Here is a 72,089-nt window from a genome sequence, read left to right on the forward strand (position 1 = left end):
TTGGACTTACTATCCCATCCATGTGACCTGGGACGTAATTCCCAGTGACGGGATAGTACGTGCAGCACGATCAGCTGTGCTCACGGGGGGAGCGCAGCCGAGTGTTAGCTGATTATCAGAGCTGACATCTGGCACTATGTGCCAGGAGCGGTCACGGACCGCTTCTGGCACATTAAACCCCGGAACACTGCGATCAAACATGATTGTAGAGTTCCAGTGGCATAGGGAAGAATCGCGCAGAGAGGGGGCTCCCTGCGTGCTTCCCCAAGACCCTCGGAACAAGGCTATGTGATTTCGATGTTCCGAGCGTCTCCTCCTGTCTCCTCCTTGCAGGCCCCAGATCCAAGATGGCTGCGGGGGGCTTCTGGGTCCTGCAGGCAGGTGCTTTGCAAAAGTGTCAGATCAGCGATCTGACACTATACAGTGATGTCCCACCCTGGGACAAAGTAACTGTTAGGGCTAGCGGAACGCACCGAGTATAGATAGGTAGCAACATGGTGCATTTGCAGCAAGGGGTCCACCGTGCAGAGATATCTGCTGCTAAGTAACGGCGGATAAACTCTGATTTCACACGTGGGTTAAGCTTCACCCCATGTGAACTGGAAGCGATCTCTGTTGCCTCACAGAGTCGCACAGTACACAAAACTATTACCCTAACTAGGGTTGTGCTTGCTCTGGAACTCTTCTGTGCTAACCGCACACATGAAGGAACCAGATGCTAAGCCAAAGCTAATTGCCCCCACTGATGCTAGCTGCCTGCCTGAGTGTACAGTCCCAAAGCTACAGCCTCACATCATATATGAATAGAGTTGTATAGTATCCACTGGCACAAGCCAAACACATTTAATACTAGTGCATGGCCGTGCGGCCATGCAAACCTTTTATAGTTGCAGCTCTTCAGGACCTTCCTGGTGGACCAATAGGAGCTGCCACAGGACCTGAGCGTGTGACCCCTGACCTCCAATGAGAGGTCCTCCCGTGGGCATGCTCAGCGCATGAAAATCAGGACTTAGTCCCAGAAAAGCCAGCTTGCTGCTGACCAGTGCTGGTTACAAAGGCAGTGCCTGGAAAGGCAGCAGTAACCATTCGCACAGTATCAGGCTGAGCCAGATGCTGGGACCGACGTCTCCGCTGAGCAGGCTCCACTGCGGCTGGAGGGGAATTGGAAGACCGCAGCAGACATGGTTTGAGATTCCCCCTGTGCAGCGGCGGGAACTCGACACCTAACATTACCCCCCTCCTAGGGCCCCCTCGACCTTGAGCCTCGCTACGCTTAAAGGCTGCAATAAGCAGCGGAGCCAGAATGTGCTCCCCAGGTTCTGTTCTCTGGGCTGTGACCCTTCCAGTCCACCATATAGTATTTCTTGCCACGTACCACCTTGCACCCCAAGATAGAGTTCACCTCGTACTCATCCATGGATGAACTCGATGTCCCGGCAGATGACTCGGAAAACCGGGACATGTAGATGGGCTTTAAGAGAGAAACAAGAAAGGTGTCAGTGATACCAAGGAGCGGAGGAATAGCCAAATGGTAGACCACAGGGTTAACCTGTTCCAGAACCTTGAAAGGACCAATGTAACAAGGCGCAAACTTAGTGGACTCAACTCGCAGCCTGATGTTATGGGCGGAGAGCCACACTAAGTCGCCAGGAGTGAAGGTCGGAGCGGGGCGCCGGTGTGCATCGTCAGAAACCCTCATTCTTTCCTTGGAGGCCCGAATGGCATCCTGTGTGCGGTCCCAAATGTCACGTGCCTCCACTGCCCAGTTTGCCACCCTGGAATCAGTGGATGACACGGGTAAGGGCACAGGGACACGTGGATGCTGGCCGTAATTAAGGAGAAATGGAGTCTGCCCAGTGGAATCAGCTACGGCGTTGTTCAAAGCGAATTCCGCCTAAGTTAGCAAAGATGCCCAGTCATCCTACCTAGCAGAGACAAAATGTCACAGGTATGTCACCACAGTCTGGTTGGCCCTCACTACCAACCCATTAGTCTCGGGATGATATGCAGAAGAGAAATTCAGCTCAATGCAGAGTAAACAACAGAGCTCTCTCCAAAACCGAGACGCGAACTGGGGACCCCGGTCACTGACAATTTTGTCAGGCATGCCATGTAGACGGAAAATATGTTTTATGAACAATGCCACCAAGGCCCGTGCAGAAGGTAACCGTGGAAGCGGCACCAAGTGCACCACTTTAGAAAAATGATCGGTGACTACCCAGATAATGGTGTAACTACGAGACTTAGGTAAGCCCACCACGAAGTCCATCCCGACCATCTCCCAGGGCCTGTCTGCCACCGGCAGGGGGTAAAGTAGCCCAGCAGGCCGTTGTCGAGGAGATCGATTCTTGGAGCAGGAGACACATGCCCGAATATAATCCCCGACGTCACGAGACATATGCGGCCACCAGTATGTCCTCGCCAGAAGCTCAAATGTCCTCTTGGTCCCAAAATGTCCACCCATCCTGGACGAATGAGCCCAAGAGAGAACCTCTGGTTGCAAATTTGATGGTACAAAAGTCTTGCCCGGGGGCACAGACTCTAGCGAAGCCGGAGCCACGGTTCTCAGGCTCTCAGAAGGGACAATAAGCCGAGGCTCCTCCTCCTCCTCTGATGACACTAAGGAGCGGGAGAGAGCATCGGCACGAATGTTCTTCTCCCCGGAGAGAAAATGGAGGGTGAAATGGAACTGGGAGAAGAACAGGGACCATCTGGCCTGGCGAGAATTTAGCCGCTGGGCTGTCTGTAAGTACACCAAATTTTTGTGGTCTGTAAAAACTTGGAAAGGAAAGCGAGTCCCCTCCAGGAGGTGTCTCCACTCTGAGAAAGCCAACTTCATGGCTAGCAACTCCCTGCCCCCGATGGAATAATTCCTCTCCGCTGGTGAGAAGGTCTTGGAGAAGAAGAAGAAGGATGCTTCCGACCTTGAGCATCCTTTTGGAAGAGGACTGCTCCAGCACCAACGGATGAGGCATCCACCTCAATAGCGAAAAAGGCCTTGGGGACCTCCTCCTACCACAATTTGGGATTTGCTCCCTTCTTGGTGAGGGCAACCAAGGAAGCTACCAAAGTTGAGAAGTGGGGAATGAACTGGCAATAGTAATTAATGAACCCCATAAAGCGCTGCACCACTTTAAGAGAATGGGGTTCCTGCCAGTCCATCACAGCCTGTAGCTTGGCAGGATCCATAGCCAATCCCTGGGCAGAGATGATATAGCCTAAGAAAGGCAAGGACTCCTGCTCAAACACACACTTCTCCAACTTGGCGTAGAGGGAGTTTGCCCGTAAGAGGTCGAAGACTTTGCAAACATCTCTCCGGTGGGAGTCAATATCTAGAGAGTAGATGAGAATATCATCCAGATAGACTACGACCGAGGTGGTGAGCATATCCCGCAAGGTGTCGTTCACAAAGTCTTGGAAAACGGTTGGGACATTACAAAGCCCGAAGGGCATCACCGGATATTCATAGTGTCCATCCCCCCTGGTGTTAAAAGCCGTCTTCCATTTGTCCCTTTCACGGATGCGAATCAGGTTGTAAGCACCCCGCAGATCTAATTTAGTAAATATCCTTGCTCCCCGTAGCCTATCAAAGAGCTCAGATATCAGGGGTAGTGGGTACTTATTCTTATCGGTGATGGCGTTAAGACCCCTGTAGTCTATGCATGTACGTAGTTCTCCACTCTTCTGCATGAAGAAGAACCCAGCCCCTGCAGGTGACACTGACTTCCTCATGAATCCTCTTGCCAGATTCTCTTGGATGTACTGGGACATTGCCTCCTTCTCCGGGAGAGATAACGGATAGACTCGACTCCAGGGAGACTCTGCACCAGGTAAGAGGTCAATAGGACAGTCATAGGGGCGGTGGGGCAGAAGGGTCTCCGCAGCCCTTTTGGAGAACACGTCCGCATAGGGCCAATAGTGCTTGGGGAGAGAGGAAAGATCTGCGGGTACCTCAGTTGTAGCAACCTGAACGCACTCCCTCTGACATCTACCCTGACAGGATTTACTCCATCCCAGAATTCTCCCTGAGGACCACTCTATATGAGGAGAGTGTTAGCGTAGCCATGGTATCCCCAACAGGACCTCATCAATACCCTCGGGAATGACTAGTAGGGAAATAATCTCCTAAGGAGATGGAGACATGGAAAGGGTGAAAGGAATGGTTTGTTGTGTAATCTGTGAAGGTACGTAATGTCGACTCATTTACCACTTGAAGGGTCACAGGTTTGGCGAGCATCACCAGGGGTATTGCGTGTCGTTGGGCGAAAGCAGATGACATAAAATTGCCCTCCGCCCCCGAGTCCACTCAAAGCTCTACCATGAGAGTGGATGGGCCTATGGTAGTTGTTCCCTTGAAGGACAATTTGGAGGAAATCGTCGCCGTGTCTAGTGTACCTCCTCCGACTACCACCAGGCGCTGACGTTTTCCTGACCACTGAGAACACGTGGAGGCAAGGTGTCCTGACTGCCGGCAAACATGACAGACCTTAAGTGTACTAGCGGTCCAGGACTTAGATCCCGCTCGTGACACCTCCATGGCCTCATATGACTCGGATGCCTAGACCGGAGATTCCAGAGGTTCGGCGAAGGTGGGAGCCAGCCGAAACCTCTGCCTACACTGGGCTCGCTCCAACCTTCGCTCGTTAAAATGAAGGTTGATGTGAGTTGATACTGCTATGAGCTCCTCCAGTGTGGCGGGAAACTCCCTAGTGGCCAAAGCGTCCTTCACATGGTCAGCCAGCCCCCTCCAAAATACCGGGATGAGGGCTTTATCCGGCCACTCCAGCTCGGATGCTAAAGACCGGAAGTGGACAGCAAAATGGCTGACCATGGACGAACCCTGAGTCAAAGCCAGCAGTTGGAGCGCCGTTTCATGGGTGACTCGAGGCCCTAAAAAGACCTGTTTCAGAGTGCTCAAAAACCGAGGAGCACTCTGTACCACATGATCGTCGCGCTCCCACAGCGGCGTAGCTCACTCCAATACCCTGTCCGACAGAAGATAAATAATGAATCCCACCTTTGCCTGCTCTGTGGGAAAACGTGCAGCCAGAAGCTCGAGGTGTATACCGCACTGTCTCACGAAACCCCTACATGATTTACTGTCACCAGAGTATTTCTCTGGCAGTCGGAACATTGGTGGCAGTGGTTAAAGTTGCTGCAGCCACGCTAGCAGCCTGAACAGCTATTGCGGTAACATCCACAGCTGAGGTTGCATGCTCGAGAGCCGCCAACCTGCCCTCCAGCTGCTGGATGTACCCCTGCAATCGCTGTTCGTCCGCCATTACTTAGCCAGACCCTGGCGCTAGTGTACTGTTAGGGCTAGTGGAACGCACTGAGTATAGATAGGTAGCAACAAGGTGCGTTCACAGTCCGGGGTCCACCGAGCAGAGATATGTGCTTCTAAGTAACAGCTGATAAACTCTGAGCTCACATGTGGGTTAAACTTCACCCCGTGTGAACTGGAAAGCGATCTCTGTTGCCTCACAGAGTGCGCTGTACACAAAACTATTACCCTAACTAGGGTTGTGCTTGCTCTGGAACTCTTCTGTGCTAACCGCACACATGAAGGAACCAGATGCTAAGCCAAGGCTAATTGCCCCCACTGACGCTAGCTGCCTGCCTGAGTGTACAGTCCCAAAGCTACAGCCTCACACCACATATGAATAGAGTGGTATAATATCCACTGGCATAAGCCAAACACATTTGATACTAGCGCATGGCCGCATGGCCATGCGAACCTTTAATATTTGCAGCTCTTCAGGACCTTCCTGGTGGACCAATAGGAGCTGCCACAGGACCTGAGCGTGTGACCCCTGACCTCCAATGAGAGGTCCTCCCATGGGCATGCTCAGTGTGTGAAAATTAGGACTTCGTCCCAGAAAAGCCTGCTCGCCGCTGACCAGTGCTGGCTACAAAGGCAGAGCCTGGAAAGGCAGTAGTAACCATTTGCACAGTATCAGGCTGAGCCAGATGCTGGGACCGATGTCTCTGCTGAGCAGGTTCCACTGCGGTTGGAGGAGAATGGGAGACCACAGCAGACATGGTTTGAGATTCCTCCTGTGCAGCGCTGGGAACTTGACACCTAACAGTAAAAAAGTTTAAAAAAAATATTAACATGTGTAAAAAAAAAAACCTAAATAAAGAACAAAAAATAATGTTCCGATAAATACATTTATGTAAATAAAAACAAAACAATAAAAGTACACATATTTAGTATCACCGCATCCGTAATGACCCGACCTATAAAACTGTCCCACTAGTTCACCCCTTCAGTGAACACCGTAAAAAAATAAATAAAAACCGAGGCAAAAAACAATGCTTTATCATCATACAGCTGAACAAAAAGTGTAGGATACAAACTTCAGCACATATGGGTAAGAATCTCAACGCGTTTCTGGAGACTAATCTCCCTTAACCCCTTAATGACCGCCAATACGTCTTTTAACTGACCTGACATATAAGAGAATAGCCTCCCCATACAGGTGACAATCCAGCAGCTGTCGGCTGTCCACTATAGCTGACAACTTGCTGTATCAGCCACGATCAGTATTTGCACCTTCCAAATCTGTTTAACCCCTTAGATGCTGCTTTCAATAGTGAATACATCATTATAAATGGTTAACAGAGTGTGGGGCTTCCTCTTTATCCAAACTGGTGCCTTCAGATCATGATTGTGTGGTCCCGATGTTTGCCATGGCAGTTCATGACCAAATAGCGGCCTTACAGTCTGACAGCTCTAGTAATCTGTTCAGAAGTTAGAGGCATTTAGGTGGTAAAAATGCACATTTTCATTTATGTCATACCACTTTGCATTAATTCTTGTAAAGCACTTGAAGGGTTAATAAACTACCTGACAGCAGTTTTCAATATGTCAGGGGGTGCTGTTTTTAAAATGTCACTTCAAACATGGATAAGTCCCTAAAAAAACTAATTTTGTAAATTTCCTTGAAAAAATGAAAATTGCTTCTACATTTTTAAACCTCCTAAAATGCTAACAAAATAAAATAACATTTTACAAATGGTGCTGATGTAAAGCAGACATGAGGGAAATGTTATTTATTAATGGTTTGCTGTGGTATGACTATCTGGATTAAAGGGTTAATCATTCAAATTTAGAAAATTGCTAATTTTGTAACATTTTTCTCAAATTTTGGATATTTTATTTTATATAAGTAAACACAAAACATATTGACCTAAATTTACCATTATCATAAAGTATAATGTGTCACGAAAAAACAAACTCAAAATCACTGGGATTTGTTGAAGCACTGCAGAGTTATTACCACATAAAGTGACGCTGGTCAGATTTCAAAAATTTGGCTCTGTCACTAAGGGGTTAATCATGACATCTTGGGTAAGTGGCATAAGCAATTCCTGTGAGTCATTTCACACATCTTTTTAGACCAGCCTGTGCACCAGCAGAACAGAGTACAAGTCTGACACGTTGTGAATGACTGGAGAGGATGGTGAAGGAGTATCTCAACCAGAATATCAATGCCATCAGGAGGAATTTGTACCCTTTTGCATTATTGTCTTTAAAAATGGAAGAGTGGCCTGAGATAACCTGTCACACCTTTGAGGTTTTGTCATACCCAGCAGCCAATGTTGACTCAAAACCTGTCTTCAGTGCTGCTGGTGGTGTCCTGACAGATGAGGGCATCCGGCTGTACCCTGAAAGTGTAGACAACCTAACTTTCATCAAAATGAACAAGCCATGGATCTCCAATGACTTTTGCACCCTAGTTGCAGACTGGGCAGACTAGTCGATGGTGTAGTTTTTACTGTCATTCTTTGATCTCATGTTATTGCAGTCTGTGACACCTTTGTTATGGCTTCTGTGCCTGCTGTTGCAACTGCTGCTGATGTTACAAACAATTATTTGAAATGTGGAGACTCCAAGTTGGGTCTCCATCTGGTGGGTTGCCTGAAGCCTATTATATTGTTTCAACCCTGTGGAAATTGATACCACTTTAGTGGTGTGTGCCAATAGTTTTTTGAAAAGTGGAAACTTTAAATTGGGTCTCCATCTGGTGGGTTGCCTGTAAAGGAAGGTGAGTCAGAGGCCTACTATACTATTTCTACTCTGTGGAAATTGATGCCACTTTAGTGCTGTTTGACAATAATTTTTTGAAATGTGGAAAATCCAAGTTGTGTTTCCTTCATGTGTGTTGCCTACAGCAGTAGGGCTCCCAGACAGGCAGGCCTGCACTTACTTTCACTTAACTACTTGTGTAACTATCCTTACATTTTTCTGCCAATAGTACTGGCTGGGAAAAAAAATGAAGCTGTTGCATGAGCTATCAGAGCTCTCATCAAAGAAGGCTTACACCACTCCCTTAAACACCAGGTCTTGATTGAAACTTCAAATCAAAGCTCTAAATGCTGGCCCAGACCCTGATACCTCATGTATGGCTCATGGCTGACTGCTGCTGTGCCATTAACAAATTTCTACTGTGGGTCAACTGATTACACTTTTCATGGTGTCTGCCCCTAATTTTTGCTGTTTGTAAAGCTTTTTGTCACCCCTTAAGGTATATTTGTTTGGTTTGGCCTCCCATTGAATTTTATTGGGTTTGGGTTTGTTAATTGAACTGTTTGGCGAACATGGTCGGCAAACATCAGGACGTTCTGTGAACCTAACCAAATCTTGGAAGGTTGAAGGCTCATCTCTGTTCATGTGTAATTATATTTAGAATTGAGAGTCCTCAGTAATTGATACCTTTGAATGGCTAACTGAAAAGATGGTAACAAATTGCAAGCTTTCGAGACTACACAGGTCTCTTCATCAGGCATACACTAAAAGAAATTCTGGAGAATCACATATTTATGCACAGTACATCACAGAACAAAAACCCAGAAAAAACATGGATAAGACAGGTGACAGGTGTTTATCACTCATGGTAATTCTGCTTCATGTCACCTGTCTTATTCATGTTTTTTCAGTTTTTTTGTTTTTTTTTTGTGATGTATTGTGCATAAATATGTGATTCTCCAGAATTTCTTTTAGTCTGTGCCTGATGAAGAGACCTGTGTAATCTTGAAAGCTTGCAATTTGTTACCATCTTTTCAGTTAGCCATTAAAAGCTATCAACTACCGAGGACTCTCAATTCTAAATATTTTTCTATCCACTGGCTAATACGGTACCAAGATATATATCTTTCCAGTGTCATGTGTAATAATGACGTCTGCATATAAGTCTCTGACCCTCAAGTAAGACTGCCTATTGGCAGATATTGTAGGCAGGTGGACCTCCATATCTTCCTCAAATGCAGTGTCATAGATCCAAGTGAAATTGTGTAGGATGACACAGGCTTTGCTCATCTCTCTGTATAAAGCTCAAAAAACTCACCATTTTAAGGAAAATATGACAAAGGCGCATCCTAAAAACGTCCTAATCTGAGTCCAATAGTTGAAAATGTGCAGTATGTAGTCCAAGCCTCTCCATGGAAAAGGCCTGAGCACATTGAAAGCCAAATTCTTCTTTGCAAACTAGCTCTAGCTCAGAGAGATTGGATGAAGAGCATCAGTGAACATCAATTTTCAATCCTTCCACAGATTGACAATGAGATTTAGGTCTCAAGACTTTTGCAGCCTTCAGAAGGTTTTTCCTCCAGGATTGCCCTGTTCTTATCTTCATCCATCGTGTCATCAACGCTGACCAACTTAACTATCCCTCTTGCAGAAAAGCATCCCCACAGCATGCTGCTGCCACCACGTTTGACGGTGGGGGTGTTGTTTTCAGGGTAACGTGCAATGTTAGCTTTTTGCCATACCTAACATTTTGCATTTAGACCAAAAAGTTCTACTTTGCTCTCATCTGGCCAGAGCACTTTCTTCCACATGCTATCTGTGTCCCCGACATGGCATGTTGAACAAGGTGCTCTGGTTCGATAAGATCAAAGTAGACCTTTTTGGGCCAAGGGAAAATAATATTTTAGCACAGCATAATCTAAAAACATTACTCCTAGTTTTCCTTCTGAAACACTAAAATTGTCATTTCTAACTATCGAGCTAACTATCAAGGTGTAGGTTTGAAGAGACAATTGGAACATTTGTCCTGTCTGCTGGCTGTCAGTGGTAAAAAACACTTTGCCTGTGACGAGGTATTTAGATGCAGAGTGTGATACTAGTACATTGAGTCTTTTGATCTGGGTAAAGTAAATTGAAAAAATCATTACCATTATTTTGGCCTACTAAATAAGATACTCAAATAATATAAGAATTGTAGTGCAATGCTCACTGAATGTTTTGGGGGACAGTCACTTGGCAGCGGGATTAAGGCACACAAGAACAATTTTCCACTTAAACCAGTCCTGCGGTTTATTATACAATCATAAACCACTGTAGGCCATGTTATACATCACAGACCTAGCATACAGTCCACTCTTAACTGCGGTTATGTCCACACAGTTCATTAACTGACACTAGTCAATGCACACAGTCTCCCATGCTCTGGGTTACCTGCTTGGCAGTGTTGCAGGCTTCACAGGCTGGCATAAGTCCTGACTTAAAGGGAAGCTGCCTTACTAGGATCACTAACCTGTACTATGACTTGCTTGACAAGCTCACATCTGTCAGTTTCAGACCCTCAGAAGGACGGTAGCTTCCTCCAACACAGATAGCCATCACGGATGTCCTGAGTTCCAGGGAAGCTGCCTTACTGGGATCACTGACCCGTACTATGACTTGCTTGACAAGCTCACATCCATCAGTTCCAGACCCACAGAAGGATGGTAGCTTCCCCCAAAGCAGATAGCCGTCATGGACTCTGCAAGCACATGCCTCCTCTATGTGCCTTCCAGGAAAACCTGTACACTTGCAGGACCTTCCAGCACAAAGACCTTTTAACAAAACCACAGTCTCATTATAACATATGAGTCACACCCATTGACGGGAGGTGTGTGGTTAGTCAGACCGGCCCAGCTCTCTAACTCTGCAAGCCCAGCCCCTTATACACTAAGCAAGGCTCGTGGAACTACAAGTCCCAGAGAAACATTCCAGGCTTCCAGCGCAGAGGACATCCTTCTCTGCGACACATGCCGGCCATTCACAACAACACCGGTCACTGTCTCACAGAATGCATATTTAACAAACATTGTAAGAACAGTAGCTTTCCCAGGGGTGACATTGTCATATTAGTGTTGTGGAATGTTAGTCTAGGGCAGAGCTCCTTCAGGAATTTATCAAAGGTCTGGATTGACATATGAATGAAAGTGACAAACTTCTCAGGGTGCTGATGCAGGTCTATGTGAGGCAATGGAAATGGCCTTTCCTGAAACAATGGTCTGAACCCATCATCATCTCCTCCTCCTGTTATCCTCTAGTTATATTTGATGCTCTCTAAACCTACTGGACACCAACCAAACCATGACTCGAGTATCCCCTTTACCTGCCTCATCAATGGTTGTATAAACCACGGATCAAAGCTCAGGGTCAGTGTCATCATTCACCGAAAAAGCCTTCGGGAAAGATAAATGTTGAATGAGCCAAAATTTGTTAGGCTCTTTTTTAGGCACCACCCCCAATGGTGAGACTATCAAATTAGACAAAAGAGGGGATTTGAAAGGACCCACCAGTCAACCTCAAACTTATTTTTGGAGTTACCACTGCGGAATGTTGATAAGCAGACTTCAAATTCTTGAGCTTAAATGGAACCTAGGCTATGTGCACACGTTCAGGATTTCTTGCAGAAAATTCCTGAGAAAAACCTGAAATTTTCTGCAAGAAATCTGCAAGAAATCTGCATGTGTTTTTGCCGCCTTTTTGGTGTGTTTTTGGTGCTTTTTTCCGGACATTTCCCAATGCATTTTATAGTGGGAAATCCGCAAAAAACCCGCAAAATTAATGAACATGCTGCGTTTTTTACTGCGATGCGTTTTTTTCGATGAAAAACATGCATCATGTGCACAAAAATTGCGGAATGCATTCTAAATGATGGGATGCATATTGTATGCTGTTTTTTTGCGGTTTTATAGCATTTTTATCACGAAAAAACGCGAAAAAACCACAAAAAGTCAGCAACGTGTGCACACAGCCTTAAAACGAACTGAAAACCACTTTCCAACAACAAAGCCATATCACAATTAGGATATCTACTTAGATAAGTGGCAATCCCATTAAGGCTCACCAGAGTCTGCCCCTTTTCCAACATCGTCCCCAGACCTACCGTTTCCTTTTCTAAAGCAACAAGCTGCTTCATGAGACATCCCAGCACATGAGGATCACTGGTGATTAAATTTACAGTTAGCCCGGAACTTACATTGGCCTTCATTAAACTGCCAACAAAATCCAAATTTTCACCTGACGCTCCCTGTCTGTACTGAGACCCCTGTCGTCCCAAATTGGCTGGAAAAAACGTGCCTCCTCCTCCCATGAAAGGATTGGCTAAAATGTGCCAGTACCATCACCTTCATCCATAAGCCTATATCTTTATTGCCCCAACAAATACTGGGCAGCACAGATTTTCTGTGCCTGAACTGTTCATCATGCGTCAACCAGGTCTGAACTCCATAAGTGCGCCTCCCCTATTTTATCTATATAACAAAAACGCGCAGAACAATGTTCAGGGGGCTTCTCCCCAATCACCCTTGCCAATATGGCAAAAGGTTGCAACCAATTTACAAAAGTATGTGAAATTAATCGCCATCTATGCTTTTCTTCCTCTTCTTTTTTACTCTCATCTTGTTTCTCCCTTTATCCAAGTAAAATTTCTCTAACAGAAGTAGCGAGAATATCTGCACATATTCATCTTTTCAAATCTTCTCTTTTACCTCCTTCTTTAAATGAGCCCCTAGAGGGCCTTTAAAACAAACATACACCCCTCCTTTCACCCTATCTTCTAGTAAAACTTTACCCCCTTTTTTTCTATGTCAGTCTGAACAAAAACTGACATACTATTCCCACTAGTTGCTTCACCTGAAGAAACCACCACTTGAGTGGTAGAATTACCTCCAGCTGTCCAGGGAACCCCCTTAAATCACCATTAACTCTGTCAAGACGGTCCAAAAATTCCCGGACACCCAATAAAAAATTCCCAATATATCCTCTGTCTGGATCTAATATGCACCCTCTAGATCCACTGCTCAAATTACAATGTGATGAACCTGACACTTGACTAATACCTGCCCCTGTCATAGCTGCTCTGGTAAAACACGAATAGCACACAGAAGCATACTCATCAGGCTGTGTCAGCACCTGAAACCCACCAGTCAAAATTCCTGAATCCCAGCGATCACAATTCCTTGAACTCAGAGTTAATCTCTCAGCTGAATGACCATGTCTTCCCAATCCAGTCATGAAACTTTTCTGCATGAACAACAACCAATGACCAAACTGAAGCCCGCACCTCATCTCCGGTGAATCTACCCATCTGCTGTGTCCCATCGTGTAGCACAAAAGACCCTGTGCCAGGCTCCTTAAAGAAGAATTGTGTGAAGAACAAGCCACCGTGTTCCTGTAGTCTGAAGCCCCAGAGGCAGGAGGCCTGGTCCCGTGATGAGCTGCAGACCTAGGCTCATCCTCCTCCGCCCTTGCCTGCCTAGAAGGATTCCTTCCAGGACCAGATCTGTGACCTAGGGCTGGATGGGGATGATCTTCACGGGAAGGGTCCCTGGTGGGGCTCCTGTGGCACCGCCGAGGCCTTGGAGCCATGTCAGTGGAGACGTTCCGCCGTGCTGGAGTTGCTTCTGCCTCACCGCTGGAACCAGCCCACCGAGGATCTCCTGAACACGGCACATCACACTGACCCCATCTGTGCCGCCGGCAGCAACCTGGAGCTGCTCCAGGATCCAATCTACTGCTGACATCGCTGACCAAGTCACTTCAGGAGGGCAAGTAAATTACGGATACCTTTTTCTGAGTAACCCCCTTACTGATTGAGGGCCCTCAGCTCCTTCCTCCCTTTCTATGTGTGCCCTCTGTGTAGTAACCACCATATATCACTGTGCCACTAAACTTTTGACCTCACTAAATGCTCCCTATGTGCAAACTAATTATCCCCTTGTCTACCCTACATAACTGAGTCATGGGTTTCTATACCTATAGCTCTGCTGTGGCTCCTTTTTTTCCTTGAGTGCCTGATCAACATGCCTCATTGTGGAATTCAGCATTATTTAAAGTAGACAAAATTATTACGCAAATCCAAAGAGCACACTCTTTTATACTGTGTCGTATAAGAGAATTGTGTGCTTGCAGTCATGTGATCTTACTGGAACGGGAGAGTGTGATTTTGGTTAAAAGTGGAGATGTTTCTAAAAACATTTGAAAAACTCAAAACCATACAGATCTCATACGAAAGATATGATGAAATTGTCCATTTTATCTGGATGAAAATTGGATGATTTCTCATATGCTCATTTGAATCCAGCTAGGGGTGATTGCACAAGCTGAGTCTTAATGTATCCATCTGAAACTCTGCCAATAATTGATATCAAATCGCCATATGATCTATTCCCAAATCGTGTGCCCACTGGGCATCATGAAGGGCAGAGGTTTAAATGTGTAGGGATATGGACTGTCTGTTCCTGCCCTGAAGAAAACAATCAAAGTGTGTATCGTGTCATGCACTTTTATATGTAATAGTGATGTGCATCTTATATAATGTGTTTGTCACGACCCAACAGGGGTCGGTCCAGCAGACGGCACAACACACACACACAACGGGATGGTAAAGGAGAGAGGAAGGCCCTAACAATAGGGAACGAGGGATGGGGCACCTCCTAACACAGCTTGTGCCTATCCATAAACTCCCCTAACTCCCTATGCGGGTCCTTCCCCCTGAGGCAATCTTGTGCTGGTCCGTCACCCAACAATACCCTGGTTAGTGCACTGACTGGCAAGGACGCTAGCCTCACCACTGCAGATGGTAAAAACACAGGGGATAATGACAAGCACAAGACAGACATGGTAAATACACATGAAGAGTCCCTATATGCAGGTTAATATTATTTATGACTTGGGTCACACTCCCATGGCTGAGAGGCACAGAGTCAATTGCTCGAACGGTAATGGGTCTCACCAGCGTCCTACCGATCAGACCATGGGTCTGAATGAAGCGAGAATATACCAAATTGACTCCAGCTCCACTATCCACAAGAACCGGTATAGTCTCAGTTTCCCCACCAACAGTTCAGCTGAAATGGTAAACTGAGATGTAAAGCTGGAGGAAATATACACATACACGTCTCCCTCCATACGACCAGTGGAACGTGACTTTTGTGATGGAGTACATACTTTGGCAGGAGCTGGGCAGACATTGATGTAATGATCAGTCAGACCACAGAAAAAACATGCCACCGTCCCATGGTGAACCGCAGGCAACCTAGATTGAGAGGAGGCTTCTCCCACCTGCATAGGTTCGTCCGTCTGCACCAGCATGCCATCCTCCCCAGAAAGAACATGTAGTTGATTCGGTGTATATCTCTCCCTGAGGTGTCTGTCCACCTGGATAGCAAGGGCCATGGCAGCCTCCAATGACCCAGCAGTAGCATACTGCACCAGAGTATCCTGAAGCCTAGCTGACAGATCCTAACAGAAATGGATCCTAAGAGCAGGGTCATTCCACTGCGTGTCAGTGGCCCAACTCCGAAAATCAAGCCCCCCTGCTTGATTTTACGGAGTCGAGACTCATCCTGGGAGCTGCCATCAGGATCCCCATACACCAGCGCCAATGATGCGAAAAACTTGTCCACCGACCACAAAGCTGGTGAATCGGTCAGCAGGGAGAAGGCCCAGGATTGGGAATTATCCTTGTGAAGAAGACTATAATCCCCACATGCTATTCCTCACTCCCTGAAGAACGAGGGTGAAGCCTGAAATACAATTTACAGGCTTAATTGAATACTATAAATTTATTTCTCTCTCCAGAGAACCTGTCAGGGAGAGATATTTTGGGTTTCAACTGAGCCAGGACATGAGCCGAGAGCATGAACCCAGATACCTGCTGAAGCTGCAGTACCTCCTGAGACCACAGATCCGTTAACTCATCTGTGAGGGTCTGGATCAGAGGAACAAAAGCCTCTGCTTGAGCCATAGGTTTACCGGAAAACTACTGGTTGGTTATAATGTCACGAACCAACATGGGTTGGTCCAGCGGATAGCACGACACACACACACACAAAGGGTTGGTAAAGGGGAGAGGAAGGCCCTAACAATAGGGATTGAGGGATGGGGCACCTCCTAACACAGCCTGTTCCTATCCCTAAACTCCCCTAACACCCTATGTGTCACCTCACAATCCCTGGCTAGTGCACTGTCCTACAATGACGCTAGCCTCACCACTGCAGATGGTACAAATACAGGGGATAATGACAAGCACGAGACAGACAAGGTAAATACACAAGTAACTTAGCTCCAAGCTCCGCTGCTAAGCTTCACACCGCAGAGGCTATGGAAAAAAAGGACCACGAACTCCACAGAAGTAGCAGATTCAGCGTCGACACCAAAGACCTACAACTCCAAGTCTGGTCTACAAACTCTATAACCAACTGTCAGCTGATGTGTCAGGTGACTATTTAAAGGATGGTGGGAGTGGTAACCACCGACGTCAGCTGACCAGCAACATAGCAGCTGCCAGCAAGGAAACTGACATTAACTCTTGCTGGCCTGAAAGGAAAAAAGCTACAATTATATTTTAACGGAGCCAGAGCTGCCACAAATCCAAACATCAATCGTGAAATTGTTATGGTAATGTACAGCATAATATGAAGTGTTAATGTATAATGTGAGTAGTGTATAGTTCAGGGTAAACTTAGGATAAGAATAATACGCTCAGTTTATAGGATAGGAAAGGATAGGAAGTAGTTAATGATAGAACTAGCCCAGTGGGTGGGAACTAGTGTTGATCAAAAGGGGGGCATTTCCTGGTAGTGCAGGAGTTAGGAGAAGTTAGACAAGTGCATAGTGAAGCTCAAGTTCCGGTGCAGAGATTTGCTAGGGGCAGCATGTGTCACTTGCTCCAGGCAGTGGTATAGGGGCTGCCGCACACATCGTGTGCTCTGGCGTATAGTGGAAGATGGACAGGGATCCACATAGATGGAAAGTGATGGCCGGTCCTGCGTGCAGTGATGAAGTGGGCAGGAAATTCCTGAGGTTGACAGAGTCAGTGGGCTTAGGGGTAGTCTAGGATGAACTAGTGGCAGGATTGAAGAGGAGTTGTACTAAGGAGAAAGAAAACATGAATTGCTGTGCCCTATCCCACATGTCACCACCTGACGAACTTGAACTGACTAGTAAACATTTGCCTGTTGTAAATAATTTGGTGTCCCCGGAATTGTGCGCTGCGGCTCCTGAGGAAGGAAGCCTGGAGGCAGCGGAGGCCGGTGGCCTACAAGTGAGTGTGATGCACCCCACACCCTACTGAAGACAGGAACTTGGACACCGTTTGTCTGTAAAGTGCCACAGCATAAACTGCACGGAAACTTAGTCTTGATTACTGCTCTGCACATATTAATGCAGCAAAATGCAGAATCTGCTATCACCCTACATCATTAAACATGAATAAATGAGTTAACACTTTTCTAGAAAAGCTGGATTGAATCTGAGCAAAGAACTATTGTCCAAACTCCTGTAGGAAAGGATTGATTAGTGAAAGAGACTGAATCCCTCAAATGTTTGTGCAAATGAAATGACTATCAGAAACAAGATTTTACAGCATTAAAAGCTTAAAAAAGAAAAACAAGGTTTTAATTTACATCTTATGCTGGAATATTTTGTCATTATAGTGAACTTAGCAAAAAATAGATTGTTACTTAACTATTCATCAAGAACAAAGCAAAGAACAGAGACCTGAACTCTTAACCCCATGAAAATGCAGACAACTTTCCCTTTTTTATCATGTTTGTTTTTTCCTCCGTACTTTTTTTTTGTTGTTGATATAGCTGTACGAAAGCTATTCTTTCTTGGGACCAGCTATAATTTTCAGTGACACAACGCATTTCACTATACAATATACTGATAGGATAAATAAATTCAATTTGGATGTAACTGAAAAAAAACAAACAAGCAGAAATTCTGTTGTCATTGTTTTGTTGAGTGGGTTTTGTTATTATGACGTTCACTGTACGATAAAAATGACATGCTAAACGATAATATTTACATATTAGTAAGTGTCATAAAATCATGTAACCAAAACATTTGATAAAATTAAGATATTTGCAAAACTAATAGTTTAATGTTGTGCGTTTAAGCTACTCCTCTAAGCTTAGGCAGATAGTGAAGAATCTTAGCAATGCTGGGATGATTACTGGATCCGTAACTTCAAAAGGTTTTTGAAACTAAAATTTTCTACTCATCAGAGACAGGAATTCAATAGGTTATCTAGTAACATGTTAAACAAAAAAAAACAGATAGCTCTCTGTGCCCATAAGAAATGAATTTTGTTTCTTCCTCCCTAAATTTACTTTAGTGATACTAGATATTAGGCTGGTACTACCAAATCATCATCACCCCAGATATATATCAAATTCATATAAGGACCATATGGATAATAATATTTGCCAATCTATATGCCTACAAGTCAACATGTGGGTTACTTCCTTCTCAATAGTTTAAGCCTCATCTGTCCAGAACATTTTCCTGTAATGGAAATCGATTAGGACGTGGAAATATTTCTGCGGGGGTTTGAAAAGGGCTGCAGACAGTACCAGCTGACGGCGGACCAGTGGGGCTGAGAGGCAAGACTCCGTAAGTGTTTGTGTCTCTCCCTCGAGACCAAGATGAAGACGATGAGACCATCAAACTGGCCTTCATAAAGAAGTACCATTTGACTCCAGAAGTGTACTGGAAATTCTGAATCCGCCAGCATGGACCACACAAAAGCTATAGTGATGAGGTGGACGGGCAAAACCAACTTCGAGGAGTGGATCTAAGGACTGTCAGTCACCTTCTTCGAGGAAATAAAGGACCTGATGGTGAAGGACCAGTTGCTTCATCTTTGTCATGTGGAGGTGCAACATTTTGTGCTTTTATTCTGTAAACCGCACCTCAGGAGCCATAAGCTACCTAAAATGGCATCCAATCGGCCTGAAAACAATTGGTGGTGGCAGCAAGTAGTTCTTGGGCTATCATGGAATTAGCAGTAATTGCCCCTGGGTATATATATTGTTGAAATCAGAGGTGTATATACCTTGCGCTCACCGTTTGTTTCCATTAATAGGTTGCTATTGGGAAACTGCATGCGCCCTCCTCCATTAATCGTTGGCCAATCATGTAATTGTCCTGACAATAGGGGGCAGCAGAGGGCTATTGGTAACAAACAGCTAACAGCGTGGTGGGATCTGCGTGATCTTTCTGGCATCATCCTTGATAAAAACATACATATGAAAGCACAATTGGGCTCAAAACATGTCAGATTTAGAGAAAACATACCTTTAGAAAAGGAAAAATCCACCTGGAAACTCTACAGATAAGCATATCATATCACAACAGCAGGACTGTTCTATGTGTCTTCCTCCATCACACACATACCTATTTAAAAATGTTTTCCACTTTCAGGAAAGTAGATCTCAAATCATCTAATATACATAAAATAACAAACAGAGAAGGTACTCACTCTTCTCTGGTCAACTGTTGGCTCCCACCACTGCTTACGTCTTAGCTACAGTAGTGACTTGAGGTTGACAGCGCAAATCACGGCTGTAACCAATGACTGAGATCAGCAGCTTGAGCCGTCCACCTCAACACACCTGCTGAGCTCAGAGGTTGACTACAGCAGTGATATGTTCTCCTCAGAAGAATGAACCAGACGAATATGAGTATCTGTTCTATTTATGCTATTTAAGATATTTTAAACCATTTGGGGTCCAGTTTCTGAAAGTGGAAAACCTCTTTAACTCGGTCCTGACAGTTCAAAATCTTCCTAATGTGACTCTCGGAAGCTATTCATGAGTGATCTCTGTTATCTGTATCTGTTATCTGTATATTTGATTTAAATAAAAAAAGGATTGGTACCGTGTTAGGCAGTTGACAAAAGAATGCCTGAGGAACACACCTAAGTTGTCTTGAAAGATTGCTTTGCAACATCACTTAACTTTTATTAGCCAGTAAAAGTTATCATAACTACAAGATTATCTTGATTTTCCCACTGACAACATTCTGTATATTTGACACACATGTATCTTCCATTCCTGAGAGAATAGGAACGGCAGTACTGGAAATGTGTCACTGACCATATTATGATTGGATACAGTTGTATCCATTTCTCAACTAAATGGAGAACAAGGTATGTTCTGGCTATGAGCATCTGATTGCTACCATTCCCTGAAGGCAAATTGATATCTTAAAATGTTGAAAAACTATAAAACAGAGTATATGAGAATGTTACATTATTTATACAGTGATTAAACATTATTTCTGGAAAACCAGAAAGTTCCTTTAACTCCAGCTGCAGTCTGATCCTACTCTAGACAGAATGCTTGCCAAGGATGCCTCAGAGGATTCTATTTTTCCTCCACTGACGGTATCTGTCATGCTACTTCCTGTGAATAGCTATTTTGCAATATCATAGGACATCTGAACCTTTTTTTCTTGTTGTTCTTGAAACATCTGCGAGAAGCACTACAAGCACTACGGTGATGCAACAGAAATCTTGAAAAAAAAGCTGCAATTGCAAGATGCACATCTACTATATACGGTAATTGTTTAAGGGTCACTTCCGTCTTTCTGTCTGTCTTTCTGTCTGTCTGTAACGGAAATCCCAAGTCGCTGATTAGTCGTGGCAAAACAGCCACGACCAATCAACGACGGGCACAGTCCGGCGGCAAAATGGCCGCTCCTTACTCCCCGCAGTCAGTGCCCGGCGCCCGCTCCATACTCCCCTCCAGTCACCGCTCACACAGGGTTAATGGCAGCGGTAACGGACCGCGTTATGCCGCGGGTAACGCACTCCTTTATCGCTGCTATTAACCCTGTGTGACCAACTTTTTACTATTGATGCTGCCTATGCAGCATCAATAGTAAAAAGATCTAATGTTAAAAATAATAAAAAAAAATAAAAAAATAGTTATATACTCACCGTCCATCGGCCCCTCAGATCCAGAACAGGCCTTTCCCGCTCCTTGCGACACTCCGGTGACCGCTCCATGCATTGCGATCTCGCGAGATGATGACATAGCGGTCTCGCGAGACCGCTACGTCATCATCTCGGGAGACCACAATGCACTCTTGGGATCGGAGCGCGCGAGGAGCATCGGTAAACGCTTCGCCTGGATCCGGGGCCAACGGAAGGTGAGTATATAACTATTTTTTATTTTAATTCTTTTTTTTAACAGGGATATGGTGCCCACATTGCTATATACTACGTGGGCTGTGCAATATACTACGTGGGCTGTGCAATATACTACGTGGTCTGTGCTATATACTACGTGGGCTGTGCAATATACTACATGGGCTGTGCAATATACTATGTGGGTTGTGCAATATACTACGTGGGCTGTGCAATATACTACGTGGCTGTGTTATACACTACATGGGCTGTTATATACTACGTGGGCTGTGCTTTATACTACGTGGGCTGTGCTATATACTACGTGGGCTGTTATATACTACGTGGGCTGTGTTATATACTACGTGGGCTGTGTTATACACTACGTGGGCTGTGTTATACACTGCGTGGGCTGTTATATACTGCGTGCGTGGGCTGTTATATACTGCGTGCGTGGGCTGTTATATACTACGTGAGCTGTGTTATATGCTACGTGGGCTGTTATAAACTACATGGCTGTGTTATATGCTATGTGGGCTGTTATACACTCCGTGGGCTGTGCTATATACTCCGTGAGCTGTGTTATATACTATGTGGCTGTGCTATATACTCTGTGGGCTGTGCTATATACTCTGTGAGCTGTGTTATACACTACGTGGCTGTGCTATATACTCCGTGGGCTGTGCTATATACTACTTGGCTGTGCTATATACTACGTGGCTGTGCTATATACTACGTGGCTGTGCTATGTACTACGTGGCTGTGCTATTTACTACGTGGGCTGTTATATACTACGTGGCTGTGCTATATACTACGTGGCCAGCCGCGAACAATCAGCGACAGGCGCAGTACGGCCGCAAATTGGCGCGGGATTTGAACCACGCTTCGCTAATTGGTCGCGGTTGGCCGAATCCTGTGTATTCAATGTATTATTCTAAAACCTTCATAAATAAACTACATACATATTCTAGAATACCCGATGCATTAGAATCGGGCTACCATCTAGTTCCCAATAAATCCCTACATATTCTTGCTTGCATTAGAAATTTCAACATGAATCATTTTCATATCTTCATCTTTTCATATTTGTCACTTTATTTCTACTCTATCCGCATTGGATATTTACATTCATCTTACTAGTACAGTAAAAATCCCAAGAATGTTAACCTGTCTGCTGCTTTCTTATCTTCATTAGAACATGTCTCTCAATAACATATAGCAGATGTGAAGTACAAGTCAAATACAAAATAGTGATTTGCACCCCTCCTAATACTATCTAATCAAAAAAGGTAGTTAAGTGTACCTTTTGGGTGGCAATACATTGAAAATAAACACAATTAATATGGTGCTTTAGTTGATATTTGGTTTCATAAATACTAACACAACCAGACATATATTAAAACATTTATTAACAATTCATTTCCATTAAATAAACATCTTAAAACCACACAATCATAATGTTAAAAGTATAAAAATACATTTAAAAAACTCTCATTCAAAAATCTGTGCCCAGCACAGAGAGATCTACACCTACCAGAGGAGATCAACTCTACTCTACTAGAAAACCCATATTAACATCGGGACATACAGAAGTAGCCATTCTTAAAATCACAAAGCTATATCGCCATGCAGAAAGATATGTTGGCGCAAAGAGTGTAACTGGACACCTAACAAGACAAATTTAATGGCCTTTGTTGGGTATAGAGTTAACTTTAGATCACTTTCTTTTGTGTTAAGGTACCGTCACACTAGGCGATATCGCCAGCAATCCGTGACGTTGCAGCGACCTGGATGGCGATATCGCTGTATTTGACACGCAGCAGCGATCTGGATCCCGCTGTGAAATTGCTGGTCGCTGCTAGAAGGTCTGCACATTATTTGGTCGCTAGGTCGCCGTGTATCGCCGTGTTTGACAGCAAAAGCGACGATACCAGCGATATTTTACACTGGTAACCAGGGTAAACATCGGGTTACTAAGCGCAGGGCCGCGCTTAGTAACCCGATGTTTACCCTGGTTACCAGCGTAAAAGTTAAAAAAACAAACAGTACATGCTCACCTGCTCGTCCCCCAGCCTCTGCTTCCTGACACTAAAGCGCCGGCCCTAAACTGAAAGTGAAAGCAACAGCGGTGACGTCACCGCTCTGCTGTTAGGGCCGGAGCTCAGTCAGCGTCAGGATGCAGAGGCTGGGGGACGCGCAGGTGAGCATGTACTGTTTGTTTTTTTAACTTTTACGCTGGTAACCAGGGTAAACATCGGGTTACTAAGCGCGGCCCTGCGCTTAGCAACCCGATGTTTACCCTGGTTACCCGGGGACCTCGGCATCGCTGGTCGCTGGAGAGCGGTCTGTGTGACAGCTCTCCAGCGACCACACAGCGACGCTGCAGCGATCGGCATTGCTGTCGCTATCGCTGCAGCGTCGCTTAGTGTGACGGTACCTTAAGATTAAGAAAGGCTACAGAGCAAGTCAAACACATTCGGAGGAAACAAAAACATGGACGGGTTATCACACATTGTTAAGCTTCCTTCCTTTATTTTTGACACGACAATCTGCTGACTAATAATTTTTTCCGATCATCTTCACATCTCAAATATTTGAAAAAGAAGGGATCTTTTATCTGCGCCATGAACTTAAAAGCTGATTACACCAAAACTAAAAAGTATGTGATAAGATTAACCACAGCATTTGATTCATGGTGTCCCCTCATCATCTTCCACATGGACGGTATACAAGGGATCAGAGATCATGCTGTCCTTTCCTTCAATGGAGGGGAAAGAGGGAGCAAATAAGTTTAACTTTCTCCTGCCAGGGGCTGGGAAAGCGAAGGCATAAAAATAGGCCTCCCCCTCCCTGTGCACCCCAGCTTGAATCAATTTAGTAGCTTCATGGATCATCTTCTACGCCTTTGTGCTGTAAACTCTGAAGAATCTGTGTAAAGAGCCCTATGTGTATAAGTAAGGCCGTTTTATTTAACTCCACTCATTTTTCGTTATGGAGGAATCAGCATTCAGTATTAGCACAGTATCCATACTTATCTTCTGTTTAGATTTTTAAACCAAGTACTGCTATGCAAAGTGGTAATAATTTATTATTGTGGCTCTATTCGCTTTGTATTCACAAATGCTTATTTTATGTAGTCTTTGCAAGACATGCAAAAAATGCCACAAAACTTGCATCTACAAATACACCCGTAATAACATTCAATTCATCGTTTGGCACAGATTCCAATAAATGGCACAAGCAGCTGCCTATCTCAGCCCATATATCGGTTGAGTCTTTTTAAAGTACCAGTCATGGCCCAGTTATATTCTCACAGTTCCTTATGGAGTGCATTACCTATTTTGTCACAAACTGCTCTTCTGCAGTTATATATTTCCTATTTGTTATACAATGCCAATATATTCCACAGTTTTTATAGAGAACATACAATGCAATGTTAGGACTGCCTACTGTGCAAATACTACCATCACTGTAAAAAAAAAAGTTTGCAAAGAAAAATCATCTTTTTACATATTACATTATAGACTAAGACTACATTCATACTAGCATTAAAAGACCCCCTCTTGTCCCTCCTTTACTAAGAACAGGAAAGACATCCCATACAGCTCTTGTCTGTTGAGATGTAATCTTATTTCTGGTACAAATAATGGCAAGAAACAGATCAAATATCCCAAGAAACAGATCAAATATCCTGAATACAAGTGTGAATGCAGCCAAGTACCACCCAATATATTAAATATGGATGCCACAATCAAGATATACTATTAAAAAATTATTATTTCTATTTAAGTGCAAATAAGCATTCCCTATGCTAAATGGAAATTGAATATAGCTTTTACTACACTGGCAGCTGCTTCCTAAGGTTCACCATCAAAATGACATTAATAACAACTATAATTTGTAAAAACTATAAAGGCAACACAACACTTAGAGTAGTGTCAGTAGGAAGATAATAGCCACGATATAAAATGTAAAAAGTATAAAATAAAATAAATAAATATTGTTGAAATTAATGGTTACTGATATAAGAGCATTTGTGAATAGTGTTAACAGAGACTGCAAAGCTATTTACAGATCAATTTCCAAGTTATAACGGTTTACTAAACATTCCCATTCAGGAAAAAAACAATTCCTTAAATCTGTTTTTGCCACCCATCTGAGAACAGCATGATGTAGGGGAAGAGACCTCGATTCCAGCGATGTGTCACTTACCAGGCTGCTTGCTGCAGTTTTGATTAAAAAAAAAAATCACTGTTTTATCTACCAGTTCTCTGAATGTTGAGTTCTGTATAACCAAACTTCCAGCGCTGATTGGCAGAACTCTGTGTACACAGTACATAAGCAGATATCTGCCAACCAGTGATCGGGGGGAGTAATGGATGTTAACCAGAGCTCATTAATACAAAGGACTACATGTCCTCAAGTAATAATCTCCTGTTGATAAAACTGATTTTATCAAAACTACAGCAAGCAGCCCAGTAAGTGACACATCGCTGGAATCGGGGTCTCGGTCTCTACATTATTCAGTTCTCACATTAGGTGGCAAAAACCTGGTGACAGATTTCCTTTAAAGCAAGGCTACTGCCTAAGTTAGCGGGACTACTAGAGGCTTATCTAGTAGAATTATGTGTGCAAATATCAGCTAAACACAGAACAAAGTTCCTCAAAAAATATTTGTACAATCCGACTTCCAAACAATTCCCTTAAGAAGAAGTTGTCCACACATTTTCCAGTGGGATGACTGTGCCAACATTATGTGTCCTTCCATTTAAACAGCCAGTATGCACACGGTAAGGCGAGGCACTTGGACGACCATGATCTGTCAAGTATTTCTCTCTTTAAGGGATCCTCCGTCAGTATAGGAAGCAAAACCCCACGTCACTGTCACTTACATGTCTTAACCTCTTTGTGATTAATAAAAACACATGACACCAAATGACAGGAGGAATTCACACTTCCTGTGCAATCCATACAGGTGGGCTCCGACTGCCCCCAACAACCTTTCCTGCTCTCTTCAAGCATTTCCATATGACCTATAAGACAGTAATAAGCAAAGTAAAGAGTTAATACAGTACTGAGACAACATAGCTTACAACATAGGTTTCCTGAAATGCCTGGCTTAGGATACTTGCAACACACCTGTCTGAGTCAATAATTTACAGGAAACTTTAATCTACCTGTTGTGAACTGCAGCTGTAAAACATAGTGTTTAGAGATAATTTATATAGCTCTAGGTTAGAGTATGTCTAGTTCCAGAACATTAAAAGGGTTGTGCCATGAAGATTTATCACCTATCCACTGGATAGGTCATAAATGTCTGATTAGTGCTGGTTCTACTGCAATCCCCCAATCACTAAATTAGGGACCCTAAACTCCTGTTCCTTCTCACTGCAAGAAGGAAATGAGGAGGAATATGAATGAAGCAGTGGAAGTGCGAGTGCAGTGAAAGTATATACAATATCTATAGGGCAGATCAAGACAGCCATATACAGCTGTCCCCTATGGCACAACTCCTTTAAAAAGAAATTCTGCATGTAAACAGTACATTACTCTATGTCATAAGCACAAGGTTGTATTGTGTGTCTGTACAAACTAAAAATTGTAGAGTCATAATATGGCACCCACAGAGGTCTAAACTTTCCTCTTGCACCTACAGTATGTACGTCCCTAATTCAATATGAAGACATAAAGAGAATCAAAATGGTACAAAGTGGATATCTCTCCATGAACCACTGCATTTAAGATTTTATGCCCTCCATAATATGGCGCCATATGGATGCACTATATGTACCGCCGTACAGTTTCTGAGCACATACTATTACTGCAACTAGTTTTGGGCCAAGCTAATTTGATGGGACACTTATTTTTTAAGGCATAATTTTGGGCTATACCTAATTGAAGTTATATACCGTATATACTCGGTATAAGCTGACCCGGGTATACGCTGAGGCACCTAATTTTGCCACGGAAAGCGGGGTAAGCCTATTGACTCGAGTATAAGCTGGGTATGTATTGTCCCCTCATCCCTGTCCTGCTCTGTGTGGCGCCCTGTCCTGCTCTGTGTGGCTCCTCCTGTTGTATGCATGACTCCCCCCATCTCATCCTTGTATACATGGCTCGACTCCTCCCGTCTCACCTTGTATGCATGGCTCGGCTCCCCCGTCTCATTCCTGTATGCATGGCTCCCCCCTGTCCCATCTTGTATGCTCGGCTCCCCCCCCGTCCCATTCTTGTATGCATGGCTCGGCTCCCCCATCCCATCCTTGTATGCATAGCTCCCCCCATCCCATCTTGTATGCATGGTTCGGCTCCCCCCGTCCCTTCCTTGTATGTATGGCTCCCCCCGTCCCATCTTGTATGCATGGCTCGGCTCCCCCCGTCCCTTCCTTGTATGCATGGCTCGGCTCCCCCATCCCTTCCTTGTATGCATGGCTCCCCCCGTCCCATCTTGTATGCATGGCTCGGCTCCCCCCCCCCATCCCATCCTTGTTTGGATGGCACGGCTCCCCCGTCCCATCCTTGTATGCATGGCTCGGCTACCCCATCCCATCCTTGTATGCATGGCTCCCCCCGTCCCATCTTGTATGCATGGCTCGGCTCCCCCCATCCCATCCTTGTATGCATGGCTCCCTCCGTCCCATCTTGTATGCATGGCTCGGCTCCCCCCGTCCCTTCCTTGTATGCATCGCTCCCCCCATCCCATCTTGTATGCATGGCTCGGCTCCCCCCATCCCATCCTTGTATGCATGGCTCCCCCCGTCCCATCTTGTATGCATGGCTCGGCTCCCCCCGTCCCATCCTTGTATGCATGGCTCCCTCCGTCCCATCTTGTATGCATGGCTCGGCTCCCCCCGTCCCTTCCTTGTATGCATGGCTCCCCCCATCCCATCTTGTATGCATGGCTCGGCTCCCCCCGTCCCATCTTGTATGCATGGCTCGGCTCCCCCCGCCCCATCCTTGTATGCATGGCTCCCCCCGTGCCATCTGGTATGCATGGCTCCCCCCGTCCCATCTTGTATGCATGGCTCGGCTTCCCCCCGCCCCATCTTTGTATGCATGGTTCGGCTCCCCCCGTCCTCCCCCAAAAATGTGCTCAAAATCTCGACTTATACACGAGTATATACGGTAATTGTTTTTTTGAGAGGAAGTGGTGAATGCTTAAAAAAAATCAAATTCTGCCATTGTTCACCTTGTACTGTCCACTATTGTTATTTTTATTTACCGTATATACTCGAGTATAAGCCGAGATTTTCAGCCCACTTTTTTGGGCTGAAATTGCCCCTCTTGGCTTATACTCGAGTCATACCGGGGGTCGGCAGGGGAGGGGGAGCGGGGGCTGTCTAAAAATATTCACCTAGTCCAGGCGCGGTCCCTGCTTCCCCGGCGCTGGCAGCAGCAGCTTCTTCCTGTACTCAGCGGTCACATGGTCCCGCTCATTACAGTAAATGAATATTCGGCTCCACCTCCCATAGGGGTGGAGCCGCATATTCATTACTGTAATCAGCGGGACCATGTGACCGCTGAGTACAGGATGAAGCGCTGCGGCGTCGGGGAAGCAGGATCTGCACAGCAGCAGGACCAGATGAGTATACGGGGAGGGGAGCGCTGCGCTGCGCGATAGTCACCTGCTCCTCGTTCCGGGCGCCGATCTGTCTCCAGCAGTGACGCTGAGGTCAGAGGGCGCGGTGACGTGGTCAGTGCGCGCCCTCTGCTGAACGTCAGTGCTGGAGACAGATCGGCGCCCGGAACGAGGAGAGGTGACTATTGAAAGTGCCCGGGGCCTGAGCGACAGAGAGGTGAGTATGTGATTTATTTTTTTTATCGCAGCAAATGGGGCAAGTGTCTGTATGGAGCATCTATGGGGCCATAACGTTTCTGCAGCACTATATGGGGCCATAACGTTCCTGCAGCACTATATGGGGCCATAACGTTCCTGCAGCACTATATGGGGCCATAACGTTCCTGCAGCACTATATGGGGCCATAACGTTCCTGCAGCACTATATGGGGCCATAACATTCCTGCAGCACTATATGGGGCCATAACGCTCCTGCAGCACTATATGGGGCCATAACGTTCCTGCAGCACTATATGGGGCCATAACGTTCCTGCAGCACTATATGGGGCCATAACGTTCCTGCAGCACTATATGGGGCCATAACATTCCTGCAGCACTATATGGGGCCATAACGTTCCTGTAGCACTATTTGGGGCCATAACATTCCTGCAGCACTATATGGGGCCATAACATTCCTGCAGCACTATATGGGGGCCATAATGTTCCTGCAGCACTATATGGGGCCATAACGTTCCTGCAGCACTATATGGGGCCATAACGTTCATGCAGCACTATATGGGGCCATAACATTCCTGCAGCACTATATGGGGGCCATAACGTTCCTGCAGCACTATATGGGGCCATAACATTCCTGCAGCACTATATGGGGCCATAACATTCCTGCAGCACTATATGGGGGCCATAACGTTCCTGCAGCACTATATGGGGCCATATCATTCCTGCAGCACTATATGGGGCCATAACATTCCTGCAGCACTATATGGGGCCATAACGTTTCTGCAGCACTATATGGGGTCATAACGTTTCTGCAGCACTATATGGGGCCATAACGTTTCTGCAGCACTATATAGGGGCATAATGTTTGTGCAGCACTATATGGGGCAAGTGTCTGTATGGGGCCATAATTAACGTTTGTAGGGCACTACGGCATATGGGGCAAGTGTCTGTATGGAGCATCTTATAGGGCCATAACGTTTGTGCAGCACTATAAGGGGCAAATATCTTTATAGAGCATCTTATGGGGCCATAATCAGCATTTGTGCAGCATTATATTGGGCAAATGTGTCTATGGAGCATCTTATGGGGCCTTTATTAACCTTTGTGCAGGATTATATGGGGCATATTTTAATATGGAACATCTTATGGGGCCATAATGAACAGTATGGAGCATTATATGGGGCTCCTGATTCAATATGGATATTCAAAGACACTTAACCTACTGATGTCTCAATTAATTTTACTTTTATTGGTATCTATTATTACTTTTGACATTTACCGGTAGCTGCTGCATTTTCCCCCCTAGGCTTATACTCGAGTCAATAAGTTTTCCCAGTTTTTTGTGGCGAAATTAGGGGGGTCGGCTTATACTCGAGTCGGCTTATACTCGAGTATATACGGTATTTGTATACATACCATTATTATTAGAACATTATATATTACATAACAGTTTTAAATTTCATTGCATGCTCCCACCACTATCCTGTCAAAACCACTTCAGTACTATTGACATCAAAGGGGCTTCAGTGTTATCTCTATAAATGGCAGTAGCAATTGGTTAAAAGCCCATGATGTATTGTAGGTACATTGGGTAGTACCCATGAAATCACGGTTAGGGTGCTTTTACATTCCGTTTTGACACCCATTCATTGGTCCTATCAGGGCAGGCGTCCAAACCCCCCACAAAACGGGATTGGCGGTTTATGGGGGCATTAGAGTATGATGGTGCAGACAGATTGAATGTGCGATCTGTCGTGCATCATTTTCAGGCATGTATGCCTACTGGAGACGGACACTCAGATGTAATCGACTCTTTGCAGATATATTTGTTGCAGGACGTCACAGGGTTAAAGAGAAATTCAGAATTCTGTTGGTTTCCAGTTACCAAAGTGCTCAGTTAGGAGCTAACCGGTTAGATCACACATCTAACTGCAAGGTTCAGATAAACAGCTGCCTGTTTTCTGTGGAAACCAGCAGAATATTGAAGTGTATTTAAACTAGGAAAACAAACAAGAAATACATTTTTTACAAAAATTAAATTGGAGTAAAAGTGAAAGTTGAAATACTTACCAATTACACATTTTCACATTCAATTATTTGCAAGTGTACCCTGAAAAAAATGAATTGTATTGATAAAGGCACAAAATGTAAAGATGAGATGAAACACAGGTATACAATATCAGAAAACACAAAGTAATGCTAACAGCTCACCTCTCTTCAGGCAACACTGTACTGGGATTTCTGTCAAGATCTAGGTCATAACTGATGTTTAATCTTCTTTGTAACGCCTGAAAATAAGAAAAGTGAAGGATTTACAAAACCAATGGAAACAAATTACATCACCATACACATTTAGGGCTCCAGAGAATTGTAAAAGACTCATTGACAGTTATCGCAAACACTTGATTGCAGTTGTTATTGCTAAGGGTGGCCCAACCAGTTATTAGGTTTAGGGGACAATCACTTTTTCACACAGGTGCACTGTAGGTTTAGATTTCTTTTACCCTTAATAATAAAGACCTTCATTTAAAAACTGCATTTTGTGTTTACTTGTGTTATCTTTGTCTAATATTTAGGCTGTGTGCACACGTTGCTGTTTTTTCACGTTTTTTCACTATAAAAACGCCATAAAAAAACGCATACATATGCATCCTATCATTTAGAATGCATTCTGCAATTTTTGTGCACATGATGCGTTTTTTTCCACAAAAAAAACGCATCACGGTAAAAAACGCAGCATGTTCATTAAAACATGCAAAAAAACGCGTCAAAAACGCGCAAAAAAACGCGTCAAAAATGTTCTGCAAGAAATCCTGACGTGTGCACATACCTTTAGCTTTGGTGATCTGAAACATTTAAGTGTGACAAAACATTCAAAAGAATAGGAAATCAGGAAGGGTGCCAACACTTTTTCACATCAGTGTATATCTATGAGCGTATTGAGCTCTGGTCAAGAGACCAGTGGTAGTCCGTGCATTGCAGTATGTGCGCGCACTGAGTTTCACAGACACCTGTAGGATCACTTAGGGCCCGAATCACTATTGCATTTACTAAATAAATACAACGGTTTACCGCGCTAATCCTTACAATGGTCACCTAATCCCCCCAAAAAGGTACCCCAATTTTGTTTGTAAACAATATGCAGTATATTCCAAATCTCACAACAAGAGGTCCACATAAACAGTGCAAGCAAATAAAATACAATATAAGTAGTCCTCTGCTGCAATAGCAGCATATATAACATAGTTATTAAGGTTGAAGGAAGACTTTAAGTCCATCTAGTTCAACCCATAACCTAACCTAACATGCTCTAACATGTTAATCCAGATTAAGGCAAAAAAAAACCATGTGGCAAAGATTAAGCTCCACATTGGAGAAAAAAATTCCTTCCCGACTCCACATACGGCAATCAGACTAGTTCCCTGGATCAACACCCTAACAAGGAATCTAGTATATATACCCTGTAACATTATACTTTTCAAGAAAGGCATCCAGTCCCCTCTTAAATTTAAGTAATGAATCACTCATTACAACATCATACGGCAGAGAGTTCCATAGTCTCACTGCTCTTACAGTAAAGAATCCGCGTCTGTTATTATGCTTAAACCTTCTTTCCTCCAGACGTAATGAATGCCCCCTTGTCCCTGTTTCAGGTCTATGATTAAAAAGATCATCAGAAAGGTCTTTGTACTATCCCCTCATATATTTATACATTAACATAAGATCACCCCTTAGCCTTCGTTTTTCCAAACTAAATAACCCCAAGTGTAATAACCTATCTTGGTATTGCAGACCCCCCAGTCCTCTAATAACCTTGGTCGCTCTTCTCTGCACCCGCTCCAGTTCAGCTATGTCTTTCTTATACACCGGACACCAGAACTGTGCACAGTATTCTAAGGGTGGTTGAACTAGTGACTTGTATAGAGGTAAAATGATGTTCTCCTCATGAGCATCTATGCCTCTTTTAATGCATCCCATTATTTTATTTGCCTTTGTAGCAGCTGCCTGACACTGGCCACTAAATGTGAGTTTGTCTTCCACCCATACTCCCAGGTCTTTTTCATTGTTGGTTTTGCCCAGAGTTTTAGAATTAAGCACATAGTTATACATCTTATTACTTCTACATCTTATTACTTCTACCCAAGTGCATGATCTTACATTTATCCCCATTAAAGCTCATTTGCCATTTATCAGCCCAAGATTCTAGTTTGCATAAATCATCCTGTAATATAAAATTGTCCTCCTCTGTATTGATTACCCTGCAGAGTTTAGTGTCATCTGCAAATATTGAAATTCCACTCTGTATGCCCCCTACAATAATAATATTTATTTTTATATAGCACTAACATATTCTGCAGCGCTTTACAGTTTGCACACATTATCATCGCTGTCCCCAATGGGGCTCACAATCTAAATTCCCTATCAGTATGTCTTTGGAATGTGGGAGGAAACCGGAGGAAACCCACGCAAACACAGAGAGAACATACAAACTCTTTGCAGATGTTGTCCTGGGTGGGATTAGAACCCAGGACTCCAGCGCTGCAAGGCTGCAGTGCTAACCACTGCGCCACCGTGCTGCCCTACAAGATCATTAATAAATATGTTAAAAAGAAGAGGGCCCAATACTGACCCCTGTGGTACCCCACTGCTAACCGCGACCCAGTCCGAGTGTGCTCCATTAATAACCACCCTTTGTTTCCTATCCCTGAGCCAGCTCTTAACCCACTTACACATATTTTCCCCTATCCCCATTATTCTCATTTTATGTATCAACCTTTTGTGTGGCACCGTATCAAAAGCTTTTGAAAAGTCCATATACACTACGTCCACTGGGTTCCCTTGGTCCAGTCCGGAACTTACCTCTTCATAGAAATTGACGAGATTAGCCTGACAGGAACGGTCCCTAGTAAACCCATGCTGATACTGGGTCATGAGGTTATTCCTCTTCAGATACTCCAGTATAGCATCCCTTAGAATGCCCTCCAGGATTTTACCCACAGTAGAGGTTAAGCTTACTGGCCTATAATTACCGAGTTCAGTTTTTGTCCCCTTTTTGAATATTGGCACCACATTTGCTATACGCCAGTCCTGTGGTACAGACCCTGTTATTATGGACTCTTTAAAGATTAAAAATAGTGCTCTATCAATGACTGTACTTAATTCCTGCAGTACTCGGGGGTGTATCCCATCCGGGCCCGGAGATTTGTCAATTTTAGTGATTTTTAGATGCCGATGTACTTCCTGCTGGGTTAAGCAGGTGACACTTAATGGGGAATTTTTGTTATCACTGATCATATTGTCTGAGATACAAGACAAAAAAAGAGAACTTCAAGAGAATAACATAAATGATGAATCAGGCCCTTAGTGCTTAGCCAGAGATAACTTTAGTATCATGTGTCAACCCTTGGGGCATTAAATATACTACTGCCACTCCTTTTATGTAGCGTGGGAGGTAAAAAGAGAGGGAGAAAAACACATTATCCAAAATAAACTTATTGAAAACCACAGACTGATAATATTTTTACTGACACATTACAAAATAATGATTCATGTGGATAGCACTGCAGCCTTGCAGCGCTGGAGTCCTGGGTTCTAATCCCACCTTGGACAACATCTGCAAGGAGTTTGTATGTTCTCCCCATGTTTGCGTGGGTTTCCTCCCACATTCCAAAGACATACTACTAGGGAATTTAGATTGTGAGCCCCATCGGGGACAGTGATAATAATGTGTGCAAAACTGTAAAGCGCTGCGGAATATGTTAGCGCTATATAAAAATAAAGATTATTATTCATAAATCATAAAGAGTATACGTAGTAAGGTCTCCAGCTGAAAGGGAACCTTTCATGTCCAGAAACTCTATTTCACTGCAGATATAGGTTTAATCTGAGAAAAGAGCATTAACATCAGTCAAGCTACCTTACTGGATGTCTAAGGGTACCTAAGATCCGGCAATACTTGTACAGGAGGAAAGAGACATAGGGAGTCCGAAAAACTATACTACATTTCTAATTGGAGGTACTTGCTAATGTTATTATTATTACTACACCTACTACATACTGGGATAGGATCTTGGAGATGGGAATACCCCATTAAGTCCTACTGTAGACAGAACAAAGTGGGAGAGGCTGCTGCTACAGCTAGTTGTCTTACAGCCAAACAAAGGTTTGTTAGGAAGAGAGACATGGCTGAGCATATTATATAGAAGGGTAAGATTCCTTTATATTAGACAGTATAAACCTGTGTCTGTGTATAATTCTTCATGGATGTGTTGCATACATTTATTGCTCTGTACACAGAGCATCTTCAGACCTAGAAACTTGGATACAGCTCCAAGTATAAAGGGAACTTGTCACCAGAAAAACATTACAGGTCCTTCTCAAAAAATTAGCATATAGTGTTAAATTTCATTATTTACCATAATGTAATGATTACAATTAAACTTTCATATATTATAGATTCATTATCCACCAACTGAAATTTGTCAGGTCTTTTATTGTTTTAATACTGATGATTTTGGCATACAACTCATGATAACCCAAAAAACCTGTCTCAATAAATTAGCATATTTCACCCGTCCAATCAAATAAAAGTGTTTTTTAATAACAAACAAAAAAACCATCAAATAATAATGTTCAGTTATGCACTCAATACTTGGTCGGGAATCCTTTGGCAGAAATGACTGCTTCAATGCGGCGTGGCATGGAGGCAATCAGCCTGTGACACTGCTGAGATGTTATGGAGGCCCAGGATGCTTCAATAGCGGCCTTAAGCTCATCCAGAGTGTTGGGTCTTGCGTCTCTCAACTTTCTCTTCACAATATCCCACAGATTCTCTATGGGGTTCAGGTCAGGAGAGTTGGCAGGCCAATTGAGCACAGTAATACCATGGTCAGTAAACCATTTACCAGTGGTTTTGGCACTGTGAGCAGGTGCCAGGTCGTGCTGAAAAATGAAATCTTCATCTCCATAAAGCATTTCAGCCGATGGAAGCATGAAGTGCTCCAAAATCTCCTGATAGCTAGCTGCATTGACCCTGCCCTTGATGAAACACAGTGGACCAACACCAGCAGCTGACATGGCACCCCACACCATCACTGACTGTGGGTACTTGACACTGGACTTCAGGCATTTTGGCATTTCCTTCTCCCCAGTCTTCCTCCAGACTCTGGCACCTTGATTTCCGAATGACATGCAAAATTTGCTTTCATCAGAAAAAAGTACTTGGGACCACTTAGCAACAGTCCAGTGCTGCTTCTCTGTAGCCCAGGTCAGGCGCTTCTGCCGCTGTTTATGGTTCAAAAGTGGCTTTACCTGGGGAATGCAGCACCTGTAGCCCATTTCCTGCACACGCCTGTGCACGGTGGCTCTGGATGTTTCCACACCAGACTCAGTCCACTGCTTCCTCAGGTTCCCCAAGGTCTGGAATCGGTCCTTCTCCACAATCTTCCTCAGGGTCCGGTCACCTCTTCTCGTTGTACAGCGTTTTCTGCCACATTGTTTCCTTCCAACAGACTTACCATTGAGGTGCCTTGATACAGCACTCTGGGAACAGCCTATTTGTTGAGAAATTTCTTTCTGGGTCTTACCCTCCTGCTTGAGGGTGTCAATGATGGCCTTCTTGACATCTGTCAGGTCGCTAGTCTTAAGGTACCGTCACACTAGGCGATATCGCCAGCAATCCGTGACGTTGCAGCGACCTGGATGGCGATATCGCTGTATTTGACACGCAGCAGCGATCTGGATCCCGCTGTGAAATTGCTGGTCGCTGCTAGAAGGTCTGCACATTATTTGGTCGCTAGGTCGCCGTGTATCGCCGTGTTTGACAGCAAAAGCGACGATACCAGCGATATTTTACACTGGTAACCAGGGTAAACATCGGGTTACTAAGCGCAGGGCCGCGCTTAGTAACCCGATGTTTACCCTGGTTACCAGCGTAAAAGTTAAAAAAACAAACAGTACATACTCACCTGCGCGTCCCCCAGCCTCTGCTTCCTGACACTAAAGCGCCGGCCCTAAACTGAAAGTGAAAGCAACAGCGGTGACGTCACCGCTGTGCTGTTAGGGCCGGAGCTCAGTCAGCGTCAGGATGCAGAGGCTGGGGGACGCGCAGGTGAGCATGTACTGTTTGTTTTTTTAACTTTTACGCTGGTAACCAGGGTAAACATCGGGTTACTAAGCGCGGCCCTGCGCTTAGCAACCCGATGTTTACCCTGGTTACCCGGGGACCTCGGCATCGCTGGTCGCTGGAGAGCGGTCTGTGTGACAGCTCTCCAGCGACCACACAGCGACGCTGCAGCGATCGGCATTGCTGTCGCTATCGCTGCAGCGTCGCTTAGTGTGACGGTACCTTTACCCATGATGGGGGTTTTGAGTAATGAACCAGGCAGGGAGTTTTTAAAAGCCTCAGGTATCTTTGGCATGTGTTTAGAGTTAATTAGTTGATTCAGAAGATTAGGGTAATAGGTCGTTTAGAGAACCTTTTCTTGATATGCTAATTTATTGAGACAGGTTTTTTGGGTTATCAGGAGTTGTATGCCAAAATCATCAGTATTAAAACAATAAAAGACCTGACAAATTTCAGTTGGTGGATAATGAATCTATAATATATGAAAGTTTAATTGTAATCATTACATTATGGTAAATAATGAAATTTAACACTATATGCTAATTTTTTGAGAAGGACCTGTATTAACCTGCAGCATTTCATTCACAGGGGTAGCACTAGTGCACCCCCGGCCCAGACTGACAGCCGGAACCAATGTAGAGCGAGTGTCAGTCAGGGCAGGGGGCGCGGTTACAGCCACTCTCTGTATACTCAGACCCACACGCTGTGCTGCCCCCCACCCTCTGTATACTCAGCCCCACGTGCTGTGCTGCCCCCGTGACTGCAACTGGAGCACTGTGGGGGGAATAAAGTTCATTTTCAGACAAAAAATATATGACCCGGCGATGAAGAATCCGCTGCACCATCACCTCTGAATGTGCAGCGGATTCTTCATCACTGGGTCATATATTTTTTGTCTGGGTTTTGTTGCTGCGGATGCCGAGCCGAGACCCTGGGTCACGGACAGACCCCTGGAGTAAGACGAGGACGTGAGGTGACTAAAATATTTCTTTTTTTCTTGTTATTAAGTTTATTTCTGTCCCGCAGTGTTTGGCTAAGTGTGGGAGATTGGCAGGTTAATAAAGCTAAAAATCTGCAGAATAACTCCATATATGCAAGTTAATAGTGTTTTTTCTGGTGACAGGTCTGTTCATTAGAAACCTAGAACACTTAAGGGAGAATTTGCCATCAATTCTGTGACACAAAAACTGGTTTAAAAAATTAATAAAATTTGTTGTATGTGGCATTTTCTTTTGCAAAATGTTGGGATTTAATTTCAGTCTATAGCTACTTTTTCAAAAAGAGGGAGAGGGATAGTAAACGGAACAAGGTTTATAACAGCACAATAAATTTGCCTATAAGGCTACTTTCACACTAGCGTCGGCCCGACGTACCGACGCATACTGTGAAGAAAATGCTGGACGTTGGCAGCGGAAGCAGTCTTCAGACGCTTCCGCTGCTTCATTGTAAGGTACGGGGAGGAGGGGGTGGAGTTCCGGCCGCGCATGCACGGTCGAAAATGGCGGTCCCGACGCACAAAAAAAGTTACATGTAACTTTTTTTGTGGCGGCGGTGCGCCAAAACACGACGCAACCGTCGCATGACGGTTGCGACGTGTGGCACTGCGTCGCAATGCGTTGGTAATGTTAGTCTATGGGGAAAAAACGCATCCTGCAGACAACTTTGCAGGATGCGTTTTTTCTCCACAACGACGCATTGCGACGTGCAGTGCACGACGCCAGTGTGAAAGTAGCCTAATATACACAAGAAAACTGGTGTGCATTGTGGATGAAATTTATGTTAGCTCACAGATGGTATACTTTTAATTTTGTTACACTTGAGCAACCTAAACCTGCAGTACATTTATTAAGAAGCGTGCACCTCTTAATTTATTTCTCACAAGCTATAGCAGGCTATAAGTTCAAGAATAGCATACCAAATTTCAGTCTTGATAAAGCACTCCCTTATTTTTTTAGACTTTTTGACTATATATTCTTTCAGTTTATCACCTGCTTTTTGCTTTTGCATAATAAGCATACTATTTTATTAAAGCATGCTTAGTATGTGGAATCAGATACATACACAGTAAAATATATCCTAGAACTACGTTTAGATCATTGCAATGCATCACGCTGTATAAAACATGTAATGAGATGACAACCCACCTGATATTGATGCTTGTAATAGAGAAATCCGCACAGAAACAGTAACACTAACATCACGAGGATTACAATGATGATCAGCGGGAGCTTGCTTTGATCATGTTCTTTCTTTCTTCCATCTTCAAATTGTTCTGTTGCAATGAATGGGAGCATATTAGAGCTATGGTTGGGACCTGAAACACTGTTTTGCTTGTCATCACTAGCTATGTTGCTCTCTTGGTGTGGAAGAATATTGTGCGACTTAAGAACATTTAACACTGGGTTACGTGTAACATCTGGTAGAAGAACTTGGCCTCCAGGCACAAAAGAAGACATGGATGGTTCAGATTTAGAAGTCTGCATGGTAGAAGAAAGGTAAGAGGAAGCCCAGCCAAGGCCATTATCCTTTATGACTTTTCCCTGTGACATAGATTCAGGGGCTTCAGATAAGCTCATTTTGCTAGATGGGATTATTGTTTGGACAGAACTTAGAAATGGGTGGTTAGGATCGTTGGTACTAATGGATAGGCTAGAATCAGCCTGTGTTGTCAGATCAGCCCTAGAAATTGCATCCATATAAACGATAGAACGGCGTTTTTTGGTCACAGAGCTGTACGACATTTCAATGCCTGGTTCCTTGCTGGGTACAGAGAGAGAGTGCTGAAACACAGACCCCATAGAGCTTTGTGAACCAAGCGTTGTAGTTTTCATTGTTTCACCTGGATCCATGACAGTAGAGATTTCTCCATTTATAAGAAGGTGTGAGGGAAGGCTTTGATTTTCTATAGTAGGAGGCACCTCTGATTCATGCATGCCCTCAGTATCTGAATTTGACACATCTTTATTTACTTTCCCAGGGTCTGTACTAGTTTGATTTGGATTTAAGCTAACAAATGATGGTTCGTAGATATCTTTAGTAAATTCTGTACTAGTCAGGGGAATGTCTGTATGATCCCCAGATCGCCCTGTGGAACCAGAATGTGAATAATCCACAATGGTAGTAAGAGACTTTAAATCATTTGGCAGATCCGTAGAGATGAATGGTGAAGAATCAAACCCATGTGAGTTCTTCTGAGGATTTATCAGCTTGTCAGGATAACTGACACTCATGTCCTCTGCCAAGGGACTGGCATGAAGTGAGTAGCTTGATGTATATGTACGGCTTGCAACTTCTGATAAGTAGCTTGGAGAAGGCTGAGAAGTTGCACTTGAGAAAATGGGTGTTGTTGGGGAAGGGCATGCACATCGAGGACCTGTAAGATTCAGAAAAGACAGAAAGAGGCTTCGGTGAAGCCATGATCTGTCAGGATACAATATACATCCTAAGTGACATGGCTGGTTAGTGTGACGAGCATAATGGACATTTTACATGAAGCACACCAGGCAAGTTATGCAGACAAGCAACATAAATGCTGGAAAGGAGAGTGTAAAGGCTGAGATCCCTGCTTAGGATAACTAGTACAAACTCTACACAATTCACAACCAAACAAGCAGCTCAGGAGCACAGAAAAGACATGTACCACATGATAGAAGTAAACTAGAAAGTTTATGCACAGAAATAATTTCAGTCTTACCTTTAGTAGCATCATTATTATTCTGTCCATGTTTCTTGTAATAGGATTCACATTCCGAAACAGAACTAGAGCTGGCATGGAAACGATTTAGTTTATGTAACGAGTCATTTACTCGCTGCAAAATCTCAATTGGATTCAAATTTACGGTTTGGAGGTAAGATTTGACTGCATCCTGAAAAATAATGAATCGTTTTAGGTGGAGCCAGACACTTAGGTAAGCAAACAAAACTGAGGTTGTAAGCTGATCACATACTGTAGACCTAAGACTATTCAGACTGCCAATGCCATGCAGTTCCAATGTTCTAGAGTATTCCTGGTAAATCATGGTGCAACCTTTATCGTTCTTCATGATATATACAAGAAGTTTAGGCTAAATGAAGAAATGCTTGTACGTGCCACTGTTATCTGCTGCAACTAGATTTACACATAAAGTGTTGCTGCCCAGAGCTCCACTGTAGACAATAACTCACCTACTACCATTTACTAGACCCAGATCAGCTATTATCTGCAACCATTTTTTTTTTTTGCTAACAGTACTTAATATCATGAAAGGAACATTTATTTATGAACCTATATCTATCTGTTGATATTATGAGTGCTATAAACTGCTCCTCTTGTTTTAAAATATTTTGTGTATTGTTCTATTGGTGTCAATAAAATATTTAGAATTTTATATGATTTTTTTCTAATTATTTCAAGTAGTTTCTTGGTTGAATTATCTGCAACCATGGCTGCTATGCATCACTTGTTACACTGGATATGCAAATTGCCTCTTCAGAGAAAAAGGGGACTTGAACTCGATAGCGCCACCTGTTGGAAGTAGCGATCCCACAAGTCACAATCAACCCTTTAACGAGTCGTGCAATATGACAGGATAAAAGCCAAATCAGTATCTCAATTTGCAGACAGTGTTTCGGGCTGTTGGCCCTCGTCAGTGCGAAGCATGAGAACTGATTTGGCTAGGTGAGAGGCTCTGGACTGAGGTCTAACGGGTAAGGTTTCACCTTGTGGAGAGTGATATACCAGTTACACTGGAAAGATTTACAGTCTTACTTCCAATAAGAAAATCCGCTCTAGTAAAACAGTACATAAAAGAAAACTCCACCATGACCTGGTACTACCCTAAATAGTCAAATTCACACAGTACAGTTTTGGCGCTATATTTTGTCACCTCTTTTTTCAGTCTTTGCTATTTTTTAGGTTCGGTTCAAGGTTTTGCCCTAACAATTATTGTAAGCTATAAAGTTCAAAAAATAAATCAGAATAAGTTTATAGGGAAAATGTTCAAATCAACAGCATGCCCAATATATTGTGGATTTCATCTGTAGCAATGCCAAATATAATTACTTTAAACCTCTGGTTTCTTCATTATTGTATATCTGAGGGTACAGAAGAGGGAGTATTAAAATAGTACCCTCTTTTGGTTCTGGTTAACACTACCACATTCTTAAATACTAGGGGTGGGAAGATGGCATATATTTGCCCTCACTTTCCATGACTTTTTGGGTTTATGCCCCATATACTTAGGTGTGCTTTAATTGTAAGAGATATGGGAAAGGGATCTTGGCATAATAATTGTCACCCAGTTAAAGGATGCAACATATCTAGGCCCCCTCCCCCCCCCCCCCCGGGACTCCATATGTAGGCCCTTGTTTAACAAAGTCCTAAAAGATATTATACAAAGTGAGAATTGATTTTACAACCTAGACCAATTGATGATACAGTCCCATGCAACACTATGTAGCACCATTATGATGCTTTCTTGACATTACTCAGCTTATTATGCAGAACATACCAGTACGCTATGTTGTTCTCCCGCTAAGCAATCTTTGAACGAGTCTATAAGTTTGTTCTTATTTTCGTAATTACGTGTGCCCGGGGTGAAGTTTAGCTTTTCCAAAAGGCCATCTACTTCATATACCAGTGCCCAGAGGTCGCAATTCTCTGCCTGAAATAAAGATGGAACAAATCATACATGTATACAATATGAGCAATAATGCATCGTTCTCATGACAATCCCAGCCCAGTAGTTCTAGAATATCTTATTCCTTACATGTATATTATTCCTGAAGGAGCAACATTTCCCATAAATACCGAAGTACACGGAGAGGAAAGATACTGTTAATAAAAAAAAACTCTGGCGGTGCACAGGACGGCTATCTTTCATTGAGAAAACCAAGTGCCAAAAGTCCTGTTGGCACGAGATCAATACATCTGTAGATAAGTGCCACTGCGTTGTACTCCTGAGAAGAACAGACACCGCTATCTGTTTACAATCCAGACTTATCTGCCCGCCACACAAGATACAATGTAAGAAAAGTTGGTTTATTAGAGAGTCTTCCTTTAAGTGTCTTGTACCACATTATTTTGTTAAAGGGGTGTTCTCAAGTTTCCTTTTGAGGAGTGCACTGCTCCACATGCTCTCCCACTTCCGAGTTGCTGAGGGAGGGCTCTCCTCTTTGACTGACTCTTTAGGTCAATGGCACAGCGCTACCGCTGACGTGAACATGAACGCTCTGGATGCTGATGTAGATTTGTCTGTATTTTCAGCATTGGCGCTAGGACAGGGATCCTGACAGCCATGCACGATAAGTTTGGATAACACTCCTTTCTCCCGTTTATAAAACTGTGTTCATCAATGATATTTCGCTTTATGAATGGCAGTTTTCATGCACCAAGCACCACACTATCAGATCTGTCTATCTGTTTGATAACAAGCGTAAAGAGTTTAAAAACAATCATAAAGCCTAGACTGATGCTACCAAGCCTCTATGCCGTTTTTCTCATTCCAATGCAATTTCAGCCTTGAGCTGCAAACCAAAGTAAGTTAGGTGCTTAAAATTATCATAAGCCATTGCTGCAGTTCTTGTGAAACTTGGAACGTACATTACTAAATACAGATAACACTGTGTTTAACTGAATTTTACTTTCTGTATCTCTACTTCACGCCATACATAATAACACTTACCACTTTTTCTTTACTGAGGATTTTTACAGGCATTGAACAAAAATATCCCTGGGTATCAATCTGTAAGAGATAAAATAAACAGATGTAAGGAAATGAAGGAAATATATAGGAGACAAGTATTCTTTGTGTGCTTCCTTCTATTCACGTCTTACCATTTCCTTTATAATCTTGCTTTCAATCGAAATTTCAACCAAACACGTGTCAGCAAAGGCGCATGAAGCCGCGTAGATCAGCAAAACAATCCATGACATGATGGCCTGAAACAAATACACAATGAAATATCTTAAATATTCTAATCTCTGTTTCAAGTTACTGGAGGGCTCTTACTACATTGTCAGTTTTGTAATCTGCAAAATCCTAAGAAATGGTGGTCACAATACTAATATGAAAGGTGAATATCTGTATAAAGCTACATATAATTCCAGAGGCTCATTAATTACACTATGTAGTAATAATAATAATAATAATAATAATAATAATAATTAATTATAAAAATCCATGACACTAATTAAAAGCAATCTGTAGGACAATTTTACTTCTGAAACTGGTGATATGGCTATATAAGTCCGCACTATAGTACTGTGATAGAAATTATACTTGATTTATGAGAACAGTGCTGGGTAATCAAGTGAGTACTTTGATAAGTCAGCGCTGAGAAATCAAGCTTTGAATCCATATGCAAAATAACCTGGAAGAAAATTAGGGATGTGTCCATACGCTTGCATGACATTTCCTGAGCTAATTTAATACAATCACGCGTCACTTTATAGTTGCACTATGACCTATACAGCCATACCTCTCGTTTCAGTAGTAAAGCCGTCCTGAAAGACTGGATTGGCACCGAGCAGATTTTATTTAAACTATTATATATATATATATATATATATATATATATATATATATATATATATATATATATATATATATATATATATTTTTTTTTTAATAACTTAATGACAACATGGCCCCTCTAAATAACTTTTACGACAAGGGACTTCAATAGCATATTGACTGGTTATGCAGCTAAAGTTTAGTCGTGTGCACCTGGTCTTTCTCCTTGGCTCGCAAAGAAATGAGAAATGTTGGTGCAAGGGCCATAAGACCTATGGAACAAGCCGGGTAAGCTAGTCACCCTACTAGCCATGGTCACACCACAAACAACACGTTTGCCTTCCTAGAATGGTTCTGCGATGGGTTCAGGACACGCTGCGTTTGCTGTAGTCACTATAGCCGACCTCAATGGAGGGTGCGTGAGGGGTTTTCACCAGAGAAGAGGGAACCTACAGCAATAACCCTGCTAACATTCTCATCCCAGGACAGGAGGAGCACGTTGTGGACCTCCGCAGCCCTCGCCCCATTACTTGTGTCAGTGAAGTAACTCTGATCTCTGGTGGTTGCAAAGAGTCTGTACATTATATGGTTAATAAAGACGCCAGAGCCCATAACACATGTACAGTATGGTATAGAGATGATAAAGAAGAGCTGGCCATTTTATATAATAGTGGGGTGAGACCTGGCACAGGATGTGAGATGGGACAATTGGGCATGGCCATGAAGAAGGACAGAGATAATGGTAATTGCCAGGTGAATGGCACAGGACTATTGCCACTACATGTCTACAGAGGGGTCATGTCTGCTGTTCCAGCAGGGGCACTGACTGTGCCAGGTTCTCCTAACTTCAGTCCCATGCCCGCGCAGTGGGCGACTCACCAGCATTGTGTCGTGCCCGGGTCTCCTACACTTCAGCTAGCAGAGCACACAGCTGGTGTCCGGGAATAGTGCACGTAGTATCCAGTCTCGGGCTGGCACCGGGTGGTAGAGCGGTGCCCGTGTGCAGCAGCAGCAGAGCTCGTCCTTCCCTCACTGTCTGCACCGGAGTGAACGCGAGGCGCCGCTGGCCGCTTATAAAGGAGCCGCCTCTCCCTCGGCCAGAAGAGGCATGTGCTTCTGGGAAAGCCCCGTGGATTGTAGCCAGACTCTCTCCACAGACACAAAGCAGAGTAGTGAGGCGACGTCCCCTCACTGGGGACACAGCGACCCCCGGGCCGCAGAGTTGTTTGTAGTCAGCGACCCCCATACATACCGAGCATACTGCTGAGGCGCAGGGCTGTCAGGCACTTTTCGCCACTTTACATCTTTTTATTGTTAGTTGTTAACAGTGTTACATTTTGTAGTGGTGATGGGCACCTCAGCCTGGCATCGTGTGGTAATATAAATTTTATGTATAAACTGCACCACTGGCACGGTCCTGGCGTTACAATGGGACCCTCTTAATATGAAAAGCCCAAAATGATATTCTGAAGCCCCCATTCACATTAGATTTTCTGTCAACCAGCAGCCATCTCATCCCATGCCCAGGCGCACTCGTTCTGCTGGTCTCGGGGAGAATGAACAGATCATCAGTCCGAAGTTGGACAAGTCCATTGAACATACCCCCAGCCCCCATACACTTTAGAATATCGGTCGAAGCCTTCGATATCGACAGGTTTGGCCACAGTCTAATTGCACAAGTCAATAATTATTTAAACAATGAACGATAGTATCTCACGATCCACAGATGATGTCAGGCAAGCATTTCTAAAGGACGAGAATCGTGAATGAAATGGTTGAATAGCGGTCGTTACATCATAACATCGAACATGGTGTTCACACACAAAGATCATCTGAAATAAAACAAAAGCAATGAACTGGAATATAAGTTGGTGTACATGCAGCGTGTAGGCGCATATTAACGCTGGCCACTAAACAGCCAAAACCAGTGGCGTAACTACAAAGTTATGGGCCCCGGTGCGAACTTCCAAATGGGCCCCCCCCCCTACCCCCCCACCTTCCCCCGCCCCCGCAACCCCCCCACCTTCCCCCGCCCCGCTTCCCCTAGATACGCCTCGGACTGTTGCAGGAATCTCCTGCACTGCAACATGGTGTTGGGTGCCAGCACAGCCCGCACAGTGGTATATCCAGCACAGCCCGCACAGTGGTATATCCAGCACAGCCCGCACAGTGGTATATCCAGCACAGACCGCACAGTGGTATATCCAGCACAGACCGCACAGTGGTATATCCAGCACAGACCGCACAGTGGTATATCCAGCACAGACCGCACAGTGGTATATCCAGCACAGACCGCACAGTGGTATATCCAGCACAGACCGCACAGTGGTATATCCAGCACAGACCGCACAGTGGTATATCCAGCACAGACCGCACAGTGGTATATCCAGCACAGCCCTCACAGTGGTATATCCAGCACAGACCGCACAGTGGTATATCCAGCACAGACCGCACAGTGGTATATCCAGCACAGACCGCACAGTGGTATATACAGCACAGCCCGCACAGTGTTATATACAGCAGAGCCCGCACAGTGGTATATAGAGCACAGCCCGCACAGTGTTATATACAGCAGAGCCCGCACAGTGGTATATACAGCAGAGCCCGCACAGTGGTATATCCAGCACAGACCGCACAGTGGTATATCCAGCACAGCCCTCACAGTGGTATATCCAGCACAGCCCGCACAGGGGTATATACAGCACAGCCCGCACAGGGGTATATACAGCACAGCCTGCACAGGGGTATATACAGCACAGCCAGCACAGGGGGTATATAGAGCACAGCCCTCACAGTGGTATATCCAGCACAGCCCGCACAGTGGTATATCCAGCACAGACCGCACAGTGGTATATCCAGCACAGACCGCACAGTGGTATATCCAGCACAGACCGCACAGTGGTATATCCAGCAGAGACCGCACAGTGGTATATACAGCACAGCCCGCACAGTGTTATATACAGCAGAGCCCGCACAGTGGTATATAGAGCACAGCCCGCACAGTGTTATATACAGCAGAGCCCGCACAGTGGTATATAGAGCACAGCCCGCACAGTGTTATATACAGCAGAGCCCGCACAGTGGTATATACAGCAGAGCCCGCACAGGGATATATACAGCAGAGCCCGCACAGGGATATATACAGCACAGCCCCCACAGGGGTATATACAGCACAGCCCGCACAGGGGTATATAGAGCACAGCCCACATCTCATCTCATCCCCCCCCCCCCCGATAATGGCCCCACAGTCCGGTTAAAAAGAAAAAAAAAAAAAAACTCTCCTCACCTTTCCTTTTGCCCGCGCTGCTCCTGGCGGCTGCAGTCTGCCCAGGACACTGCAGGTGCGCGATGATATGACGTCATCGCGCACCCGCAGTGTACTGTCAGAGGCAGAGCGGGGAATGATGGGAGAGGAAGCGTCAGGTGACGCTCTCTCCTCCCATCATTGCATTGAACTATACCGGTGTCATAGACGCCGGTATAGTTAAATGCGGCGGCGGCGGCGGCACTGGGGGGGTTCCGGGGGAGGAACAGTGCAGCGGCCCACTACTGGCATCGGCTCTTCTGGCATTTGCCAGAAGTGCCCGATGGCCAGCCTGGCCCTGCTCAGACCTGCCGGCCCGGGGCCCCTGACCTGCGGGGCCCGGTCGCAATGGCGACCGCTGCGACCGCGGTAGTTACGCCCCTGGCCAAAACCTAAGATAAAAACAAAGTGAGCAAATACCCTGCAGTAAATAAATAAATAGCAATAGTGCATGGAAATAATATACGGTGCTTAGCTAACATAATCTTGATATAAAATAAAACATAAAAGCCATCCCACCACATCACGGTGACCCTATTCGGGACTGTACTAACCTCTAGTATTAAAACCTTACCAAGTACCTTACCAAGGATGTAAATGTCCTGGAAGTTTGAAAAGCTCCCCACTGCTGGGTGTACATTAGTCCAGGATTCGGTCCTTCTTGGCCTCTCTTCACATTTACATCATTAGACGCATGGTAACGTTTTAATACTAGAGGGTAGGACCGTCCCGATTAGGGTCACCGTGACACGATGGGATGGCTTTTACGTTTTTTTGATCAAAATTATGTTGACTAAGTACCCTATATTATGTCCATGCACTATTGCTATTTATTTACTGCAGGGTATTTGCTCATTTTGTTTTTATCTTAGGTTTTAGATAATTTGAAGTGTAGATATGGTCAATGTTCAAATCCTATAAGTGATACTATTTATTTTGTATACATAAAGTATTGCAGAAACATAATTTTATCGAATTGGAGATAAAATGGCCAATAATCAATTTCTCGGTTTTATTTGAACAGTACACTAGGGTTTACAATAATAATGAATATGTACTCACTCCAGTGATCCAAACGCAACAGTACAATTGTCTAGAAACATGATCGACCAATCACTGAAAGCTATAAGCTATTTAGGACTTAAAGGGAACCTGTCACCCCCCCCAGCATTTTTAACTAAAAGAGCCACTTGTGCAGCACTAATGTTGCATTCTGTGAAGGTGGCTCTTTTTTTTGGGTCCCTTGCAACGCTGCAATCTTACTTTGTTATTTTTTACTGCAGGGTATTTGCTCCCTTTAACCCCTTCCCGACCTGTGACACAGCGTATGCGTCATTAAAGTCGGTGCCAATCCGACCTGTGACGTGTTATGATCCTTAGTGGTTGAGGATCACAAATTACTCCAGCTAAGTAACAAACGTAGGACAAGCTCTAGGGAGGTGGCAAACTGGACTGACCGCAAATCTGAACCTATCCAAACACACTAGAAGTAGCCGGTGAACGTGCCTAAAAATCCTAGACGTCTCGAGCCAGCCTGAGGAACTATCTACCCCTAGAGAGAAAGAAAGACCTCTCTTGCCTCCAGAGAAATAATCCCCAAAGATATAGAAGCCCCCAACAGATAATAACGGTGAGGTAAGAGGAAGGCACAAACACAGGGGTGAAAGCAGATTCAGCAAATGAGGCCCACTAATACTAGATAGCAGAAAATAGAAAAGGGAATCTATGCGGTCAGTAAAAAACCCTTACAAAATATCCACACTGAGATTTCAAGAACCCCCACACCAACTCACGGTGTGGGGGGAGAAACTCAGTCCCCTAGAGCAACCAGCAAGCGAGGAAATCACATTTTAGCGAGCTGGACTAAAAACATAATGAACACTGATAATCAAAAAATGATCAAACAAAAACTTAGCTTGTCTTGGAGAGACTGGGAGCAAGGTAGACACAAGGAATCTGAAGAGCACTGAATACATTGATAGCAGGCAAGGAACTGAGTATCCAGGTGAGCTAAATAAGAAACCAACCAAGGATAACGAACCAGCTGATGCTGCAACCTGCAGAAAGACAACACTACACAGTACCGCTTGTGACCACTAGAGGGAGCCCAAAAATAGAGTTCACAACAGTACCCCCCCCTTTAGGAGGGGTCACCGAACCCTCATCAAGACACCCAGGGCGGTCAGGATGAGACGAGTGGAAGGCACGAACCAAATCGGCCGAATGAACATCAGAGGCGACAACCCAGGAATTATCCTCCTGACCATAGCCCTTCCACTTAACCAAATACTGAAGCCTCCGTCTAGAGATACGAGAATCCAAAATCTTCTCCACCACGTACTCCAATTCGCCCTCGACCAGCACCGGAGCAGGAGGCTCAACAGAAGGAACCACAGGTACCACATACCTCCGCAACAAAGACCTATGGAACACATTATGAATGGCAAACGATGCTGGGAGATCCAAACGAAAAGACACCGGGTTAAGGATTTCCAAGATCTTATAAGGACCGATGAAGCGAGGCTTGAATTTAGGAGAGGAGACCTTCATAGGAACATACCGAGAAGACAGCCACACCAAATCCCCAACACGAAGTCGGGGACCCACACCGCGGCGGCGGTTGGCAAAGCGCTGAGCCTTCTCCTGTGACAACCTCAAAATGTCCACCACATGGTTCCAAATCTGCTGCAACCTATCCACCACAGAATCCACCCCAGGACAGTCAGAAGACTCAACGTGACCCGAGGAAAAACGAGGATGGAAACCAGAATTGCAGAAAAAAGGTGAAACCAAAGTAGCAGAACTAGCCCGATTATTAAGGGCAAACTCGGCCAAAGGCAAAAAAGTCACCCAATCATCCTGATCAGCAGAAACAAAACATCTCAAATAAGTTTCCAACGTCTGATTAGTTCGCTCGGTTTGGCCATTAGTCTGAGGATGGAAGGCCGACGAAAAAGACAAATCAATGCCCATCTTAGCACAAAAAGTCCGCCAAAACCTGGACACAAACTGGGATCCTCTATCAGACACAATATTTTCAGGAATGCCGTGCAAGCGAACCACATTCTGAAAAAATAGAGGAACCAAATCGGAGGAAGAAGGCAACTTAGGCAAGGGCACCAAATGGACCATCTTGGAAAAACGATCACACACCACCCAGATGACAAACATTTTCTGAGATACTGGAAGATCCGAAATAAAATCCATGGAAATGTGCGTCCAAGGCCTTTTCGGAACAGGCAAAGGCAAAAGCAAACCGCTGGCACGAGAACAGCAAGGCTTAGCCCGAGCACAAATCCCACAAGACTGCACAAAGGAACGCACATCCCGCGACAAGGAAGGCCACCAGAAGGACCTAGCCACCAAATCTCTGGTATCAAAAATCCCAGGATGACCCGCCAACACCGAAGAATGAACCTCGGAAATAACTCTGCTGGTCCATCTATCCGGGACAAACAGTCTCTCTGGTGGACAACGGTCAGGTCTATCCGCCTGAAATTTCTGCAGCACTCGTCGCAAATCTGGGGAAATGGCAGACAAAATCACTCCCTCTCTGAGAATACCAGCCGTCTCAGAAACTCCCGGAGAGTCAGGCACAAAACTCCTAGAAAGTGCATCAGCTTTCACGTTCTTCGGACCAGGCAGGTATGAGACCACGAAGTTGAAACGGGAGAAAAACAACGACCAACGAGCCTGTCTAGGATTCAGGCGCTTGGCAGATTCAAGGTAAATCAGATTTTTGTGATCAGTCAAGACCACCACACGATGTTTAGCTCCTTCAAGCCAATGTCGCCACTCCTCAAATGCCCACTTCATAGCCAACAACTCCCGATTACCAACATCATAATTCTGCTCGGCAGGCGAAAACTTTCTTGAAAAGAAAGCACATGGCTTCATCACAGAGCCATCAGAGCTTCTCTGCGACAAGACAGCCCCTGCTCCAATCTCAGAAGCATCAACCTCGACCTGGAAGGGAAGAGAGACATCTGGCTGACATAAGACTGGAGCTGAAGAAAACCGGTGCTTCAGCTCCCGAAAGGCCTCCACGGCCGCAGGAGACCAATTAGTCACATCAGAACCCTTCTTGGTCAAATCCGTCAAAGGTTTAACCACGCTAGAAAAATTAGCGATGAAACGACGGTAAAAATTAGCAAAACCCAAGAACTTCTGAAGACTCTTAACAGACGTGGGCTGAGTCCAGTCATGAATAGCCTGGACCTTGACTGGGTCCATCTCCACAGTAGAAGGAGAAAAAATAAAACCCAAAAAGGAGACCTTCTGTACTCCGAAGAGGCATTTTGAGCCCTTCACAAATAAAGCATTAGCACGCAGGACCTGAAACACCATCCTGACCTGCTTCACATGGGACTCCCAATCATCAGAAAAGACCAAAATGTCATCCAAATAAACAATCATAAATTTATCCAGATATTCTCGGAAGATGTCATGCATGAAGGACTGAAACACAGAAGGAGCATTAGAGAGTCCAAAAGGCATCACTAAGTACTCAAAATGGCCTTCGGGCGTATTAAATGCTGTTTTCCATTCATCTCCCTGCTTAATGCGCACAAGGTTATACGCACCACGGAGATCTATCTTGGTGAACCAACTGGCACCCTTAATCCGAGCAAACAAATCAGACAATAGTGGCAAAGGATACTGAAATTTGACTGTAATTTTATTCAGAAGACGATAATCTATACAAGGTCTCAAAGAACCGTCCTTCTTGGCCACAAAAAAAAATCCTGCACCAAGAGGGGAAGAGGATGGGCGAATATGTCCCTTCTCCAAAGACTCCTTTATATAACTCCGCATCGCGGCATGCTCTGGTATAGACAAATTAAAAAGTCGTCCCTTAGGGAATTTTCTACCAGGAATTAAATTTATAGCACAGTCACAATCCCTATGAGGGAGCAGGGCACTGGACCTGGGCTCATCAAATACATCCTGGTAGTCAGACAAAAACTCAGGGACCTCAGAAGGAGTGGAAGAAGCAATAGACACCAACGGAGTATCGCCATGAATTCCCTGACAACCCCAACTTGACACAGACATAGCTTTCCAATCTAAAACTGGATTATGAGCTTGCAGCCATGGCAGACCCAAAACAACAACATCATGCAAATTATGCAGAACGAGAAAGCGAATCACCTCCTGATGTACGGGAGTCATGCACATGGTCATTTGCGTCCAATACTGAGGCTTATTCTCAGCCAATGGCGTAGCATCAATTCCCCTCAGAGGAATAGGAAATTCCAAAGGCTCCAGGACAAAACCACAGCGCCTGGCAAACGACAAATCCATCAGATTCAGGGCAGCACCCGAATCCACAAAAGCCATAACCGGGTAGGACGACAAAGAACAAATCAAAGTAACAGACAAAATAAATTTAGGCTGTATAGTACCAATGGTGACAGGTTTAGCGATTTTTTTTAAGCGTTTAGAGCATGCTGAAATAACATGAGTAGAATCACCACAGTAAAAGCACAACCCATTTTGACGGCTATGACTTTGTCGCTCAATTCTGGTCAGAGTTCGGTCACATTGCATAGACTCAGGTCTCTGTCCAGAAAATACCGCCAAAGGATGAGCAGATTTGCGCTCCCGCAAAGGCCGATCAACCTGAATGGCTAAAGCCATAGAATCACTCAGACTTGTAGGGGTGGGAAACCCCACCATAACATTCTTAACGGCCTCAGAAAGACCTTCTCTGAAATTTGCAGCCAGGGCACACTCATTCCATTGAGTAAGCACCGACCATTTCCGAAATTTTTGACAATACACCTCTGCTTCATCCTGACCTTGAGAGATAGCCAGAAACGCTTTTTCTGCCTGATTCTCAAGATTAGGCTCCTCATAAAGCAGTCCAAGAGCCAGAAAAAATGCATCTACATTAAGCAAAGCAGGATCTCCTGGCGCCAGAGAGAAAGCCCAATCTTGAGGGTCGCCACGCAACAAGGAGATAACAATTTTAACTTGCTGAGCGGAATCACCAGAGGAATGAGGTCTCAGAGATAGAAATAACTTACAATTATTCTTAAAATTTTGAAACCTAGATCTATCTCCAGAAAACAACTCAGGAATGGGTATCTTTGGTTCTGACATAGGGCTACGAATAACAAAATCCTGAATACTTTGCACCCGTGCAGTAAGATGATCCACACTAGAAGTCAGAGTCTGAACATTCATGTCTGCAGCTGAGCTCAAAACCACCCAGAGTTCAAGGGGATGAAAGAAGCTAAACAGACTGCTGCAAAGGAAAAGCGGGAGGAAGGGGAAAAAAAAAAATGTACTCAGGTCTTCTTTTTATCCCACTTCTGCGATGCATTAAACACTTTTTGGCCTGCTATACTGTTATGATCCTTAGTGGTTGAGGATCACAAATTACTCCAGCTAAGTAACAAACGTAGGACAAGCTCTAGGGAGGTGGCAAACTGGACTGACCGCAAATCTGAACCTATCCAAACACACTAGAAGTAGCCGGTGAACGTGCCTAAAAATCCTAGACGTCTCGAGCCAGCCTGAGGAACTAACTACCCCTAGAGAGAAAGAAAGACCTCTCTTGCCTCCAGAGAAATAATCCCCAAAGATATAGAAGCCCCCAACAGATAATAATGGTGAGGTAAGAGGAAGGCACAAACACAGGGGTGAAAGCAGATTCAGCAAATGAGGCCCACTAATACTAGATAGCAGAAAATAGAAAAGGGAATCTATGCGGTCAGTAAAAAACCCTTACAAAATATCCACACTGAGATTTCAAGAACCCCCACACCAACTCACGGTGTGGGGGGAGAAACTCAGTCCCCTAGAGCAACCAGCAAGCGAGGAAATCACATTTTAGCGAGCTGGACTAAAAACATAATGAACACTGATAATCAAAAAATGATCAAACAAAAACTTAGCTTGTCTTGGAGAGACTGGGAGCAAGGTACACACAAGGAATCTGAAGAGCACTGAATACATTGATAGCAGGCAAGGAACTGAGTATCCAGGTGAGCTAAATAAGAAACCAACCAAGGATAACGAACCAGCTGATGCTGCAACCTGCAGAAAGACAACACTACACAGTACCGCTTGTGACCACTAGAGGGAGCCCAAAAATAGAGTTCACAACAGTGACGCATATTGTCATGAATCCCAATGGCTAGGGGATAGCACAGGACAAGCAAGGTACAAATAAATAACGGACGAGCTCTAGGGTGATGGAACCTGGGCTGACCGCTGCCCTACGCCTGACAAACGCAACTAGAGATAGCCAGGGAGCGTGTCTACGTTGGTTCTAGACGCCACGCACCAGCCTAAGAGCTAACTAGTACTGCAGAGAAAATAAAGACCTCACTTGCCTCCAGAGGAATGAACCCCAAAAGGTATAGTTGCCCCCCACATGTATTGACGGTGAAATGAGAGGAAGGCACACACATAGAGATGATATATATAGGTTTAGCAAATTGAGGCCCGCTGTAAACTAGAAAGCAGAACGATACAAAAGGGGTCTGAGCGGTCAGCAAAAAACCCTAATCAAAAACCATCCTGAGATTACAAGAACCCATGTGCCAACTCATGGCACATGGGGAGAACCTCAGTCCACTAGAGCTACCAGCTAGCATAGAGACATAATAAGCAAGCTGGACTAAAAAACCAAAAAACTGAAAATCAGCACTTAGCTAATCCTGAAAGATCTGGGAGCAGGTATGCAGGAACTAAACAGAGCACATCTGAATACATTGATAGCCGGCAAGGGAATGACAGAAAGGCCAGGTAAAATAGGAAACACCCAGCCTCTGATGGACAGGTGGAAACCAAAGGCCGCAACCCACCAAAGTCACCCAGTACCAGCAGTAACCACCAGAGGGAGCCCACAAACAGAATCCACAACAGTACCCCCCCCTTGAGGAGGGGTCACCGAACCCTCACGAGAACCCCCAGGGCGATCAGGGTGAGCTCTATGGAAGGCGCGGACCAAATCAGTCGCATGAACATCGGAGGCGACCACCCAAGAATTATCCTCCTGACCATAACCCTTCCACTTAACCAAATACTGGAGTTTGCGTCTGGAAACACGAGAATCCAAGATCTTCTCAACAACATACTCCAATTCTCCCTCCACCAGCACCGGAGCAGGAGGCTCAACCGAAGGAACAACGGGCACCTCATACCTCCGCAACAACGACCGATGGAACACATTATGAATAGCAAACGATGCTGGGAGATCCAAACGAAAAGACACAGGGCCAAGAATCTCCGAGATCCTATAAGGACCGATGAACCGAGGCTTGAACTTAGGAGAAGAGACCTTCATAGGGACAAAACGAGAAGACAACCACACCAAATCCCCAACAAGAAGTCGGGGACCCACGCAGCGACGGCGATTAGCAAACTGCTGAGTCTTCTCCTGAGATAACTTCAAATTGTCCACCACCTGATTCCAAATCTGATGTAGCCTGTCCACCACCACGTCCACTCCAGGACAATCCGAAGGCTCCACCTGACCAGAGGAAAAACGAGGATGAAACCCCGAATTACAAAAAAAAGGAGAGACCAACGTGGCAGAACTAGCCCGATTATTAAGAGCAAATTCGGCCAGTGGCAAAAAAGCAACCCAGTCATCTTGATCAGCAGAAACAAAACACCTCAAATAAGTTTCCAAGGTCTGATTAGTTCGCTCCGTCTGGCCATTCGTCTGAGGATGGAATGCAGACGAGAAAGACAAATCAATGCCCATCTTGGCACAAAACGTCCGCCAAAATCTAGACACAAACTGGGATCCCCTGTCAGAAACGATATTCTCCGGAATCCCATGCAAACGAACTACGTTCTGAAAAAATAAAGGGACCAACTCAGAGGAGGAAGGCAACTTAGGCAAGGGCACCAAATGAACCATCTTAGAAAAGCGGTCACACACAACCCAGATAACGGACATTTTCTGTGAAACCGGGAGATCAGAAATAAAATCCATGGAAATGTGCGTCCAAGGCCTCTTCGGGATGGGCAAGGATAACAACAACCCACTGGCCCGAGAACAGCAAGGCTTAGCTCGAGCACACACTTCACAAGACTGCACAAAGGTACGCACATCCCTAGACAAGGAAGGCCACCAAAAAGACCTGGCCACCAGGTCTCTAGTACCAAATATTACAGGATGACCAGCCAACACAGAAGAATGGACCTCGGAGATGACTCTATTGGTCCAATCATCCGGAACAAACAGTCTTTCTGGTGGACAACGATCCGGTTTATCCACCTGAAACTCCTGCAATGCACGTCGCAAGTCTGGGGATACGGCGGACAATATTACCCCATCCCTAAGGATACCAGTAGGCCCAGAGTCTCCAGGAGAGTCAGGCACAAAACTCCTGGAAAGAGCATCTGCCTTCACATTCTTTGAACCTGGCAGGTATGAAACCACGAAATTGAAACGAGAAAAAAACAACGACCAACGAGCCTGTCTAGGGTTCAAACGCCTGGCAGACTCAAGGTAAATGAGATTCTTGTGATCAGTCAAGACCACCACACGATGTTGAGCACCCTCAAGCCAATGACGCCACTCCTCAAATGCCCACTTCATGGCCAAAAGCTCCCGATTACCCACATCATAATTGCGCTCGGCGGGCGAGAATTTTCTAGAGAAGAATGCACATGGCTTCATCACCGAGCCATTAGAACTTCTCTGTGACAAAACCGCCCCCGCTCCAATCTCGGAAACATCAACCTCAACCTGAAAAGGAAGTGAAACATCTGGTTGACACAACACAGGAGCAGAAGAAAACCGGCACTTAAGTTCCTGAAAGGCCTCCACGGCCGCAGGAGACCAGTTAGCAACATCAGCACCCTTTTTAGTCAAATCAGTCAAAGGTTTAACAATACTGGAAAAATTAGCAATGAACCGACGATAAAAATTAGCAAACCCCAAGAACTTCTGAAGGCTCTTAACAGATGTAGGTTGTGTCCAGTCACAAATCGCCTGAACCTTGACGGGATCCATCTCAATAGTAGAAGGAGAAAAAATGTACCCCAAAAAAGAAATCTTCTGGACTCCGAAGAGACACTTTGAGCCCTTCACAAACAGAGAATTGGCCCGCAGAACCTGAAACACCTTCCTGACCTGTAGAACATGAGACTCCCAGTCATCCGAAAACACCAAAATATCATCCAAATACACAATCATAAACTTATCCAGATATTCACGGAAAATATTGTGCATAAAGGACTGAAAGACTGACGGAGCATTGGAGAGCCCAAAAGGCATTACCAAATACTCAAAATGGCCCTCAGGCGTATTAAATGCGGTTTTCCACTCATCACCCTGTTTTATCCGCACCAGATTATACGCACCGCGAAGATCTATCTTAGTGAACCACCTAGCCCCCTTAATGCGAGCAAACAAATCAGTCAATAATGGCAATGGATACTGATATTTAACTGTAATCTTATTCAGAAGGCGATAATCTATACAAGGCCTCAGGGAACCGTCCTTTTTTGCCACGAAAAAAAAACCTGCTCCCAGAGGGGACGAAGATGGACGAATATGTCCCTTTTCCAAGGACTCCTTAATATAATTCCGCATAGCAGTATGCTCTGGCAGTGACAGATTAAATAAACGACCCTTAGGGAACTTACTGCCAGGAATCAATTCTATAGCACAGTCACACTCTCTATGAGGAGGGAGCGAATTGAGCTTAGGCTCCTCAAAAACATCCCTATAGTCAGACAAAAACGCAGGGATCTCAGAAGGAGTAGATGAAGCGATTGAAATCGGAGGTGCATGATCATGAACCCCCTGACATCCCCAGCTTAACACCGACATTGTTTTCCAGTCCAGGACAGGATTATGAGTTTGTAACCATGGCAGACCAAGCACTACTACATCATGTAAATTATACAGTACAAGGAAGCAAATCACCTCCTGATGAACGGGAGTCATGCGCATGGTCACTTGTGTCCAATACTGCGGTTTATTCATAGCCAATGGTGTAGAGTCAATTCCCTTCAGAGGAATAGGAACTTCCAGAGGCTCCAGACTAAAACCGCAGCGTTTAGCAAATGACCAATCCATAAGACTCAGGGCAGCGCCCGAATCCACATAGGCATCGACGGAAATGGAAGACAGTGAAAAAATCAGAGTCACAGACAAAATGAACTTAGGCTGCAGAGTACCAATGGCAAAAGATTTATCAACCCTTTTTGTGCGTTTAGAGCATGCTGATATAACATGAGCTGAATCACTACAATAAAAACACAATCCATTTTTCCGCCTATAATTTTGCCGTTCACTTCTGGACTGAATTCTATCACATTGCATAGTCTCAGGTGCCTGTTCAGAAGACACCGCCAACTGGTGCACGGGTTTGCGCTCCCGTAAACGCCGATCAATCTGAATGGCCATAGCCATAGACTCATTCAGACCTGTAGGCGTAGGGAACCCCACCATAATATCCTTAATGGCCTCAGAAAGACCATTTCTGAAGTTTGCAGCCAGGGCACACTCATTCCACTGAGTAAGCACCGACCATTTCTGAAATTTTTGACAATATATTTCCGCTTCATCATGCCCCTGAGAGAGGGCTAACAAAGCCTTTTCAGCCTGAATCTCCAGGTTAGGTTCCTCATAGAGCAATCCCAATGCCAGAAAAAACGCATCCACACTGAGCAATGCAGGATCCCCTGGTGCCAATGCAAATGCCCAATTCTGAGGGTCGCCCCGCAGGAAAGATATTACAATCCTGACCTGTTGAGCAGGGTCTCCAGAGGAGCGAGTTTTTAAAGAAAGAAACAATTTACAATTGTTCCTGAAATTCAGGAAGGTAGATCTATCTCCAGAAAAGAACTCTGGAATAGGAATTCTAGGTTCAGACATGGGAGTGTGAACAACAAAATCCTGTATATTTTGAACTTTTGCCGCGAGATTACTCAGGCTGGAAGCCAAACTCTGGACATCCATGTTAAACAGCTAAGATCAGAGCCATTCAAGGGTTAAGAGGAGGTAAGAAGCAGCTAGACAGCAATTAAGGGCTAGGCAGCAAAACTCTGAAGGGGAAAAAAAAAAAAAAAAATTTCCCTTAAACACTTCTTTTTCTCCTGCTTCAGCCCAAACAATTAACACTTTGTGGGCCGGCTATACTATCATGAATCCCAATGGCTAGGGGATAGCACAGGACAAGCAAGGTACAAATAAATAACGGACGAGTTCTAGGGTGATGGAACCTGGGCTGACCGCTGCCCTACGCCTGACAAACGCAACTAGAGATAGCCAGGGAGCGTGCCTACGTTGGTTCTAGACGCCACGCACCAGCCTAAGAGCTAACTAGTACTGCAGAGAAAATAAAGACCTCACTTGCCTCCAGAGGAATGAACCCCAAAAGGTATAGTTGCCCCCCACATGTATTGACGGTGAAATGAGAGGAAGGCACACACATAGAGATGATATATATAGGTTTAGCAAATTGAGGCCCGCTGTAAACTAGAAAGCAGAACGATACAAAAGGGGTCTGAGCGGTCAGCAAAAAACCCTAATCAAAAACCATCCTGAGATTACAAGAACCCATGTGCCAACTCATGGCACATGGGGAGAACCTCAGTCCACTAGAGCTACCAGCTAGCATAGAGACATAATAAGCAAGCTGGACTAAAAAACCAAAAAACTGAAAATCAGCACTTAGCTTATCCTGAAAGATCTGGGAGCAGGTATGCAGGAACTAAACAGAGCACATCTGAATACATTGATAGCCGGCAAGGGAATGACAGAAAGGCCAGGTAAAATAGGAAACACCCAGCCTCTGATGGACAGGTGGAAACCAAAGGCCGCAACCCACCAAAGTCACCCAGTACCAGCAGTAACCACCAGAGGGAGCCCACAAACAGAATCCACAACAGCATATGCTGTGTCACAGAATGATCGCGTCCCTGCAGATCGGGTGAAAGGGTTAACTCCAATTTCACCCAACCTACAGGGACAGGGGGAGTGGTACTTCAGCCCTGGGGGGGTGGCTTCGCCCCCCCCCCCCCCCCCCCCGTGGCTACGATCGCTCTGATTGGCTGTTGAAAGTGAAACAGCCAATCAGAGCAATCTGTAATATTTCACCTATGAAAATTGGTGAAATATTACAATCCAGCCATGGCCGATGCTGCAATAGCATCTGCCACAGCTGGAGACCCCAATCTGCCCCCCCCCCACCGCCACCGATCTCCTCCTCTCCGTCCTGTCATGTCCTATGCTCCCCTCCGTCCTCCTGTCCGCTCCCCCGTCCTCCTGTCTGCTCCCCCCGTGCTCCGATCCTCCCCCCGTGCTCCGATCGCACCCCCCATACTTACCGAGCTCCGATGTCCCTCCCGGTGTCCTCGGTCTTCTCCATGGGCGCCGCCATCTTCCAAAATGCCAGCCGGCAGATTCTTTCCAGGTACATTTTGATCGCTGTGCATGTTCTATCACAGCAATCAAAATAAAAAAAATAGTAAATAACCCCCCCCCTTTATCACCCCCATAGGTAGGGACAATAATAAAATACAGAAATTATATTTATTTTTGTTTTTCCATTAGGGTTAGGGTTAGGGGTAGGGTTAGGGTTAGGGTTAGGGTTGCACTTAGGGTTAGGGTTGCACTTAGGGCTAGGGTTGCACTTAGGGTTAGGGTTGCACTTAGGGATAGGGTTGCACTTAGGGTTGCACTTAGGGATAGGGTTGCACTTAGGGTTAGGGTTGCACTTAGGGTTGCACTTGGGTTAGGGTTGCACTTAGGGTTAGGGTTGCAGTTAGGGTTGCACTTAGGGTTAGGGTTGCACTTAGGGTTAGGGTTGCACTTAGGGCTAGGGTTGCACTTACGGTTGCACTTAGGGTTAGGGTTGCACTTAGGGATAGGGTTGCACTTAGGGTTGCACTTAGGGTTGCACTTAGGGCTAGGGTTGCACTTAGGGCTAGGGTTGCACTTAGGGCTAGGGTTGCACTTAGGGCTATGGTTAGGGTTAGAATTAGGGTTAGAATTAGGGTTAGGGTTGCAATTAGGGTTAGGGTTAGAATTAGGCTATGTGCACACGGTGCGGATTTGGCTGCGGATCCACAGCGAATTGGTCGCTGCGGATTCGTAGCAGTTTTCCATCACGTTTACAGTACCATGTAAACCTATGGAAAACTAAATCCGCTGTGCCCAAGGTGTGGAAAATACAGCGCAGAAACGCTGCGTTGTATTTTCCGCAGCATGTCAATTCTTTGTGCGCATTCCGCAGCGTTTTACACCTGCTCCATAATAGGAATCCGCAGGTGAAATCCACACAAAAAACATTGTAAATCCACGGTAAATCCGCAGGTAAAGCGTAGTGCGTTTTACCTGCAGATTTTTCAAAAACGGTGTGAAAAATCCGCACACAAATTCGCAACGTGGCCACATAGCCTTAGGGTTAGGGTTGGAATTAGGGTTAAGACTAGGGTTAGGGGTGTGTTGGTTTTAGGGTTGTGGTTAGGGTTGGGATTAGGGTTAGGGGTGTGTTGGGGTTAGTGTTGGAGTTAGAATTGAGGGGTTTCCACTGTTTAGGCACATCAGGGGGTCTCCAAACGCGACATGGCGCCACCATTAATTCCAGCCAATCTTGCGTTGAAAAAGTCAAATGGTGCTCTCTCCCTTCCGAGTCCCGACGTGTGCCCAAACAGTGGTTTACCCCCACATATGGGGTATCAGTGTACTCAGGAGAAACTGGACAACAACTTTTGGGGTCAAATCTCTCCTGTAACCCTTGGGAAAATAAAAAATTGCGGGCTAAAAAATTATTTTTGAGGAAAGAAAAATTATTTTTTATTTTGACGGCTCTGCGTTATAAACTTCTGTGAAGCACTTAGGGGTTAAAAGTGCTCACCACACATCTAGATAAGTTCCTTTGGGGGTTTAGTTTCCAAAATGGGGTCACTTGTGGGGGGTTTCTACTGTTTAAGCACATCAGGGGCTCTGCAAACGAAACGTGACACCCGCAGAGCATTCCATCAGTCTGCATTTCAAAACCTCACTACTTCACTTCCGAGCCCCGGCATGTGCCCAAACAGTGGTTTACCCCCACATATTGGGTATCAGCGTACTCAGGAGAAACTGGACAACAACTCTTGGTGTCAAATTTCTCCTATAACCCTTGGGAAAATAAAAAATTGCGGGCTAAAAAATTATTTTTGAGGAAAGAAAAATTATTTATTTTCACGGCTCTGCGTTATAAACTTCTGTGAAGCACTTGGGGGTTCAAAGTGCTCACCACATATCTAGATAAGTTCCTTTGGGGGTCTAGTTTTCAAAATGGGGTCACTTGTGGGGGGTTTCTACTGTTTAGGCACATCAGGGGCTCTGCAAACGCAACATGACACCCGCAGAGCATTCCATCAAAGTCTGCATTTCAAAACATCACTACTTCACTTCCGAGCCCCGGCATGTGCCCAAACAGAGGTTTACCTCCACATATGGGGTTTCAGCATACTCAGGAGAAACTGGACAACAACTTTAGGGGTCAAATTTCTCCTGTTACCCTTGGGAAAATTAAACAATTCTGGGCTAGAAAATTATTTTTAAGGAAAGAAAACTTATTTATTATTTTCACAGCTCTGCGTTATAAACTTCTGTGAAGCACTTGGGGGTTCAAAGTGCTCACCACACATCTAGATAAGTTCCTTTGGGGGTCTAGTTTCCAAAATGGGGTCACATGTAGGGAGTTTCTACTGTTTAGGCACATCAGGGGCTCTGCAAATGCAACGTGATGCCCGCAGAGCATTCCATCAAAGTCTGCATTTCAAAACGTCACTACTTCCCTTCCGAACCCCGACGTGTGCCCAAACAGTAGTTTACCCCCACATATGGGGTATCAGCGTACTCAGGAGAATCTGGACAACTACTTTTGGGGTCAAATTTCTCCTGTTACCCTTGGGAAAATAAAAAATTGCGGGCTAAAAAATCATTTTTGAGAAAATAAAAATTATTTTTTATTTTCATGTCTCTGCGTTATAAACTTCTGTGAAGCACTTGGGGGTTCAAAGTGCTCACCACACATCTAGATTAGTTCCTTGGGAGGTCTAGTTTACAAAATGGGGTCACTTGTGTGGGGAGCTCCAATGTTTAGGCACACACGGGCTCTCCAAAGGCGACATGGTGTCCGCTAATGATTGGAGCTAATTTTCCATGCAAAAAGCCAAATGGCATGCCTTCCCTTCCGAGCCCTGCCATGCGCCCAAACAGTGGTTTACCCCCACATATGGAGTATCAGCGTACTCATGACAAACTGGACAACAACATTTGGGGTCCAATTTCTCCTGTTACCCTTGGGAAAATAAAAAATTCCGGGCTAAAAAATCATTTTTGAGGAAAGAAAAATTATTTTTTATTTTCATGTCTCTGCGTTATAAACTTCTGTGAAGCACCTGGGGGTTTAAAGTGCTCACTATGCATCTAGATAAGTTCCTTGGGGGGTCTCGTTTCCAAATGGGGTCACTTGTGGGGGAGCTCCAATGTTTAGGCACACAGGGGCTCTCCAAACGCGACATGGTGTCCGTTAACGATTGGAGCTAATTTTCCATTCAAAAAGTCAAATGGCGCTCCTTCCCTTCCGAGCCTTACCGTGTGCCCAAACAGTGGTTTACCCCCACATGTGAGGTATCGGTGTTCTCAGGAGAAATTGCCCAACAAATTTTAGGATCCATTTTATCCTGTTGCCCATGAGGAAATGAAAAAATTGAGGCAAAAAATTTTTTTTTGTGAAAAAAAAGTACTTTTTCATTTTTACGGATCAATTTGTGAAGCACCTGGGGGTTTAAAGTGCTCACTATGCATCTAGATAAGTTCCTTTGGACGTCTAGTTTCTAAAATGGGGTCACTTGTGGGGGAGCTCCAATGTTTAGGCACACGGGGGCTCTCCAAACGCAACATGGTGTCCGCTAAAGATTGGAGCCAATTTTTCTTTCAAAAAGTCAAATGGCGCTCCTTCCCTTCCGAGCCCTGCCATGGGCCCAAACAGTGGTTTACCCCCACATATGAGGTATCAGCATACTCAGGACAAATTGGACAACAACGTTCGTGGTCCAGTTTCTCCTTTTACCCTTGGGAAAATAAAAAACTGTTGATAAAAGATCATTTTTGTGACTAAAAAGTTAAATGTTCATTTTTTCCTTCCATGTTGCTTCTGATGCTGTGAAACACCTGAAGGGTTAATAAACTTCTTGAATGTGGTTTTGAGCACCTTGAGGGGTGCAGTGTTTTTAGAATGGTGACACTTTTGGGTATTTTCAGCCATATAGACCCCTCAAACTGACTTCAAATGTGAGGTGGTCCCTAAAGAAAATGGTTTTTGTAAATTTTGTTGTAAAAATGAGAAATCACTGGTCAAATTTTAACCCTTATAACTTCCTTACAAAAAAAAATTTTGTTTCCAAAATTGTGCTGATGTAAAGTGGACATGTGGGAAATGTTATTTATTAACTATTTTGTGTCACATAACTCTCTGGTTTAACAGAATAAAAATTAAAAATGTGAAAATTGCGAAATTTTCTAAATTTTCGCCAAATTTCCGTTTTTTTCACAAATAAACTCAGAAATTATCGACCTAAATTTACCACTAACATGAAGCCCAATATGTCACAAAAAAACAATCTCAGAACCGCTAGGATCCGTTGAAGCGTTCCGGAGTTATTACCTCATAAATGGACACTGGTCAGAATTGCAAAAAATGTCCAGGTCATTAACCCCTTCATGACCTTGCCGTTTTTTGCAATTCTGACCAGTGTCCCTTTATGAGGTAATAACTCAGGAACGCTTCAACGGATCCTAGCGATTCTGAGATTGTTTTTTCGTGACATATTGGGCTTCATGTTAGTGGTAAATTTAGGTCGATAATTTCTGAGTTTATTTGTGAAAAAAGTGGAAATTTGGCAAAAATTTTGAAAATTTCGCAATTTTCACATTTTGAATTTTTATTCTGTTAAACCAGAGAGTTATGTGACACAAAATAGTTAATAAATAACATTTCCCACATGTCTACTTTACATCAGCACAATTTTGGAAACAAATTTTTTTTTTGCTAGGAAGTTATAAGGGTTAAAATTTGACCAGTGATTTCTCATTTTTACAACAAAATTTACAAAACCATTTTTTTTAGGGACCACCTCACATTTGAAGTCAGTTTGAGGGTTCTATATGGCTGAAAATACCCAAAAGTGACACCATTCTAAAAACTGCACCCCTCAAGGTGCTCAAAACCACATTCAAGAAGTTTATTAACCCTTCAGGTGTTTCACAGCAGCAGAAGAAACATGGAAGTAAAAAATGAACATTTAACTTTTTAGTCACAAAAATGATCTTTTAGCAACAATTTTTTTATTTTCCCAAGGGTAAAAGGAGAAACTGGACCACGGACGTTGTTGTCCAATTTGTCCTGAGTACGCTGATACCTCATATTTGGGGGTAAACCACTGTTTGGGCGCACGGCAGGGCTCGGAAGGGAAGGAGCGCCATTTGACTTTTTCAATGAAAAATTGGCTCCAATCTTTAGCGGACACCATGTCGCGTTTGGAGAGCCCCCGTGTGCCTAAACATTGGAGCTCCCCCACAAGTGACCCCATTTTGGAAACTAGACCCCCCAAGGAACTTATCTAGAAGCATAGTGAGCACTTTAAACCCCCAGGTGCTTCACAAATTGATCCGTAAAAATGAAAAAGTACTTTTTTTTCACAAAAAAATTATTTTAGCCTCAATTTTTTCATTTTTACATGGGCAACAGGATAAAATGGATCCTAAATTTTGTTGGGCAATTTCTCCTGAGTACACCAATACCTCACATGTGGGGGTAAACCACTGTTTGGGCACATGGTAAGGCTCGGAAGGGAAGGAGCGCCATTTGACTTTTTGAATGAAAAATTATCTCCATTGTTAGCGGACACCATGTCGCGTTTGGAAAGCCCCTGTGTGCCTAAACATTGGAGCTCCTCCACAAGTGACCCCATTTTGGAAACTAGACCCCCCAAGGAACTCATCTAGAGGCATAGTGAGCACTTTAAACCCCCAGGTGCTTCACAAATTGATCCGCAAAAATGAAAAAGTACTTTTTTTTCACACAAAATTTCTTTTAGCCTCAATTCTTTCATTTTCACATGGGCAACAGGATAAAATGGATCCTAAAATTAGTTGGGCAATTTCTCCTGAGTATGCCGATACCTCATATGTGGGGGTAAACCACTGTTTGGGTGCACGGCAAGGCTCGGAAGGGGAGGCGTGCCATTTGACTTTTTGAATGGAAAATTAGCTCCAATCGTTAGCTGACACCATGTCGCGTTTGGAGAGCCCCTGTGTGCCTAAACATTGGAGCTCCCCTACAAGTGACCCCATTTTGGAAACTAGACTCCCCAAGGAACTTATCTAGATGCATAGTGAGCACTTATAACCCCCAGGTGCTTCACAGAAGTTTATAACGCAGAGCCGTGAAAATAAAAAAATAATTTTTCTTTCCTCAAAAATGATTTTTAGCCCAGAATTTTTTATTTTCCCAAGGGTAATAGGAGAAATTGGACCCCAAATGTTGTTGTCCAGTTTGTCCTGAGTACGATGATACCCCATATGTGGGGGTAAACCACTGTTTGGGCGCACGGCAGGGCTCGGAAGGGAAGGCACGCCATTTGGCTTTTTTAATGGAAAATTAGCTCCAATCATTAGCGGACACCATGTCGCGTTTGGAGAGCCCCTGTGTGCCTAAACATTGGAGCTCCCGCACAAGTGACCCCATTTTGGAAACTAGACCTCCCAAGGAACTAATCTAGATGTGTGGTGAGCACTTTGAACCCCCAAGTGCTTCACAGAAGTTTATAACGCAGAGACATGAAAATAAAAAATAATTTTTCTTTTCTCAAAAATGATTTTTTAGCCCACAATTTTTTATTTTCCCAAGGGTAACAGGAGAAATTGGACCCCAAAAGTTGTTGTCCAGTTTCTCCTGAGTACGCTGATACCCCATATGTGGGGGTAAACCACTGTTTTGGCACACGTCGGGGTTCGGAAGGAAAGTAGTGACGTTTTGAAATGCAGACTTTGATGGAATGCTCTGCGGGCATCAGGTTGCGTTTGCAGAGTCCCTGATGTGCCTAAACAGTAGGAACTCCCCACAAGTGACTCCATTTTGGAAACTAGACCCCCAAGGGAACTTATCTAGATGTGTGGTGAGCACTTTGCACCCCCAAGTGCTTCACAGAAGTTTATAACGCAGAGCCGTGAAAATAATAAATGTGTTTCCTTTCCTCAAAAATATTTTTTTAGCCCAGAATTTTTTATTTTTGCAAGAGTAACAGGAGAAATTGGACGCCAAAAGTTGTTGTCCAGTTTCTCCTGAGTACGCTGATACCCCATATGTGGGGGTAAACCACTGTTTGGGCACATGCCGGGGCTCGGAAGGGAAGTAGTGACGTTTTGGAATGCAGACTTTGATGGAATGGTCTGCGGGCATCATGTTACGTTTGCAGAGCCCCTGATATGCCTAAACAGTAGAAACCCCCCACAAGTGACCCCATTTTGGAAACTAGACCCCCCAAGGAACTTATCTAGATGTGTGGTGAGCACTTTGCACACCCAAGTGCTTCACAGAAATTTATAACGCAGAGCCGTGAAAATAATAAATGTGTTTCCTTTCCTCAAAAATATTTTTTTAGCCCAGAATTTTTTATTTTTGCAAGAGTAACAGGAGAAATTGGACCCCAAAAGTTGTTGTCCCGTTTCTCCTGAGTACGCTGATACCCCATATGTGGGGGTAAACCACTGTTTGGGCACATGCCGGGGCTCGGAAGGGAAGTAGTGACGTTTTGGAATGCAGACTTTGATGGAATGGTCTGCGGGCATCATGTTACGTTTGCAGAGCCCCTGATATGCCTAAACAGTAGAAACCCCCCACAAGTGACCCCATTTTGGAAACTAGACCCCCCAAGGAACTTATCTAGATGTGTGGTGAGCACGTTCAACCCCCAAGTGCTTCACAGAAGTTTACAACGCAGAGCCGTGAAAATAAAAAATCATTTTTCTTTCCTCAAAAAAGATGTTTTAGCAAGCAATTTTTTATTTTCACAAGGGTAACAGGAGAATTTGGACCCCAATATTTGTTGCCCAGTTTGTTGTGAATACGCTGATACCCCATATGTGGGGGTAATCCACTGTTTGGGCACACGTCAGGGCTCGGAAGGGAAGTAGTGACATTTGAAATGCAGACTTTGATGGAATGGTGTCATGGTTCTCAATAGCAAGAGACTGTAGTAAAGCATACAAAAGGACTAGCTCTTGGAAGATGGGAACTCGAGCTGACTGTGAGCTAAACCTACCGCACAAATAACAGTGGCCGGGTAGCGTGCCTACGTTTTATCCCTAGACGCCCAGCGCCAGCCGGAGAACTGACTGACCCTAGCAGAGGAAAGTACAGACCTGGCTTACCTCTAGAGAAATTTTCCCCAAAAGGCAGACAGTAGCCCCCACATATAATGTCGGTGATTTTAGAGGAAATTGACATACGAAGTATGAAGATAGGTTTAGCAAATTGAGGTCCGCTTACTAGATAGTAGGAAGACAGAAAAGGGAACTACACAGTCAGCTGAAAACCCTTTCAAAACACCATCCTGAAATTACTTTAAGACTCTAATATCAACTCATGACACCAGAGTGGCAATTTCAGCTCACAAGAGCTTCCAGCCTCAGAAATATTCAAACACAGAGAACTGGAACAAAAATGCAAAACAAACTTAGGACTACAAGTCCAACTTAGCTGATAGTAGTCTAGGAGCAGGAACATGCAACAGAAAGGCTTCTGGCAACATTGTTGGCCGGCATAGAAATGACTGAGGAGCAAGGCTAAATAGACAACTCCCACATCCTGATGGAAACAGGTGAACAGAGGCGATGAAGCACACAAGTTCAGTACCACCAGTGACCACCGGGGGAGCCCAGAAACCAAATTCACAACAGTACCCCCCCCCTCAAGGAGGGGGCACCGAACCCTCACCAGAACCACCAGGGCGATCAGGATGAGCCCTATGAAAGGCACGGACCAAATCGGAGGCATGAACATCAGAGGCTGTCACCCAAGAATTATCCTCCTGACCGTAGCCCTTCCACTTGACCAGATACTGAAGTCTCCGTCTGGAAACACGGGAGTCCAAGATCTTCTCGACAACGTACTCCAACTCACCCTCAACCAACACCGGAGCAGGAGGCTCAACGGAAGGCACAACCGGTACCTCATACCTGCGCAACAATGACCGATGGAAGACATTATGAATAGAAAAAGATGCAGGGAGGTCCAAACGAAAGGACACAGGGTTAAGAATCTCCAATATCTTGTACGGGCCGATAAACCGAGGCTTAAACTTAGGAGAAGAAACCTTCATAGGGACAAAACGAGAAGACAACCACACCAAGTCCCCAACACAAAGACGAGGACCAACAACTTCAAATTGTCCACCACATGCCCCCAAATCTGATGCAACCTCTCCACCACAGCATCCACTCCAGGACAATCCGAAGACTCCACCTGACCGGAAGAGAAACGAGGATGAAACCCCGAATTACAGAAGAAAGGAGAAACCAAGGTGGCAGAACTAGCCCGATTATTGAGGGCAAACTCCGCCAAGGGCAAAAAGGCAACCCAATCATCCTGATCCGCAGACACAAAACACCTCAAATAAGTCTCCAAGGTCTGATTAGTTCGCTCGGTCTGGCCATTAGTCTGAGGATGGAAAGCAGACGAAAAAGACAAATCAATGCCCATCCTAGCACAGAACGCTCGCCAAAATCTAGACACGAATTGGGTTCCCCTGTCAGACACGATATTCTCCGGAATACCATGCAAGCGAACCACATTTTGGAAAAACAGAGGAACCAGCTCGGATGAGGAAGGCAATTTAGGCAAGGGGACCAAATGGACCATCTTAGAGAAACGGTCACACACCACCCAGATGACAGACATCTTCTGAGAAACAGGGAGATCAGAAATAAAATCCATGGAGATGTGAGTCCAAGGCCTCTTCGGAATAGGCAAAGATAACAACAATCCACTAGCCCGAGAACAACAAGGCTTGGCCCGAGCACAAACATCACAAGACTGCACAAAACCTCGCACATCTCGCGACAGGGAAGGCCACCAGAAGGACCTAGCCACCAAATCCCTGGTACCAAAGATTCCAGGATGACCAGCTAACGCAGAAGAATGGACCTCCGAGATGACTCTACTGGTCCAATCATCAGGAACAAACATTCTACCAGGCGGGCAACGATCAGGTCTATCCGCCTGAAACTCCTGCAAGACCCGTCGCAAGTCTGGGGAAACAGCAGATAATATCACTCCATCCTTAAGGATACCTGTCGGTTCAGAATTACCAGGGGAATCAGGCTCAAAACTCCTAGAAAGGGCATCCGCCTTCACATTTTTAGAACCCGGTAGGTAAGAAACCACAAAATTAAACCGAGAGAAAAATAACGACCAGCGCGCCTGTCTAGGATTCAGGCGCCTGGCAGACTCAAGATAAATCAAATTCTTGTGGTCGGTCAATACCACCACCTGATGTCTAGCCCCCTCAAGCCAATGACGCCACTCCTCAAAAGCCCACTTCATAGCCAAGAGCTCCCGATTACCAATATCATAATTTCGCTCAGCGGGCGAAAATTTACGAGAAAAGAACGCGCAAGGTCTCATCACGGAGCAGTCGGAACTTTTCTGCGACAAAACCGTCCCAGCTCCGATTTCTGAAGCGTCGACCTCAACCTGAAAAGGAAGAGTAACATCAGGCTGACGCAATACAGGGGCGGAAGAAAAGCGGCGCTTAAGCTCCCGAAAGGCCTCCACAGCAGCAGGGGACCAATCAGCAACATCAGCACCCTTCTTAGTCAAATCGGTCAACGGTTTAGCAACATCAGAAAAACCAGTTATAAATCGACGATAAAAATTAGCAAAGCCCAAAAACTTCTGAAGGCTCTTAAGAGAAGAGGGTTGCGTCCAATCACAAATAGCCTGAACCTTGACAGGGTCCATCTCAATGGAAGAGGGGGAAAAAATGTACCCCAAAAACGAAATTTTTTGAACCCCAAAAACGCACTTAGAGCCCTTTACACACAAGGAATTAGAGCGCAAAACCTGAAAAACCCTCCTGACCTGTTGGACATGAGAGTCCCAGTCGTCCGAAAAAATCAAAATATCATCCAG

The 72,089-nt window shown here is 44.6% G+C and overlaps 1 protein-coding gene across 2 annotated transcripts; it reads right to left on the reverse strand.

Annotated features, from left to right (window-relative positions):
• Window positions 1–23,647: 23,647 nt before the first annotated feature.
• LOC143815703 (uncharacterized) lies at window positions 23,648–45,779 on the reverse strand. 2 transcript variants are annotated; one of them, XM_077295223.1, is made up of 9 exons: window positions 45,492–45,779; window positions 43,934–44,038; window positions 43,782–43,841; window positions 42,609–42,761; window positions 40,814–40,985; window positions 39,264–40,492; window positions 31,206–31,282; window positions 31,065–31,104; window positions 23,648–26,233 (listed from the first exon to the last, which is right to left on the reverse strand). In XM_077295223.1, the coding sequence occupies exons 1-8, from the start codon at window positions 45,495–45,497 to the stop codon at window positions 31,068–31,070; spliced, it is 1,839 nt and encodes a 612-aa protein (XP_077151338.1). In that variant the 5' UTR covers window positions 45,498–45,779; the 3' UTR covers window positions 23,648–26,233; window positions 31,065–31,067. The 2 variants fall into 2 exon arrangements, with proteins under 2 accessions (XP_077151338.1, XP_077151339.1); XM_077295224.1 differs by having other exon boundaries at window positions 39,264–39,391; window positions 45,492–45,769.
• Between the last annotated feature and the right edge of the window lie 26,310 nt (window positions 45,780–72,089).

Source organism: Ranitomeya variabilis, chromosome 3 (assembly GCF_051348905.1).
Source record: "Ranitomeya variabilis isolate aRanVar5 chromosome 3, aRanVar5.hap1, whole genome shotgun sequence".
NCBI classification, from domain to species: Eukaryota; Metazoa; Chordata; class Amphibia; order Anura; family Dendrobatidae; genus Ranitomeya; species Ranitomeya variabilis.

Excerpts from the sequence above, each read along its gene's own strand:
- LOC143815703 (XM_077295223.1), bottom strand. Across the intron at positions 31,283-39,263 it reads ATTACAAGCATCAATATCAG|GCGTTACAAAGAAGATTAAA; the intron begins GTGGGTTGTCAT and ends TCTTATTTTCAG. Across the intron at positions 31,105-31,205 it reads ACAGTGTTGCCTGAAGAGAG|GGTACACTTGCAAATAATTG; the intron begins GTGAGCTGTTAG and ends CATTTTTTTCAG.